Source organism: Ipomoea triloba, chromosome 7, assembly GCF_003576645.1.
Source record: "Ipomoea triloba cultivar NCNSP0323 chromosome 7, ASM357664v1".
Taxonomy (NCBI): Eukaryota; Viridiplantae; Streptophyta; class Magnoliopsida; order Solanales; family Convolvulaceae; genus Ipomoea; species Ipomoea triloba.
Genome location: NC_044922.1, coordinates 12,925,682 through 12,997,770, shown reverse-complemented (window position 1 = coordinate 12,997,770; position 72,089 = coordinate 12,925,682). Strand labels below are relative to the sequence as shown.

The following is a 72,089-nucleotide window of genomic DNA, read 5'->3' as shown; positions in this document are numbered from 1 at the left end:
TAATACAAACATTTTCAAAAAGAGAATGTATATGGACTCGATAGATTTTTCTACTCTTCCTGTGAGTTCATTACATGTTTTACTATTTCCTGACATTCCTGAGTTAGAACCTCAGGAAATAGATGATGTACTTAGATTTTTACATGATGATAAATAAAGTTATATTCATCATTAGCTATCATATATATATTTTTTTTCAGAATTATATCAATGATTAAAAATTCTAATTTAGTTTAAAGCTCTTAAACGAAAGTCACGAAATTTTAATCAAGATAAATAAATTCACGTATTCTACTAGTCATAAAATATCACAAGTAAGACAATAATTATGCATATGCAATAACTCACATGAATATATATACATATGCAAATATTTTATTATATTAAAACATGATAAGGCAAACCTCATCGGAGTATGGTCGAAACCTCCGATATCATATTCCAACAACTAGAGCGGACGAAGTTGGATATAGGTGTTAGATATGGACGGAGCAATTCGTGCTGATAACGTGTTGTGAAATTTGATCGGGACTATAGTATTTGTAATACTAATATAATAATAATAATAATAATAATAATAATAATAATAATAATAATAATAATAATAGAATGATAATAGTAATAGTAAGAACAGCACCATAATGGTATTAAGGAGAGAGGATCTTGTATTCATCTATCTATGTTCGGATATAATGTACAAAGGGGATGTGGGTATTTATAGCATCAGGATGTGAATAAAGTAATATAATTTATACAAGAGATGGACAAATGTCTTGGCTAGCTGAATTGGTGTGTCAAGCTCTTAAAGGCCTTAGTCAGCCTAGAGGACGTGTGTTTAATTCCCAGCAGCATGAGTCATCACCTTTTTGGAACTTGAAGACTGATTGCATGTTGAGACTTTATGTCTAATACTTACTGTAGGTAAGTAATACCAATAGCGCCCATAGCTCAGTTGGTAAGACTCCTCTTTTGCACCAAGTAGTCTTGGGTTTAATTCTCTCCTTAGACATCCACCTTGTATCTTTTATTCTATAACAAATAAATCTTTTATATGCCGTAATTCCTTTTTGAACTGGAGTTTCGATTGAATATATTTCCGATTGCTCCATATAAATAATTCACCCTTTGTCCTCCTAACCTAATGTCAACGGGGTGAAGATTGGGAAGAAAGATCAGTGATCGAGTCTCACCAATAGTAGTGTGGGAGCAATCTCTCAAAGTGAGAGGGGCTCCTTGTGCACAGTAAGCAAATGTTTAGTCTCTGTGTTCAGATGCTCTGTTGGGTCGGGGCGTGAGAGGCCCTTGGGATTGGAGATTCAACCTTTTTCTGGAGGCTTGGAATTGGAGATTCAACTTTTTGAAAAAAAAAACATATCTGTAAATGCATGCAAAAATGTTATATTTACTCGCTTAAAGTCACAAACTCACTTTCACTAGTTTAATACATTGTGGACATTCACCTTTTGAAAGCCTTAATTTCATGTCAAGAAATTCCGCGACTTATCAACTCAACAAAATCATTGTTGGGTATTAGTACTCTTAATTAGTGGTGTAAATCATTTTTTAAAATGTCATTTCATCAATCATAAACTAAAGAAGCTTAATTAATACATATATTTAACACTAGTGTTGTAATATGAACCTACATTCATGTTGAATGGTGATGTGGGCGGGGGTTTCCGAGGAATACAAATAACCTCTGGTTTTTTTCAGATGTGGAGAGCGTCTGGAATAACTAGTGTGTTGGTCCCGGTGGTAACAATGCGAGTCTAGAAGGGGGGGTTGAATAGACTCACAAGAGGTTTTTGAAAACTTTTTCTTCTAAAGAGATAACGCAGCGGAAGGATTATATCAACTTTTAGTTTCACTTTGCACTTAGGATTTTCTTGTAAAAGATATTACGTTTGAGTGATATATGCAATGCCGTACGTAAAATAAAAGAGAGAGAGAGAGAGTTTTTATAGTGGTTCGGCTGTTAACTAAGCCTACTCCACTCTTCTTCACAACTCGTGAAGGTTTGAACTATAATCCCCTTTATAGTACAATCTCCGTTACAACAAGCTCCTTTGATCACTAAGCCCGGCAGCCTTGTTGTTGTAGGTTTTTCAACTTCTTCCAAATTTACTCCGCCTCTTTCTACTTCACTTGTAGAGATGGTTGAAAGGTTGTGATGATTCTCCAACTTGAAATCCTTGTGATTAGTTTCCTTGATCATCTTCTTAAACACACAAGAATCTCTAATGAAATCTGAATATCACTTGTAAGCTTATGAATATCACACTGAGAGTTTTTCACTTGCTAGACAATATTTCGCGTTTTTCAACCTTGTCAAAGTGATTTGGGACAAGGGTATTTATAGGTGGAATTTCAGATCCGTTGGAGGGAAAATGAAATTCAAAACCTATTGTCCAGTGTGTAATATCCAATGGGTAGTGTTTTCATCTTTTTCAGAATGTCAGTACTTTCTAGCCGTTTGTTCACTTTTGTGCAAGGACAAATTGTCTTTTGTCCCTCAAAAAGGTGACAATCATTAAATGCTTCTTGGGATCGTTGCATAGGACCCAAAATGACATTCAGTTATACCCATTTTCAAGGCAGTAGATAAGACAACTTATCAGAGAATGTCTTTGCCTTGGTTGTGCGAGAATGATTGACCTTATCATTTCTCTTAATCTCCTCGAGACAATCACACTCTTGATTGCTCGGTCATAAGAGCTTGGCCCTTCCATTCTTCGGCCTATGATCTTAGTCTTTGGTTCTTCGAATCTTCATTACTTCAGATCTTCAACTCCTCGGTACTTCATACTTCGGTAGGAGTCTTCAAGCCTTCGGTATAAGAAATCGGGTCCTTAGAATATTTCTAAGGATTCGGTTATCTTGTAAGACTAAGATACAAAGCATAAACCTATTCTAAAGTCTAAACAAAAGTTAGGGGTCTCCTCGGATAGTTGGTATCATCAAAATCAACAACTCGGGGTTCCTATCAATTTCCCCCTTTTTGATGATGCCAACACCCTAAGTTCATTCTATTCGGCTTTCTTTATCCTTAAGGGATTTTCATTAAAAGTGCCAGAATAGTTGAAAATTTACATAAGATAATGAGGAGTAAAAAAAATCTAGATAACACACACACGCTGAGCCCCAAGTAAGAGTAGACTTTTATTCATCAAGGGAGTTTCATACATCGACACGAAAAGCAAAAACTGATAAGAAAATTAAAACAAAGAGGAATTTTTTCTTATTTTGAGCTTTCACCAGTCTTCTTCTTCTTTTCTTTTTCCCAAATTTTGTACTCCCTGAGTTGAATCATATCGTTGATTTCTTTTCTTGCTTTCACAGTGTCGAGTCCATCAATTTTGAAAGCATATTTTTTTGTGTAGCTTCAGCACTAGATAATTTTGGACAACTTCACCAAGATTTTCTCCCCTTATAACTCCCAGTCCCACCATTTTATTAGTTCGGGAGCATTCATTCCATCGGAGAAACTTTGTTGCATGGCAGTCAAAATTTGAGCAATGCCATTCATTTTGGTTCGACCATCAGCTGCTTTGGTTATCTTGTTTGCTTCTTCAAGTTCCTTCATAACTTTCTCAAATCTTTTCTGTTCTTCTTGTTGAATTCTGAAGATTTCTTCATCTTTCTTCTTTTGCTCAAAAATTCTTTCATTTTGATCCCTTAAGAAATTCATCCTGTCCATGGGTTGCTTTTTGTTCCAAAAGGGTGGAATGTTGCATTCTTACCATTTCTTTCCAGATCCTTCTTTGTATGGAACATACTCAATAGGCTCTCCATTTACTCTTCGAGTCATTTGCTTCATCTCTTTGCCTTGTTTGGTCTGTCTTTTAGAACTCGGTTCACCACCGAAAGGTTTATTTTGCGTTCTCTTCGGGGATGGTGAAGGAGATGAAGTTTTCCTAAGGTTTAGGATGGCCTTCCTTTCTCGTGAAACATCATCATTATTCGGATCATCATCTCTTCGAACAATTTCTTTTCCCTTGCAAGTGCTCGAAGGAGTTCCTTTCAATCCTTCCCCCTTGTTGGCATCATTAACCTCGATGAGAATATCCACTTTATTACTCAGACGATTGACGCAGACTTGCAATTCCTTAAGAGTCCACTCGAACTCACAAACAAGAAATGCTGTTGCATGCTGATTCCTAGAGACAGATTCAAGCTTGGAGCAGGATAGATCAAGACGCTCCTTGATGAAGGCATGCTTCGTAACCAGATCACGCTGTATGGTCGTGATTTCAGTTACCGAGTCCTTCAAGGATCCAAGAGAAATGAGATTCTCGAAAAAAGCATGGTCAATTTTCTTTTCAAGAGCCGTAAGTCTTTCATTGGTCTTAGACTTGGAGGACTTATTTTTCTACCTTCGAACATCCTTCTTGATTTTAGTGATGGACTCATTAAGAGATTTGAAAATTTCATCGTGAGTCCTTGCTAATCCCTGTATGGCGTTCAACAGAGAAGTGAAAGCAGAAGAGCTGTTAACAATTACCTCAGAAGAGTCCGAGCTCTTGGATGCTTCAGCAGATGGACCATGACTGTCCTTGGAAGGTGCTTCCAAATTTCCACCTTGAACCAAGACGAGTTCATGTCCTTCAGCAAGTTTCAAACCACTAGATCCGTCGATCGGAGAGGGTAAATTTTCGGGGCTGGTACTTTTGGATGCTTCCAAATTTCCATCCGAAGTGTAGTCCGGAAAAACTTCTACCTCAACATCAACTAGATTTAGGTCTGATGTGATCATCTTTTCATCAAGTAACTACAAGCCATCATGATTCGCACCACGAGACGCTTCCATGGTTTCATCTCGAGCTGAACTAAGACTTAGCATAATCTGTGCTTCTAAGGATTCGTTGGGTGCAGACCTCGGCTCATCGGTATGGTGCTGAGTAGAATCATCATTGGCACGAGCTATCTGTTCACCTATATTTGGAATGATAACAGCTCGGGAAGAAGGAACATTACTTCCGGATGGGTCATCGTTGTCATCATCATCATCATCCTTCTTATGATGTTAATCACGGCATCCTTGATTTGGATCAGAGTCCGAATCCTCAGCATTATCTTCGTCTTGTTGACGACTCGGTCCAACATCGGGTCTGAGATCCCGTGTCTCTGTTTGTGCTCGAGAGATATTGTGTATTTGGCAATCTGCATGTCTTCTAACATAAGACGTTCCCGAGGAGTTCGGTAGCCAACATTCAAATCCACATATTTGCCAAACCGAGTTGTTCTTCCTTGTAGTTTTTCAGCAAAAACTCTTTCAATTTCATCGGGTCTGGTGGCATCAAAGATTGATCTCGTACCCATCCAATCCAGTGCCCATTCTTCTTCTTCGGCCATTTCACTGATTGTGCTTGCAATAACCCGAAGACTTGACATCCGCCATTCCTGCCAATTGTAAATACGAGCAAGTTCTCGTTTCAATATCTCCTCATGAGAAGGTACAGCAATGAACGCTTCGGCAGGAGGTACTTCAACCTCAGATTCCTCATATGCCAATTGTTGAGCCAAAGCTTCATCGGCATTAATCTGTTGACTAATGGAATCAAGGGGAAGGGTGAGCTACTGAAAGGATTTAGGTATCTCAGATTCGGTCGTTTCAGATGGGATCTCCTCAATCCGAATGGTTGATACACCTGGCCATTGCAAAAAGATGTGTCTGTGAATGTAATCAAGGGCGAGCATAATACGGGCCATGGGAGGAGACAAATGTTATGTGATTTGTTTTCGAACTATCTCAAACATTGATCGATAGGATTGATCACAAACTTCAGCATCTTCCCCCTCAGAGTCATCCTCTATCATCGTGGATTTGGAATCTAATTCATTTCTATTGCGTGGCAAAGTGATTGCCAGCTGTTGTGTTCTGGGCATGGGAGCAATAGGACTTTTAGGTTCAGTAACCAATGGTTCGGGAGGTGGTACTGACTCCGAAACAGGTTGTGCAGAGGGCGATTCGATTCGAGGAGTCTTCGGTTTCATTAGCCTAGTAAGAGGCATTTGATCTTCCTCATCACTATCTTCCCTGGAGAGATCAAGAGGGGGAGGAAGAACTCGGTGACAAACTTCAGGTTGAGCTTCCCTCGTTTCCTCTTCTGCTGGTAAGACAGCAGCTGATTGTGTTTCATGTTCCACTTCAACTTCTTCAATCTGATCTGTCCTTTGTTTCTTTTTCGGACGTTTAAGTTGTTTTGCCTTCCTCTTCTTAGTGATTTCTTTTGATGCCTTTGCCTCTTCCTCATGTGAAGATTCGGCTTGCTTCCCTTTCGACTTGCGACTTTCAGAGACTTCGGTGAGATCCTTCTCAGTCGAACTCTTCGAGCGTTTGGATTTGTGCTTCTTTGACTTCTTTTTCTGGGCAGCTTCCAAATCTCCTGCCTTGCGCTTTTTGGAGGACTTCTCTGGCTTATCATCAGATAAAGAGTTGGTGCGTTGTGAGGATTTAGCTTGTTTAGAGGTTTTTGGTTTTGATGGTTCGGGTTGTGTCTTTGGTTGGTGTGTGGAGCCTTCCGAACCATGACCTTTAGTTACTTCTGGTTCCCCCTGTCCAACTGAGTTTTTGGACGACTTGGATTTTGATTTCTTTTGTTCCTTTCCCAAGGCAACTTCCAGTTCATCTACCTTTCTCTTGAGGTAATTCGGAGGATTTGAGGTCATGTGATAGTGAGTTCGATGAGAAGCAGTTCCAGTGCGTAACTTCACCTTCTTATCTTTCAAGATGGCACTGATCATGAACCCATAGCCAAGAACTTTGACAATCCATCCGGTTGTAGGATTAACACCCGTTTGAATATTTTCCACTAAAAAGGCAAATACAACCCTTGACCAATCAACAGGGTAATTATCCAGAAGTGCACACAACATCCGCATCTTCTTGTCAGATATATCATCAGTCCCAGATTGTTTGCTCTCAACAATCTTGTTCAAGATATCTACTACAAACTCATAGTCCATTTTCAGCATCTTTTTCTTCAAAATAGATGGAAAGGATGAGGATTGAGAATGACCCTTCATCTTTTTCCACATTTTCTTTCTGCTATACTCCTTCTCAGAACAGTTTGGATGGAAGCCATCCCCACAGATAGGAAAGTCAAAAACTCTCCTGATATCTTCATGAGTAATCACAACCTCAGTACCATTAACTACTGAGTGAATTTCATGAGTGCCATTAACAATTTGTACTTCAACATTAATGTAGAACTGTGTCACATCAATAGGATACCAAGCATTGTGTTTAAAAGTGACAAACTTGTAAAGATTACCGTCCTTGAGACACTTGACTACGTGATTGCCAAAATCTTTGTCAAGCACCTTTTTGAGGAAGCCGTTGACATCAAGCATTGAGCCGGCTTTAACCATGCAGTGGTTGGACTTCTGTCCTTTAACAATGGTGGAGAAGAATTTGAAAGCTTCCACATCTTCACAAGGGCGAGTTATTATCTGTGGTGGTCTGAAAGGTTCTTGAGTAGCCGTTGTCTTTTCCGGCGAGGGTGAGGGTTTTGGAGGTGGAGCATGGGTATCAGCGACCTCATCGGAAGAGGAACTTGAACTTCCGGACGACGAGCTTGATCGTGATGACGACATGATGTTCAACTTGTTGGTGTTTTGGAGAGGTTTTAGGGTTTTTTAGGGTAATCGGTGCTTTTGGGAGGGTAAACGGTGAAAAGTGAAAGGTACAAGTGGTTATATATGGTGAGAAAAAGGTGAATCGGGTGGATCGGGTCATCTGATAAAATGGGGCGAATTTATGAACATGAGACAAAAACCCTTAAATGCCCTTTAATGAGGGGGCAAAAATGGCATAAAGCCATAGTCGTGGTTTGTACTGATAAGGGTATTTTTCCCATAAGATGAAATTGCCATTTAATGAAAAAAGATAAAGGCACTCATTTTACCATCACATCTTTGATGACCCGTCCTTTCATGTCAGTCGGTTCAGAGAAGTTGGAGCGCATGCTTCGGCACTTACTGCGAATAGGGCATTGACACGTGTATCCTCACGATCCCACGTTCTCAAGTTAAACGGTCATTAGAGGGTCTGTCCAAGAAGCTTGTTCAACACGATACATTTGTAACCCTTCGATCACAAGTAGTACATAGGGACTTTCAAAGATTAAGGATTCGGTAGCTCAATCCTTCGGTCAGTATGAGTTCGGTTATCACCATATGCTCTGTGTTTTTATCAGTCTTCGGTACTGATAGTGTTTCAGCCTTTGAATTTTTCATTCTTCGGTAAGATATAATAATTCGAAAAGTGAGAGACAGACTACGCAGGCGAGACATAGTTCCATTCATTCGAAAGATAACACGTGACAACCAAGACAACATACTAGATTAACCAACCCAGCCCTGATTTCATTACAAGGCGTGACAACTACTTTCTTGCCTTCCCTTTGCCCTTATTCTTCGCATGCCTACTGTTAGCAGTAGACATAAGGCTTTGTCCTTGGCTACTCTCCGTGGTAGGAGGATTTGGAGCAGGTGGAGCACTCGGGGCAGCGTCAGGGTTCCAAGATGGAGCCATAGGTCCATAACCAGGTTCATTCTCAAGTACCGAGGACTTGTCAGATACATCGTCTGGCTCGAGCATCGCAAGGTAGTGGAGATAGTCCTCGTCAAAGTCTGCATTCACTGGCTGGTTTGGAGCCTGATTCTGTTGATACCATCCTTGGATGTTGTTCCAGGCATCGTCTCCAGTATTGTTTACGGAGACTGGAGGAGTTTGCCTTGGTGCAAGGTCCTGATTTAGCCAGAAAGGCTCTTCATCAGGTGGAGCTAATCCTCTAGAGTGGAAACCCAGGACAGACATGGTTGGTGGCACGTAATCCTCAGAGTCTGAATCAGAGAGTTCTAGAGGATGTCCAGATGTGTCCCCTTGAAGAGGTTCTCCCTTTTCTTCCCTCAATTTGTTGAGTTTGCTAGTACCTTCCTTCAACAAAAGCCGAAAAGAGAACCTTTTCTTTACGGGCTTCTCTTCAGAACATGCCTTCTTGCCTTTTCCCTTATCCATTCCTGCAAAATAGAAAACAACACAAAGGATGAGGTGTTAGGGTACCTCTCCCTTCCTTGGTTGTGATTTATTTATAGAGAGATTGTAGCGCTGTGATTGGCTGAGGTCCATTTGACATGACCAATCAAAGTTGCAACCGTCCAAGAGTTTTGAGTTTATCCATTAATGTGAGTCCGTGATCTCTGATTCTGATGAGCATTAATTTCAAGATGTCATAACTGATGAGTCTCTTCAGTTTTGGATCAATTCGGTTGTCTCTTCATCAATTCATTTCTATCATACCGAGCTCATGCCTCAAGGTAGAGAATCTTGCTTCGGCAAGAGGTTTTGTGAGAATATCCGCAAGCTGGTCTTCGATATTCACATACTCAAGTTTGATATCCTTTTTCTCCACATGGTCTCGAATGAAATGATACTTAATATCAATATGCTTGGTTCTGGAGTGCAGTATTGGATTTTGTGTTATGGCAATAGCACTTGTGTTGTCACACATAATGCTAACTTCCTTGGCAGATACACCATAGTCTTTGAGTTGTTGCATCATCCATAGTATTTGTGCACAACAGCTGCCAGCCGCTATGTATTCGGTTTCAGCAGTGCTTGTTGCAATAGAATTTTGCTTTTTGCTGAACCAAGAGACAAGCCTTCCCCCTAAGAATTGGCATGTCCCTGATGTACTTTTCCGATCAATTTTGCACCCAGCAAAATCTGCGTCAGAATATCCAACTAGATCAAAAGTGTCACTCCTCGGGTACCAAAGTCCCACACTTTGAGTTCCTTTTAGATATCTCAATATCTTTTTGGCAGCACTCAAATGACTTTCCTTCGGATTGGCTTGAAACCGAGCACACACTCCTACAGCAAACGATATGTCTGGTCGACTAGCCGTAAGATATAGTAGAGAACCGATGATTCCTCTATACTTTGTCTGATCCGCTTCCTTCCCTTCGTTATCGATATCCATTCGTAACGAAGTGTTCATGGGAATTTTAACCGAGGACTTCCCATCAATTCCAAACTTCTTGATGAGATCCTTGGTGTATTTTGCTTGATTTATAAAAATCCCATCTCGTTCTTGTTTGACTTGAAGACCCAAAAAGTAGTTTAATTCTCTCATCATGCTCATCTCAAATTTACCTTGCATGAGTTTTGAGAATTTCTCACATAGGTCTGAATCGGTACTTCCAAATATGATGTCATCTACATAGATTTGTACCAACAGGATATGATCTCCATTTTTTATTCTAAAAAGGGTTTTGTCAACTATCCCTTTTGTGAATCCGCAGCTTTTGAGAAAGCATGATAACGTGTCATACCAAGCCCTTGGAGCTTGTTTTAGACCATATAGAGCCTTTTTGAGTTTATAAACTTTATCCATCCCAACTTTAGAGATAAAACCTGGGGGCTGCTCGACATATACTTCTTCTTCCAAAAGTCCGTTTAAGAAGGCACTTTTGACATCTATTTGATAGACTTTAAAGTCTTTCCATGCAGCATATGCTAGAAAAATTCTAATGGCTTCGAGTCTAGCAACAGGAGCGAATGTTTCATCAAAATCAATCCCTTCTTCCTGACAATAACCTTTTGCAACTAACTGAGCCTTGTTCCTGACAATGACTCCTTGTCCATTCATCTTGTTTCTGAAGACCCATTTGGTTCCAATAACATTTTGATGAGTTGGTCGAGGAACCAGTTCCCATACATTGTTTCTCTCGAATTGATGTAGTTCATCTTGCATGGCTATAACCCAATCTGAGTCATTTAACGCCTCTTCTACAGTCTTCGGTTCAATTTGAGATATGAAACAAGCCATCATGCATTCCCGAATGGATGCACGAGTACATACACTATCATGGATATCACCAATGATTTGATCTTGAGGATGGTTTCTCAACCACTTTAGATCTGGTTGAAAGGAAGTAGGTGGTGCTCCTTCATCGATTGTAAGTTCACCTTGATTGCCTTCATCTTGTAGTACTTCTGATTGAATTGGTTCATTATCATCATTTGGTAATACTTTGGTTTGAGATGAAGTATTCGGCAGGTGATTAGGAAAGAGCGGATAATCATCGTCTTCTGATTCTGATCCTTCGGATAGTTCTTCAATTTCTCTATCTTTCGTTTCTTCATCGGTTTGTTTCTCAAAGATCACCATGTCTTCTTTTGATGGTTCGTCGAAGACTACGTGTATTGATTCTTCTATCACCATGGTTCGCTTATTCAGTACTCGAAAAGCTTTACTCTTTTCAGAGTATCCCATGAATATTCCTTCATCAGCACGTTCATCAAAGGCCTTTAGATGTGATTTCCCATTGTTATGGATGAAGCATTTACTTCCAAAAATATAAAAGTATTTTACAACAGGTTTTCTGCCTTTCCATAGTTCGTAGGGTGTAGCTCCATGATCTTTATGAATAAGAGATCTATTTTGAGTGTAGCATGCTGTGTTTATAGCTTCGGCCCAAAACCGTTTAGGCAAGCCTGAGAAAGCAATCATGGATCTTGCTGCTTCTTTGAGGGTTCTGTTGCGTCTTTTAGCTACACCATTCTGTTGAGGGGTTCTTGCTGCTGAAAGCTGATGTAGTATACCGTGTTGTCCACAGAAATCCTAAATGACTTTGTTTACAAATTCAGTTCCTTGATCAGACCGAATTTTGACAATATTTAAGTCCTTTTCGGTTTGTAGTCTTCGGAGCAGATCTGGAAGGACTTTTTCAGTTTCATTCTTCTTTCTTAGAAAAAATGTCCATGTATATCTTGTATAGTCATCTACTACCACAAGAGTGTACTTCCTTCCACTTAGACTAACTGGATCAACTGGTCCAAATAAGTCCATATGGAGTAGACTTAATGGTCTTGCGTTGGTGTTAAGAGATTTTGTTTTAAACGAAGACTTGATCTGCTTTCCCTTTTGACAAGCTTAACATACTTTATCCTTGTCATAGATTACATTCGGTAATCCTTCAACTAGTTCCTTTCTTGCAAGCTTGTTGATAGCCTTGAAATTAAGATGATTGAGTTTATGATGTCATTTCCAACTTAGATCTTTCTTGCTTTTGGCGATCAGGCAAGTATTCGGTCTTACTGTTTCCCATGTGACAACATACATATTCTTTCTTCGTTTTGCCGTTAGTACAACTTCATGAGTTAACTCTGAGATAACTTGACATTGATCTCGTAAGAATACAACTTTGTATCCTTTGTCACAAAACTGGCTTGTGCTTAACAGATTGAACTTTAATCCTTCAACATAAGAAACTTCTTGAATGATTAAACCATTCTTCATAACATCCCCGGTGCCCATGGTTCGTCCACTTGAGTTCCCACCGAAAACTACTTTAGGACCATTCTTCGCTTTATAGTTGCTCAATTCTGATTTATCTCCAGTCATGTGTCTTGAGCATCCGCTATCTACATACCAAATGGTCCTGTTTCCCTGAATTCAAAGATTAGGTGTTTTTAGGTACCCATACCTTCTTGGGTCCTTGTCGGTTAGTAGTGAGCTTGGGCATCCATGCGTACCTAGAACTCTTAAGGTTCATCCTTGGTCCACGATACCCGTTAAACACACGATAATCGTAAGGAATAGCGTAGTAGGCTTGAGGTGACTTTGGTGAATAAACCTTTTGAAGTGAAGGTGTTGGTTTATTCGTGTTAACTCTAGTGTATGAGGTCTGTTTATGTCTATGATGGAGCATAAATTTTGCTCTTGTCATTGGTTCATAATCCATAAGCCAGTCCTCATCACTCAGATATAGTGCACCTTCTCCGCCTCTATGCTTGCTAGGAAACTTTTTGAATTTCTTGACACTATTCGGGTAAGAGCTCGGTCTTACCTGAGGTCTACCTTTGCGTTGCCTCTATGAATGGTGTTGCCTCTTGTTGCCTTGGAATTTTCCTTTAGATTGGTTATTCCCAAGTGGTTGACCATTTGCGATACGACCATGATGATTTGGTACGCCAGGTCTATACCGAGGGGTCTGATGACTTCTCGGATTACCGTTTTGGAAATTCCCTCTCGTAGGTTCCACAATACGTATTTCAGTCGAATCATTAGATCAACTCGTTGATTGTGGTTCTGTTCCATTTGCGGCGTTAATCACTGGCTCAAGATTTTCAGTTTGTCCTTGGACAAAGACAGAACTTAAACCTCCACTAGTAGAAGGGTCAGTCGGTCGTGTTAAGAGAATATGTTGATGAGAGCTGGAGCTATAACCGAGTCCGGTTCTACTCCCTGATGGTCTTTGATCATCTACCATTCGATCCATTAATCTGGATGAATTTGTAAATGTCGCAAGCACCGCACGCAAATTTTGCTCTCTATCATCCTTCACTTTACACTCTTCCTCAAGAAGATGAACTTGCTTTTCAAGCTGGCTTATAGATTTAAGCATCTCAGCATTTTTGGACCTTAAGTCCTCGAGATCTTGTCTTTCTGCCAATAGCCTAGCATTATCTTCTTTGAGCTTAAAGTGTGAATCCTCAATACCATCAAAACTCTTCATCATTCTTTCGAATGCTTCCCTAGGGTTTTCATGATATATGGATTCCGAGCTAAAATTAGAAGAGTGGTTTTGTGATGTTACCTCTTCTTCGTCTACCATAAGGCACAGCTCTTCATCTGAGTCCTCTTGACTAAAAAGACACAGTAGTCCCTTTTCATCTTCCGAACTGTCACTTTCTGAACTTGAGTTGGACGTGCATGACTCGTCGTTTTTGTCTCCTGACTTCTCTTCTACTGCTAGAGCCTTCCTTCGCCTATCATTCTTCTGATTTTTGTTTGGCTCTTCGTCAGCATCATTTGGTGCATTCTTCGGGTTGTGATAGTTTCCCGAATTCTTCTTGTAGTTGTGCTCGTCCTGATGCTTCTTGACAATGGGATATGGACATTCAGCTTTGAAGTGTCCAGGTTTTCGGCAGTTGTAACACAGCACTTGTATTTCATCCTTTTCATGTGTTCTGGATCCACTAGCCTTGTCACTGCTTTGGTACTTCGTTCTTTTCATTTTGTCCGAATTGTCGTAGGACTGATTCTTTCGCATGAATCTTTTGAACCTTCTCATGAACAAAGCCAACTGATCGTCAATGAAAAAGTCAGATGAGAGATTAGTATTCGACCTTGGTGTTGATAATGAGGGTTGATGATTTGCAACTAATGCTATGTTTCTCGTCTCAGGTTCTTCATCATTTTGTGTTTCCTTCTCAAACTCGTAGGCCTTTAGATCACTAAAAATCTGAGTAGTGCTCGTTGTCTTGAGGTCTCTATGATCGCGCATAGCTACTACTTTCATCTCCCAGCTTTTGGGTAGTCCTCGGAGAATCTTCAAGTTTATCTCCTTTTGTGATAGCTTTTTCTCATCAAGATCGTTGATTTCCATCAATAACTTTATGAACCGAGCTTCCATTTCAGTTATGAACTCCTTTGGATTGAGTTTGAAATCTTCAAACTTCTTCATGGCAATTGTTAACTTGTTCTCCTTCTCTTGTTCGTCTCCATCACCTATGAGCATAAGTACATCCCAGATGTCTTTAGCATTCTTACACTTTCTCACTCTTGGAAACAATGATTCGTCCGGAGCCTTGTAGAGTATATCATTTGCTATATTGTCGAGATTTACTCGGGTTCTCTCTTCGGTGGTTAACAAGAATTTCTCCTTCGAAATCATCGCTGGTGATGTAGGATCAGTAGCAACACGATTGGGGTTGACTTGTAGTATTTGGATGGGTCCATCAGTTATCACGTCCCACATCTCATCATGCATGGCAAACAAGTGAGCCTGCATGCGTACTTTCCAGTCATCAAATTTGTCCAGGTTAAACATAAGAAAATGCTTGTGATGTTCCATTTTAGACATAGTGCAAAGTGCGAAAATATTTTGATGATTTTTCAAAAAGGATCACCAGGCAGTATACACAGAGTGTTCACCGTTCAAGGTAACGGCTCTGATACCACTTGTTGGTCCCGGTGGTAACAATGTGAGTCTAGAAGGGGGGGGGGGGGTTGAATAGACTCACAAGAGGTTTTTGAAAACTTTTTCTTCTAAAGAGATAACGCAGCGGAAGGATTATATCAACTTTTAGTTTCACTTTGCACTTAGGATTTTCTTGTAAAAGATATTATGTTTGAGTGATATATGCAATGCAGTACGTAAAATAAAAGAGAGAGAGAGAGAGTTTTTATAGTGGTTCGGCTGTTAACTAAGCCTACTCCACTCTTCTTCACAACTCGTGAAGGTTTGCACTATAATCCCCTTTATAGTACAATCTCCGTTACAACAAGCTCCTTTGATCACTAAGCCCGACAGCCTTGTTGTTGTAGGTTTTTCAACTTCTTCCAAATTTACTCCGCCTCTTTCTACTTCACTTGTAGAGATGGTTGAAAGGTTGTGATGATTCTCCAACTTGAAATCCTTGTGATTAGTTTCCTTGATCATCTTCTTAAACACACAAGAATCTCTAATGAAATCTGAATATCACTTGTAAGCTTATGAATATCACACTGAGAGTTTTTCACTTGCTAGACAATATTTCGCGTTTTTCAACCTTGTCAAAGTGATTTGGGACAAGGGTATTTATAGGTGGAATTTCAGATCCGTTGGAGGGAAAATGAAATTCAAAACCTATTGTCCAGTGTGTAATATCTAATGGGTAGTGTTTTCATCTTTTTCAGAATGTCAGTACTTTCTAGCCGTTTGTTCACTTTTGTGCAAGGACAAATTGTCTTTTGTCCCTCAAAAAGGTGACAATCATTAAATGCTTCTTAGGATCGTTGCATAGGACCCAAAATGACATTCAGTTATACCCATTTTCAAGGCAGTAGATAAGACAACTTATCAGAGAATGTCTTTGCCTTGGTTGTGCGAGAATGATTGACCTTATCATTTCTCTTAATCTCCTCGAGACAATCACACTCTTGATTGCTCAGTCATAAGAGCTTGGCCCTTCCATTCTTCGGCCTATGATCTTAGTCTTTGGTTCTTCGAATCTTCATTACTTCAGATCTTCAACTCCTCGGTACTTCATACTTCGGTAGGAGTCTTCAAGCCTTCGGTATAAGAAATCGGGTCCTTAGAATATTTCTAAGGATTCGGTTATCTTGTAAGACTAAGATACAAAGCATAAACCTATTCTAAAGTCTAAACAAAAGTTAGGGGTCTCCTCGGATAGTTGGTATCATCAAAATCAACAACTCGAGGTTCCTAACATAGTGAATTACAACTCTATTGTTAAACATATGCAATATTCTCTTTTTTTAAAAGTCATGTCATCTTGAAAGGGAAAAAAATTGATGGGATAAATTCAACCTGACTTTTAAAAAAAGAGAATATTTTTTTAAGGGTTTAGGGTGCCAGCTAGGCTTGAAAATTGGTAGCCCTTTGTCCTTTATTATTTTTATATATATCATTGTATTATTATATTATAATGTTATTTCAAGTGGAGTCAACTTTTGAAAGTAAGAGGTTGCTGAAAAGGAGGTTTTATATCAAAGATCGGTCATTGTTCTATAGGGGAGGCGGAGACTTGGGTGTGCTTCAGGGGTTGCACATTTCCAGGTTAAGAATCCAAAGGCTTATTATTGAATGTTCCCCTCAATCGGGAGGATGACGCTCTCATGTAATTCGCTTTCTGGGAGTTCCCCTCTTCTTTATCTTTAATAATAATAATAATAATAATAATAATAATAATAATAATAATAATAATAATAACTTTTGAAAGTAAGAGAGTATTGCATGAATGTAGAGAAATAGTAAAAGAATTGTAGTTTTCAAAAAAAAAAATAATAAAAGAATTGTAAATTTGGTGATGCGAAAGTAAGTCTACTTTTGAAAGTGAGAGAGTATTTAGCTTTAGTATGCATATTAGTGCCTAGGTTCATATTAGCCTTACCAACTCAACACCCTTTATGTGCAAAGGTTAAGAGGTTTGGAAAGGCTAGTTAGGAAAAGGAGATACCAAGGGACAATTAGGTGATAATTTTTTTCCCCTTGTGCGTAGTGTGTACAATCAGGGGTGAGAACTTAGGGATTGTTGAGGCGATTCATGATTTACCTCCTCCACGGGCTCTTGGGCAGGAACTCTGGAGCCNGGGGGGGGGGGGGGGGGGGGGGGGGGGGGGGGGGGGGGGGGGGGGGGGGGGGGGGGGGGGGGGGGGGGGGGGGGGGGGGGGGGGGGGGGGGGGGGGGGGGGGGGGGGGGGGGGGGGGGGGGGGGGGGGGGGGGGGGGGGGGGGGGGAGATACCCAAAAGTAAATTCCGACAGGGAGAACAAGTGATGAGACTTGCACATAAAAACAAAGATGCAGTATGTAGACCTTTAAGGTTATGCCAAAGACATGGTTTGAGCACTCATAAAGGCAAATAATGCTTGGCTGCAATATATCATGGACAGAATGATAGCAGAGGTAGAAGTCAACTCACAATGAAGAGAAACACACATTCCTTCATAGGATGCCCAGCAACTTTAGCAAACATTCAATAATTTTCAACATCATTCATGATTACCAATTGCATGCAGCTTAAATTCCCCCCTTTCATTACATGTAAGATGCCCCCCAAATTTTAAAATAACCACTCTCCATTCAACATGCTCATGCTTAAGATGAAGAGAGCACAACAGCTACTACCTCTGCTTTTCGTATGGCTTTTATTTGCTGCAACTCTGCACTATTATAGCCTCATTCCCACTGCTCAACCAATACGCTCAGGCAAGCTACAACTACACCCTTCTTTTTTCTTTTGGGTGACAAGGGAAATCCGTAGCCACTACCCGAGAGCGTGCATTGGGTAAACTCCACCTTGTGACCATGGCTAGCAAAGGATCACACGGAGGTAAAACAACCTAGGTTGGCGATAGCTGACCGGCTCAAACCAAGAAGGCCAATAGGCTGCTCCCACCGGAGTCGAACTTGTAACCTTCTGATTACCATTTCAACAGCCTGACCAACTTGGCTATGGTTGCCCCTTCTTTTCTCTTTATCGGGTGGTGTGCATGTCTGTGTGAGTGTGTATGTGTGTGTAAGGGGGGGCAGGGGTTTTTTAACTTGGTTCGGGATATAAAATTACAATGGTGATTACCTGCTGTAATTCTGTCACAGCCAATTTCAAGAGCAGCCATCCAAACAACAAGCTCGGGGACAAAAATGGATACTTTCATGCAGCTTCAGTAAGTATATCACAATTCCTATCTCTGTTTCAGCTCAAAAACTCTTTTTTTATCTGCTGTAAAGCTGTTTATGAATGAAGCCGAAGATGGCTGATCTTTTAAAAAAAAAATAAAAAATAAAACCATGATTCACAGGGGAAAGAGATGAAGATCCATAAGAAACCATCTGGACCAAACCCGATTGGAAATCAACACCCACCATCAAGGCCTTGAAGTGATAGATGAGCTTGTTTATGGACAAAATGTGTTTGTTAGAGGTTTGAAATATGTACTAAATAGAACAACTTCATCTCTGGGGTATTGTATCTGCAAAAAAAATTAGAATATCTTTCAAGGTTCGCTTTACATTGGCCTTCAACAGTAATCTTATCGACTCCTGACTTCTACATATCAAACACAGAAAAGCATTTCCTCACTATGAAATATGAATCAAAGGCATGCATCCAGAAAATTTTTAGCATGCAATGCTTCCCCAAATAATGTATGCTTCTTCATTTCAAGTGTACAAGAAAACCACAGTTAATCATTATTCACTTTCGAAATCTACAACTAATGTTCACATTAGATTAACAAATGTCTACTGTAGAGAAATTGACATTTGAAAGAATCCATCTTTGGGTGGGTATGTGTGTTTGTGGGGTGGGGTTGGGGGTTGTAAATGCTAAATAGTAATAATTCCTTTTATGGAACTTTATACAATCAAAACTTTGTGCCCCTTGTTCTTATACAGAATCTTAAGGCATAATTTACCAAATTGGTATACCAAATGAACAGTTCTATTGTCTCTTAAAGCTCCATCAGAGCATTTTAGCCACTTAGAACCAATTGCAGCAAAATTTCAGTTCAACTTTTATGGATGATCTTAATTAGGCTCCTTTATGTGACAAAAGTAGACATGAAATGTCAATATAACCGGGAAGTGGGAGTTGAGAAACAGAAGCTAGGCCATTGTGGGACAAGACATATAGCTAGCTAAGACTAAAGCATTAAAACCAAGTTTCTGCTCGGATGCCCCACAAAATCATACTGCCGACATTGTCATTCAGCTTTTACTGAAATGAACTATATCGGGTTCTATTCAACTTTCACTCAAAATTTGTTGGAAAGTTGATTAAAAACAGAAAATGAAGGCAACTCCAAAACATATTAGCAGGGCCTTGGATGCCAGGAAACTAAATCTTCTTTTCCTACTGTCAAGATATATCTCCTTTCATTTTATTTTCCTATCTTTTATAATTTTGTTCTAATCTTTTTCCTTATTCTTGTGAGAGAAAAAAAGGCATTGAGGAGAGTTGGAGCCACATTACTTTCATGATGAATATCCTGACAAAACAGAAGAAATAATACAATTTACATTTTCATTATAGGGAATTGTCATTTAATGTGAAAAAAGGAGTTGTATTTTCAGAGAGATATGTTGTTGCAGCAATGTGGCAAACTTTTATGCTATGTTGTGTGATCATGCATCTACCTGCCATGCATGTCGTCTGTTACATTTTATGGAACAACATAGCAGCCCTTGATCCTCATCCATTCACAATGGAAATAGAGTTTTAGAATTTTACGGAGTATTATGTAACCAACCAAAATTTCAGCTATACCTTGGAATTACTGTCTTCATCCAATTCATCCTCAAGATCAGATGCAAACGCTGATGTCTCACTCTCATCCACAGGGAAGCAGCCAAGAAATTCCAGATCCACTTTGCCTAGCGGCTATTGTGGTCGTGCATCCCAAAAGGGGAATCCAACAGAAACCCCTTCAGTCAGCAGTCCCTTTTCAGGTAGAAAAACAATGTCAATGATTAACCCAGGAGTCGGGGGACTGAATATACTAAAGATACCCACATAAATAAAGTTGGGAAGCATCCTGTTAATTTTAGAAAGAAAACACCATATACTCAAGTGAACTGGATATGGAGTCCTGACCAATGTCAGAGTGGGGGAAAGACAAAGTGACCAATCAAAGTTTTGTTGTAAGTTACTCCAATAAAATGTGCATAGCACTTTACTACCAGAGGCTATATGGGCATTTCTTTTTGGATGGTGCCTAAAGAGAAATAAATATGAAATGAACAGAAAGATATGTACATTTGCACCAGCCAGAGTATTTACCCCTGCCTCTGCCTATATAAGTTTCAAGTCTTCTCCCACACAGAAAAAATAACATAAGGATTTCACTTTCCTAAACATTGAACAAAGGAGAAGGAAATCTTCAAAATTTTAGAATTTAGCTTCACTTATAACATTCTCAATGTATCATACAAGGCCACATGGACTACAACACAAAGAATGATTCTCAAAAGGTTGGATCCAAAGCACAAAAGTCACCAACTTCTCATATCAATATGTTATGCAAGAGAGAGAACCCCAGCTAAGTTAATCAGGCTTTTGATTTGGTAATTACAAAGTTACAAGTTCCCCTCCTACTCCACGAGCGGCCTATTGGCATTCTTAGTTTGAGTAGTCAATTATGGACAACCTAGACTAGTTTACTGTGATCCTTTACTGGTCAGGGTCACAAGGCATGATTTACTTGTACACACTTGGATAGTATTTAGGAAGGCAGAAGCACACACTTTATGTAGAATGCTTTTAAGTTTCTAATTCTATTGCCCTGAAACTTTTCTTAGACCTATAATGCTATTAATCAGATGTTTTGCAAGATGCAAGGTGGGAACATAATCTGGACTCTGGAGAAGCATATAGTTATACACTCATGGAAACACGGTAATCAATTAACCCCCATAGAAGCTGGAGAACTTCAAGAATTTAATTTCAAGAGGAATTAAAATAGGAAATCATCAAATTAAAATTTAGAAAGAAATTTTGCAAGTGAAGTAACTTACTTGATTTCCAGCACTTCGTTGTATTGCTCTTCTCCCGAAAAGGTTGAATCCCCAACACGCCCGAGACTCAATCTCTGATCTCCTTTTCCAAACTTCATCCTATTACCAGTTGAGAGCTGCCCAGGCTTCGTTGTATTGCTCTGATTTTGGGGTTGGGGGTTTTACAATTTACAACTAAGACTCTGAGAGCGAGCCGTTGCCCAGCCTTCAAAAAATGATACACCCTCTATCTCATTTTACCTGTTCTATTTAGTAATCATTGGTCAAATCAATTCTTTCTTCATTACTTATTTTCTATAGTAATTCTTTATTATTTTTAAATTTAATTTTTCGTGTTTAATAGTACTTTTAATGTAGTTTCTAAATATATAAATTTTATATATTAATGCTAAACTTAATATTATTAAAAATTGGATTAAAAATAACTTCAGTCAAGCCTCATTAAACGAATCAGACAACCATTTTGGAATGGAGGTAGTAGATTTTATGTTTTTAGTACGGAGTAATATTTTTATTACGTAAAAATTTAATTTTTTACTGAAAATTCTAATTATTAATGTATAGAAAAAATACTCCTTAGAGCATCTACATTGGTGCATATTAAGGGGAAAGCATCAATGTCACATTGAGGAGTGAGGTGAGCGAGAGAGAAAGAAGAAGTTGCTCCTGCAAGTGAAAAAATAATGCAGAATAGTGGGACCCACTCCAATTACCAATACAAGTGACAGCCACGCGTGGCTGTCACTTTATGTGCCCAGCGGGCGCGTGCAGTGCAGGCGCGCTTGACAATGTTAATTTTCTTAAAATCAAATTTGTTTTTTTTTTTTCCTCCCATCCCACTTTCTCTTTCCTAATCACACTTACAAAAACTCTTCAATTACCCTGAAATATCCTCACTGATAAGGATGCTCTTATATCTGATTTTATCTGTCATACTTATTATTCATCAGCCAAATCAACACTTTCTTCTTTGTTTATTTTCTTTATCATTTTTTCCTTGTTTTAAAATTTGATTTTTTTGTGTTTAATAGTACTTTTAGTGTAGTTTTAAATATATAAATTTTGTATATTAATATTAAACTTAATATTATGAAAAGTTGAATTAAAAATAATTTCAGTGAAATCTCGTTAATCGAACACATATAAAATGGGACGGAGGGATTATTACGTATTAGAAATTTAAAATTTGATTAAGAGGAGACTCGCGAATTTTATGTTTGTTTTAACGTTAAATCTTATTATATGATATGAGTTGTTAATTCAATACTAGAAAATTAGAGCTTGTTAATTTTTTTTTCTTTTATTTTATTTGTTTTTTGTAATTTTATGTTTTGCATAATATGAAATGAATGTAATATTGTAATATCTTTCGATAACATATTCATTTCGTGATTTGGTTTGCTTATTTGTTCGTAATAATAAGTTACTACGTATTATTTTTGTAGGGAATAGCTATTCCATGGGAGTTTAGCAATATTTATTAATTATTATTGCTAAAGGCAAAAACTTGTGTGAGACCGTCTCACGGATCTTCATCCGTGAGACGGGTCGGGTCACACAGTTTATGGGTCAACATGTGCATATCATGTGCACTTTTAATTTATGGTTATCTCTCCTTGCTTTTCAACCTACCCGTCCCCTGTGTTCTCGATCAATCTCTCTCTACATCTCACGCTAAGCCGTGCATCTCGCCATCGCCATCTCCATCTCCGTCAATCCCTCTCATCCTTGCGCTCACCATCTCCGACTCCTCCCATCTCCTTCGCTCAAGCTCGTCGCCTCCTCCCTTCTCCTCCGCCTCCATTCCCCGGTTCTCATCATGATCATCTTGCTAATCAGGTTCTGTTATTCAAATCTAAGCTAATGGATTGGATTTTACTAATGAGCATTTCTGTTATTCAAATCCCTAATTCTCTACCTAGAATTGAAATTATTTCTATCAATCTACTATGAGAATTTGTCCTATGATCATCAATAAGTTTCAATTTTTAATAAAATTTAGTATTTAGGATTTCTAACTTCCTATTTCATTACTATTTTTTTCCAGAAAGAATTCTTAACATGGAGCCCGAAAATCTCTGTTCTGATGGAAATGATGAAACTGATGAAGCTATCGTTGATGAGCATCTCACATGTCCTATAGTTTTATACAATGAGGGTACATATTTTTTTTTTATTAAAAGCACTTATTTTATAATTGAAAAGTATAATGTCATATGTAGCATTAGTGTTCTTCAGCTACAAATCAATTGGTGAGATTGTCAGTGATTTTTCCTGCCTGCAGTCATTTATCTGTTCTATTACTAAGTCCCTTCAAAGCTTTAGTTTATTTTTCTTGTGTTTGGCAAAACTGATATTATCTTGATTCTCAAAAGGCTCAGGAATTACAATAACTTCAGTGTAGAAGCTCTATGTTTTGTCACAGTAGAAATTCAAAAATAGAAGGGAATTATCAGTCACCCCACGTCCCCACCCCATACTCCGTCTCCTCTTCCTTCCTCTTTAATTGCACAAATGAATAACCAACACTTAAAAGCATAAAATCTAATACTTTATGATGCAAATAGACTACTTTATATTACAAATGAATGATCATGACTTTAACCATCAAACACAACACTTTATAAAGCAAATATACTACTTAATTGCACAAATGAACAATCAACACTTTAACCATTAAATCTAATACTTAATAGCCTAAAACTAGTACTTTATATCACAAGTGAATGATCATGACTTTAACCATCAAACATCGAGTTTAAAGTGTGATATTTTCTATGATAAGTATCAATTTAGGTGAAAATAGTAATGTTGTGCAATATTATGTTATTCTATGTAACCTAGTTTCAATGAAAAAATAAATAATTTCTAGTGTATTCTAATGACATTATTCTTTTTTTTTTTTTGATAGAAAATGTCATGAATGTAGAGAATGAAGTTGGCATATGTGGTTCACTTGAAGGCTTAAAAAGAAAAACACTTGATGAGATGTATGAATTGTATGCTCAACATAATCGTGCTCTTGGATTTAGTATTCGTAAATCAACCACAAGGATGAATAACAATCGTATAGTTGAAAAGTATTTTGTATGCTCTTTTCAAGGAACAAGAAAAGCTAAGAATCTTCAAGGAACAAGAAAATCTAAGAACCTTGATAACCAAAGTGAGGTTTCTTCATCAAAAGGTAAAAGAAAGAACATTACGCGCACAGGATGTGAGGCTTCAATGAGAGTAAGGTTGAATGATGAAGATGTTTATGAGGTAGCCCATCATATAACTTCACATAATTATCCTTTGACTAGAAAAGAATGAGTTCATCTACACCGTTCAGAAAGAGAAATTACAAGTGAGAAAGCCCAAGCAATTGAGACTATGATTTCTTCTGGAATGAGGGTTGTTGATTCTTTTCGTTATATGGTTCAAGAAGCAGGGGGGAACAATCTGTTGGACACACAATGATAGACCATATGAATTTTGTCCATAGGTTGAAGATGCTTGCAATAGAAGTCGGGGATGCACAAAGTGTTATTGATATGTTGTATCAACAAAGTGCAAAGAAAAAGACTTTTTTTTTTAGAGTGAAGTTAGATGAAATGGGTAGACTCTGCAATTTATATTGGCGGGACTCAATGATGAAAGAAGACTATAGTATATATGTTGATGTTATGATTTTTGATACTACATATCGGACCAACAAGTTTAATTTGATTTGTGCTCCATTTGATGGAATCAACAACCATTGGAAGAATACTATGTTTGGTTGTGCCTTCTTAGCTAATGAAACAACCGAATCATTTGTGTGGCTTTTCATCGTCTTTCTAAAATCAATGGGAGGAAAATATCCAATAACTCTATTTACAGATCAAGATTTAGCTATTAGTAATGCAATAGCACATGTATGTATTTCCTTTGTTTACAATACACTTTTTTTTTTTTTAAAGATTTTTACTCTTTCTAATATTTATTGGCTTTAATATAGGTTTTCCCTGAAACAAGACATAAGTTATGCCTATGGCATCTTCACCAAAATGCTATTAGTAGATTTGGACAATTAAAGCGCGATAAGTCATTTAAGGACGCATTTAACAAATGTTTGACGACAGGTAAACTTTCTATCTTTATGCTGTAAAGTATTAAATATATAGCTAAAAATATTAGTTGTTTTTGTAAATGTGTAATTTACTATGACATGTTTGCTATTATAATACCTATCTGTGAAATTGTGATACTTATGATAAATATTGTAATACTTATATGTTAAATTGGAATACTATGACAGGTTGTGTTAATGAAAATGAATTTGAAAATTGTTGGAAGTCCATGGTTTCAAAGTATGGGTTAGAAGATCATGCTTGGTTTAGATGTTTATATGATTAAAAGAAAAATGGTATACTGCACTAAGCAAAGATTTCTTCTCGGCTGGAACATTGACTTCTCAAAGAAGTGAAAGTACAAATCATGCTATTGGGTTTAATGCAAAGAAAACTATAAGTTTGATACAGTTTTATAAAATTTTTAAAGAAACAGTTAAGCGGTGGAGGAGCAATGCGGAGCAGGATGAATTTCAAGCTTCGACATCATATCCAACATATATATTGCCAATGACCGGTCTTTTGAAACATGCTGTTGAGGTATATACAAAAGCACTTTTCAAAGATTTTGAGACTGAATTTTTGGGATGCATTTCAACTAGTTCAAACATTGTGATGATTGACAATAATATGATGATTTATGATGCAAAATCTAATGATGATGAGCACTACTACCGCGTAGTGTATGATGTTATCAACAATCTAATCAATAGCTCTTGCAAGAAGTTTGAAGAATGTGGATTGTTATCCTGTCATTATTTGAGAGTCCTTCATATAAATTCCATAGAGCAAATACCTCAACATTATGTGATGAAAAGGTGGACAAAGTTTGCTAAGAGTGAGATACGGGATAGGTCGCATATAGAATCTGGTCGACCTATTGACTACATTAATTGGCGTCATGAAATGTCACGCAAATACTATGCTCTTGTGTTGAAATGCCAAGGAAATGATGAAGCAAAAAGAATTCTTGAAGATGGATATAATAGAGATTTTGTAGCAATAAATGCATTGATGTGTTCACGGGATTCAACAAAACAAGGTGAGGATGTTATTGTTTCAAGTTCATCAAACATTATACTAGATCCCACTCGTTCTACTACAAAGGAGAGAAAACAAAGAATCAAAGGTCATTTTGAAAAGAAGAAGAAGAAGAGTAGTGACACAACAAGTTCACAACCATCCAAAGAATTTGGATCAAAGACTCCTAATTCTCATTTATTTTAATTTTTTTAGTAGTATTATTATACATTTGATACAATACTTTTGTTACTTAGATTTGCATTGTGATCTATTTTAATGTTAAAATTGTGACACTTTTGGTTGGAATTGTTATACTTTTTCGGTGAAATTGTAATACTTTTGATTCAATACTTTTGTTACTTAGATATTATGATACTAATTGAGGAATAAATTTATATTTTAAGCATTAAATCTACTACTTTATAGCTTAAAAATAGTACTTTATAATACAAATGAATACTCAACACTTTAATCATTAAATCTACTACTTTATAGTTCAAATATACTACTTCATATCACAAATGAATAATCATGCCTTTAACCATAAAAAACAATACTTAATAGCACAAATATACAATTTAATAGCACAAATGAAATTAAGCATTAAATCTACTACTTAATAGCACAAATCACCATTCCTCTAAAGTCAATAACCAATATATTCAATTCATCAATCACCATCTACTACTTAATAGCACACACGGTTTACTTACTTTAAAGTCTATCACTAACACACCGTTTACTTCCTCTAAAGTCAATCACAAATGTATTCAAATCACCAATCACCATCTAAAGTCAATCACGCACAGTTTACTTCTTCTTCCTCGGTTCTCTAACGTTTTTCTTTTTCTGTGCAGACTTTTTGTTGCAAAAATCTAAAACTCTCTTCTTCACATCTTTTGCCAATTCATTCAATGGACTCCAAATAATGACTGAACAAATTTCCGCTCTCAACTCCCGTCTAATGACAACCTTGATTCAAACAAGAAAATAAATTAAAACTTAATTAAAAAAAATCATGCCTCTTTGTTTGCCATTTAAACAGTACATTCTCAATATCAAAAAACAAAACATCTCCAGCATGCTTATGACTTTTTGACTCAAGAAATTTTCCCATCAACAATTGCTATAAAATTAAACACCCAAACTGTTATTATCATATTAAGCAAAAAAAAATATACAAAAGAAAAAGTGCGATACTTACCAATCTTTTATTGCAGAAATATATTTTGCACTAGTATCTTGATCATGCTTTCGGTTATCCAAACATTGAACTTTCTTTGCTCCAAAATTGATTACAACAATAAAGTAGTGTTTGTCCATATAGATTGGAATGAATATCTACAATTCAAATAAAATTTAGTGTTCAAAACCTTAAATGATTTATTCTATAAATTTAAATTAAAAATTTAAATCATTACCAAATCAACTGTGTTCAAGTCCTTGTTGTTTGATTGCATCCATCTATTCCAACATCCTATAATGGACCTTTCATTCTTTTCTCCATCTCCAAGATTCTTAACAATATTTTTCAAGTATAACTATTAGAAAAAATATGAAGAAATTTTTAGTGATAACGTAATACATTTAATGCAATATATAACACTTTCTAAGCAACAGTTATCATACTTTTTAAGAGAAAAAATTTACTTAAAATGAAAATCAACTTACAGAGAATCCAATGCCAAAGAAATAGCACTTCATGCTATCTTGAGTCCGATTCATCAGTAAACACCATCCATCAATAACAGTAGTGCATATCATCTCATTACTATTCAAGGTTGCAATGTCATTCCAAGGAATAAAATATTCTCCATCAAATGCAAACACATTTTCACTAACACTGGAAAAAAAATCAAGAAATTAGACATCTTCTAATTACTTTTAGTGAAGATAAAAGTGTATATATTAAAATATTAACTTACTCTTCAATAAATGATTTATCATGAACAAACTAGTAATCGAGAAGATGTAATTCATGAATTTGTAATTTAGATAGGATTTGCTTATTGTTGTTGACAAATCGAGAAACAAATGGACAATCATCTTCGATATGCCAACCACCATCATCATCAACATCATTTTCAGCTGCTATATTTCCCTATAGTTCACAACAAAATTAATATATAATTAGATTACAGGCAATTTTATGCAAATTTAATTAAATTACAGCACCAAGGCAACAACCACTGCCACCCCATTTTTATTCTCATAATTCCCTTACTCAACCCAACCAAACTCAACCATTCTCGAACACCTTCACCATCCAATTTATTCAATTCAAGCAGACTATATTGCCACAGTACTCTCAATTAAAACAACCCAATCTCAACCAATTCAATATTGAATTTTCAAACCAAACTGCACACACTTCTATCAGCAAATTACTGCGACACACTGTATTTCCTCTCAAATAGCATCAAAACATACATTCAAATTCAAACACATTCAAGCCATATAAACCATTCAACTCACTATCTTAGAGCATCATTAAAACCAGCAACAAGCACAATATTTAGATGAAACTCACCCACTGTTAGCATATCTCCACTGCCATTCATTAAGAGCAGCTGCTCATAGCATTTCAGAATTTCATATTAAGGTTAAATAAACATTGCAACAGCAACATTAATGCAACAATACTTCCATTCTCAATTTATTCCATTCCATTACCTAGCAGCAGTTGCAAATATTCTACTTCATAACACAATTGAATATTTAAAACTTTAATCATCAAACACAATACTTTATAGTGCAAATATACTACTCCATATCTCAAATTAATAATTAGCACTATAACCATTAAATCTGGTACTTTGTAGTGCAAATATTCTACTTCATAACACAAATAAATATTCATAACTTTAATTATCAAACACAATACTTTTTAATGCAAATATACTATTTCATATCACAAATAAATAATCAACACTTTAACCATCAAACACAATACTTAATAACACAAATATACTACTTAATAGTACAAATGAATAATTATGTAGTATGTTAAAATAGTAAACTAGTAAGCAGTAAAGTCAGTTAATTACCATATGATCTTCAATTCCACCATCACCATCATTTTCAGCTGCTATATTTGCCTATAGTCCACAACAAAATTAATATATAAACTTAGATTATTGAAGTAGGAAAGTAGTAGAGTGGTAAAGACTATTAATTACCATTCGATCATCATTTTCTTCATCCGGTGTCAATAGATCAAATGAAAGCATTGCCTCAGATAACTTCTTCAAAGCCAAGAAGTTTTCAACCACCTGATCTACATATTCTAAAACTTTAGAATCTCCAAAAAATAATTGGCTATCTTGTGAAAACTGACACTGTGTGGAGCTCTCGGGTGCTTTCCCCTTCATTTGTTCCTTTAGTTTCATAACCCTTTCCATATGCACACTTATGATAACTGACATATCCCTTTTCAACAAGAGAAAGGCTTCATGCATTTCCTTAAAAAAAAAACAATATGATGTAATACTTAGCTTTAGTAGAAAACCATAATACTTTAATAAAAAAAATATAATATTTATGTAACCAATAAACAAAACATAAACTAATACTTACATCTTTCGCCAGTTTGTGTATCTCATTATTATCAAGTTCACCTTTAGGGATTGTGAACTTGATAACTCTTGAAGATTCTTCATTGATTTCATCACAACTTCTACTACTTGATCTCTCTCTAAGAACCTCATCCTCAATTTTAGTAGCAACCTTACTACTACTAATAGGATAAGTAGAATTATCCAACTCCCCTTGCCCAAAATCTCCAGCAGATATTTCCTCAAGCATCCTTTGCTTTAAATTTTCATGTGTCCAATGTTGGATCAAAGGAAGAGTTGATGGTTGAGCTATCCCCCGCCATTTTAGTCTATGAAAATATAGAATTTGCAACAATGGAACACATCCACTAACATTCTTTTGTGTGGTAGACTTATTGTATTTTGACACCGCTTTGCATAGTTTATCTAAAACATATTGGCTCCAATCAAAATAGCCAATCTCTCCAACATTAACTAAAGATTTCACAGCAGTAAAGTCTACTTTGCTATTAGCCATATGTGTAAGGAAATTTGATAAACAATACAAAACAAATGCCCTTTTGAAGTCATCACCACCACAGGATAACCTACCCTTAATCAATTCTTCAAGCTTTGAAATTGATGTGTTGTTCTCAAGTCCATATTGCTCCTCCAATTCAGCCATAATCTTCGTTGTTTCATTATGTTTTAATGTCAAGACTGGGGTAGACTCATACCTTGGCAACTGAAAAAATATCCGCAACATCATTCGGTGTAATAACTAAACTATTCATAGAATTAATGGTTAGCATGCGGTTAGAACCATTAAAATTCTCCACCAACCACTTCAAGAGTATGGAACAACCTACTATTGTAACTTTCAATCTTAACAGCCCCCCAAATCCTATTGATTCAACATCAGCTTTTTGCAAATCTGAAAAAGATGAGACCAAATCACATAAACCTTTTGGTCGACAGTGTTGGATGAAATCGTCAGGCCTGCAATAACAATGTTACTTATGAGTCAAAATCTAATTAATACTTATAGAATTAAAATGGAAGATAACACTAAACAATCATAATGTAATAGTTCTAATTAAAAAATATAACACTTGTCATAAAAAAAATACCTTTGAATGACATTTTTGCCCCGTTTCCTCTTGTTGCTTTTTTCTTCCATAATAAAAAAAAATCTAATACCCAGTCTGCAACATTGAATATATAGTCAGCACTTTAGTGATCAAACACAATACTTAATAGCCTAAATCTATTACTTCAAAGCACAAATGAATAGTCAACACTTAAACTGATAATTAGACTATACAAGAATTTAAGGTACAACCCTTTAGAATTATTGAACTCTAAGGTAAGTAGACGAAAAGTATGATTATCGTTTTGAATTACTTTCAAATTTGAAACTATCCCAAAAGATGATTGAATTAGAAAGCATGATAAATGTGTGGATGAAAGACAATACTAGTAGCAATTTGAAAGTTGAATATTGTACATAAGCGATTGTACATAGGAGGGGGTCAATGTATCAATGTGATCAATAAACAAATCACAGCAAAACCTAATACTATGATCAAATGGCATACACCAAAATTATACACAGTATAAAACATACTTCTTCACTCAATCCTAAGGGATCTCAACGTCTCCATCACCTTAACAATCAAACACAATACTTAATAGCACAAATATAATACTTTTAAACACAAATGGATACTCAATACTTTAAGCATTAAACCTAATACTTTATAGCATAAAACTAGTACTTTAGAACACAAATAAATACTCAACACTTTAACCATTAAACCTAATACTTTATAGCATAAAACTAGTACTTTAGAACACAAATAAATACTCAACACTTTAACCATTAAACCTAATACTTTATAGCCTAAAACTAGTACTTTAGAACACAAATAAATACTCAACACTTTAACCATTAAACCTAATACTCTATAGCCTAAAACTAGTACTTTAAAACACAAATGAATATTGAACACTTTAACCATCGAACACAGCACATTAAAGAACAAATATACTTTTTAATTTCACAAATGAATAACCAACACTTAAAGCATAAACTCTAATACTTTATGATGCAAATAGACTACTTTATATCACAAATGAATGATCATGATTTTAACCATCAAACATAACACTTTATAGAGCAAATATACTACTTTATATCACAAATGAATGATCATGATTTTAACCATCAAACATAACACTTTATAGAGCAAATATACTACTTAATTGCACAAAAGAACAATCACCACTTTAACCATTAAATCTAATACTTAATAGCCTAAAACTAGAAAATCCACTAGTAGGTAGCATGCATGTGCAGTATTTAGATAGTATCTCATGTGCATTTTAGATTTTTTTTTAATTTTATATATATTTGGTTACTGGACTACTTGAGATCCATTTAGTAAGTAAACTAACCTCTATTAACTGGACATGGCAGGTTCAACAGGTCATTGAGCCTAGCCTTTAAGTAGTCTAACTCTATCAATGGTCACAACCTTATTACCTTTAGAATTCTACCAAGTACCAATGAAATGAATATTGAACTTGTCCACAAAGAACATGCTATATTCTAACCATTTAAAACTATTGATTCATTGTTCACAACACTAATCCATAAGGTCTATATTTGATTAAATTGAATGACTTGAAATGAATGTATCTATGGGAAATAAATGATATGATTTTTTAACCCTTTCTCTGACATACAACAGAAGACCTGATCTAAAAGAAGTTTCTTCTTTCTCCAACAAAGTGTGGAATTGAAGTGAATGATTTGGGCACAATGTTATGTTATAGTATTCACTTGCCCAGTGGTTGTTAATTTGATGTGAGTTGTTTTCTGGGCCCTCTCACTAGATTATGGAGTGTAAGCTTGGAACAGAGTGTTGCAACAGCTGAATCAAAAAATTCAAAGCTTTCACCAAAATTATAAGCAGTATAAAACAACTTACTTCTTCACTCGGTCCTAAGGGATCTCAATGTCTCCATCACCTTAACAATCAAACACAATACTTAATAGCACAAATATAATACTTTTAAACACAAATGAATACTCAACACTCTAAGCATTAAACCTAATACTTTATAGCATAAAACTAGTACTTTAGAACACAAATAAGTACTCAACACTTTAACCATTAAACCTAATGCTAATGCTAATGTGAACTCAGTGTGTGACGCTAATGGTAATACTAATTCCAATTTTGCTAATGCCAATGTTAGTGCTAGTGTAGATATTAATGCTAATAATCCTGGAAGGAGGGGTGCTAATAGGACTAATGCTTTGAGAGGAAATGTATATGGTGGGGGGAGTCAGTGGGGGGTGGGGGAGTGGTAATGCTGCTAGGAGGAATTTTGCTAGTCTCTTTGGTAGGGATTCCAGGAGTGGGAATAGGGGGATTTTTTGTGGTTTGCCACAACCAAATATATTTGAGAAAACTCCTGAGATTCATAGGGGAATGACTGCTATTAGGTTTGGATAAGAGGAGATTACTGAGATGAATGCGCTTGAAAGTCAATTATTGATGGGGAAGTTGCCTAGGGTGAAGCCTTCTTTGGAATAAATTAGAAAATTCTTTGCTACTAAATTCATTTTTAAGGGTACAATGGAGGTAGGTCTGATTAATTACAAGCATGTCTCTTTGGTTTTTTTCCCCAAGAATGTCACTGCTTGAATAGTTTGATGAGAGAGCATATTTTGTTTAATGGGAAGAATCCTATGAGTCTTTAGGTGGTGGTCATAACATTGGGCAACAACAGAGAGCTAGTCATCAGTCTTTCTTGCAGGAAAGGGTACAACAGAATGGTAATACTCAATAGAGAATGCAGTAAACTAGTACTTTAAAACACAAATAAATACTCAACACTTTAACCATTAAACCTAATACTTTATAGCCTAAAACTAGTACTTTAAAACACAAATGAATATTGAACACTTTAACCATCAAACACAACACATTAAAGAACAAATATACTTTTTAATTGCACAAATGAATAACCAACACTTAAAGCATAAAATCTAATACTTTATGATGCAAATAGACTACTTTATATCACAAATGAATGATCATGATTTTAACCATCAAACATAACACTTTATAGAGCAAATATACTACTTAATTGCACAAAGGAACAATCACCACTTTAACCATTAAATCTAATACTTAATAGCCTAAAACTAGTACTTTATATCACAAGTGAATGATCATGACTTTAACCATCAAACACAACACATTAAAGAACAAATACACTTTTTTAATTGCACAAATGAATTGTCAACACTTAAACCCTTAAATCTAATACGTAATAGCCTAAAACTAGTACTTTATATCACAAATGAATGATCATGATTTTAACCATCAAACATAACACTTTATAGAGCAAATATACTACTTAATTGCACAAATGAACAATCACCACTTTAACCATTAAATCTAATACGTATAGCCTAAAACTAGTACTTTAAAACACAAATGAATAGTCAAACACAATACTTAAACCACTTTGCTTGTGCTTGGCAAAACTGATATTATCTTGATTCTAATATACTACTTTAAACATCAAACACAATACTTAAAAGCACAAATATACTACTTCATAACAACAATGAATACTCAACATTTAAAGGAATGGCGACAACAGCTACAAAAGGAAGAAATTAAACGGAATGAATGGAGAGTATATGGAATGTAATAGCAAAACCCTAGCAAATTTTACACACTAAAAGTATCAAAAACAAAAACTCACCTGAGATTGTGAAGAAAATCCACCTTTGTGATGAGAAAATTTGAAAATCTGATGAAGAAGGGTAGACGAACTCCCATCTCTACTACTCGGACACCACGCACAGTAAACGCGAAAAAATGGAGCGAAAATTTGATAAACTGAATTAATAAATTTGGGCTAAAAAAAGCCCATATCTAATTGTTAAAAAGAATAGCCCAAACAGAATTAATCCATAAGTTAAATAATGACCCAAATTATGTGACCCGACCTGTCTCACGGATTGAGACCCGTGAGACGGTCTCACACAAGTGTGACCCATTGCTAAATGATGAAAATTGAAGCATGTGATCCATATCAACTAAAGTCTAAGTTTAAGTTGGATTGAATATTGTTTATATATTATATACTCTACACACTCCTCATGTGTGCAGGCGGATTATTTTTTCATGGGCATCTAAGCAACACGTTGACCATTGTACCCTGATCTTTGACATAAGATTTATTCTGATACCAAATTGAAGCATGTGCTCCATCTCAACTAAAAGTCAGAGCTAATAGTTGGATACTTGGATTGCATATTTATGTTTGAGTAAATATCATTTTGGTCCCTTGACCATCATATATAGTTGGAACACATTTAGTCCTTGACTATTGCTTTTTCTAATTAGGTGCATGACTTTCTATTTAGTATTAGATTTGGTCATTCGGTCCAATTTTCTGATTACACATTGCTTGAATTCTTATCGAAAAATTAATGTCTTGTAATTAGAAAGATATTTCCGTCCTTTCAAATATATTTTATTTTCTCCTTTTATTTTTCTTCTTATTTTCCCTTTCTTCCTCCCCCACTTTTCTCCCTTTCTAGTTTCTTCTTCTCACCCTCTTCATCTGCCATTGTTATTCTCAATTTCTTCTATTCCTCAATAAAACAATTTCTTCTTCTCACTAACCTTGGCTTGGCAACACTGATAACTCTAGCTACTCAAACACTCACCCGAACTCTAGGATACTGCACCCCATAAATCATAGACACGAGGAAAGCAACTTAGGCATTCGATGTCTACAACTTTGGCATCCTGCTGCTTGAGCTTCTCACTGGGAAGTCACCTGTGCATACAACAGGGAGCGACGAGGTTGTCCATCTGGTGAGATGGGTATACTCTGTCGTTCGTGAAGAGTGGACGGCTGAAGTGTTTGATATAGAGCCTCTGAAGTACCCCAATATAGAGGAAGAAATGGGGCTGCAGATAGGGATGAGCTGTGCAGCTAAAATGCCAGAGCAAAGACAAAAAATGACAGATGTAGTGAAGATGGTAGAGGGCATTAGAATATAATGGTGAGTACTGGAAATCAAACATCCACAGGAGGTATAACACCAACTTTAACATCTCCCATGCCTCAAACATGACCTTCTTCATACAAACATTGATTTTAAAGTTTTCATAGGCTGAGTATTGTTCTGCATAATTCTTGTTTTAACACCGCCTGGTCCAAGAAGAAGTTGAAATTGAGAAGAAATGGAGATGACGGGAGAAAGTGAGATGAAGAACCGATTGAAGCTTGGATTGTTTTATTGAGGAATAGAAGAAACTGAGAAGAACAATGGCAGATGAAGACAGTGGGAAGAGGAAGAAAGGGAAAATAAGAAGAAAAAATAAAAGGAAAAAATAAAATATATTTGAAAGGACGAAAATGTCCTTTTAATTACAAGACATTAATTTTCAGTTAGAATTCAAGCAATGTGTGGCCAGAAAATTAGACCGGAGGAACAAATCAGATACTAAATAGAAAGTCATGCACCTAATTAGAAAAAAAAAGAAGCAATAGTCAAGGACTAAATGTGTTTCAGTTATGATAGTCAAGAGACCAAAAATGATATTTACTTTATATATATATATATGCTCAACAATGTGCATGCTCAACATGATTATACCAACATCTTTGATTGGGATGAGACTCAAATATGTGATCTTCCGTTTGGAATGATAACAATGATGTTATTAGACCATAAGGTAATAGGTAGAAGGGTCAAATAGGCACATCTACTACTCATAAGTGTTTAATCCGCACCTTGGACAAAAAAAAAATCTAATTTAACACATCTACTCCCAAAATTTCTTTCACTTGACATTTTTTCTAGGTTTTCCCTAGGTAAGCCTTCCATAATACTGACATGGAATTAAATAAAAATAACTTTGTTGACTTGATAATTTGTCACCTTCATTGTTGACTTTTAAACCCAATCAAACCTAATAACCCATGCATTGTTGACAATTTTTTTTTTTTTTGCGACAAATGGCACCATGGATCTTCCAAGTTATTAGCTGCTCAAGAACAAACAAACAAAAAAAAAAAAAAGAAGAAGAAGAAGCAAAGACCCAATCATCAACATTGTTGCTGGTCAATCAATTTATTCATATGTCGTAACATTTGGTACTTACTTGTGTGCTGGGGCTTTCGGCCCTGACGAGGATGATTTATTCGAAAAATGTGGTTTATGGGGATGATTTTAGTTATGATTCGTTGTCTAGTTTCACTTTGTTTATTATGAAGGATTTGAAGGGTTTGTTGGAGGTCAATGGAATTCGATCGGAGACGGTATATTTAAAAAGAGGAAAGATTGTTGTTCATGTTATGGGCGACACACGTTTTAATGGATGTCGAGTTTGAGCAGTCTGGTCGCCTAAATTTTAGTGATGGAGATTGACTTTTGTGTACATTTGATATCTACTATTTTGTACAATAATTCACCCCTTATTTTAGTTGTTTTGATGCTTATTTTTTTTATCCTAGTGAAATTGAGAATTGTTTGTGTGTTATATTGTTCCAAGGGTTGAATTATCCACAAGGAGCAACAAAGGAAGAATTTTGGAAATTTTGCACAAGTTTTGGAAGAAAAGAAAATTACCTAAGGAAGAAAATGAAACAAGAATAAGAATTGAAAAAGAATTAGAAGCTGCTTCATGGGCCCAAGACCCATCTATCTCCTATATATTCTACATATTTTCTACAATTTAAGGAGTTCCCAACCCTAGTTAGTTTTAGGTTATTTTTCTCTCTTCTCTTTAGATTTCCCTAGTATAGTTTAGATTAGTTTTACATTAGATTATTTAATTTCAAGCTTGAAATCTCGAATTGGAGTTGGATTTGTTCTTCATCATTAGTAAAGTTCTCTTCTTCCTTTATTTACTTTCTTTTTAGATTTCTTGCAATGTTTATGGTTATTTATTATTGCTTTACTTTGTTTACTTTTGTGATGCATGAGTAGTTAGCTTTTGGGTTTGAATTAGGGTTCTATTGCTATTCTTGATGCTAGGTTTATGATTATTGCATAAAGGGGATAATTTATTAACCTAGGATTTTTATGTTTGAATTGGATTATAAATTCCTCTTATTGATAATTGATACGCATCTTTTATTGATTTGCTTTGGAGAGGATTTCATCACAACGAAAGTTGGGTGAAAGACTCAGCCTAACCAATTTCAACCCAATTTTTCCTACTATGAGAATAAGGGTAATTTGGGGGCTTATAATGCTTTTGTGTTTTAAGGTTAAGATTGATGCATCACGAAAGTGGGGTAATCCTAGCCTAATTCTAGTTTATTGATTACGAAAGTAGCTAAACTGAATTCTTGAGTGCATTGTCAATAAATCCCTTGGTTAATTGTTTTTTCCCTAATTTTGAGATTGTTAGAGCATCAAGATTGCAATACCCCTAATCTGACCCATTCTTTTATTATATAGTTTATTCCTCATTTAATTTGCATCTTTTATTTTATTTCCATTCCTTAATCTTAGTTTGCTTGGATTCTAGTGAATTCCAATACTTTAGTGCCTAGAATTCTACATATCATACAAGTACGTGCCATAGTCCCAATCCTCAGTGGAACGACATTCACACCCTCTTTGTACTATCACCATTTTACTCATCAACATTTCTGACATATCTTGAGTTTTTCATCAAATTGGCTTTCATATAATCTACTGATGCAAATCAATATATTAATCTAAACTTCAACTATCCAATTTCAAACTTCAAAAGTGATGATTTTTATAATTTCATGTGACGGTAAGAATGTTACCGGATAATATTGAGATAAGTGAGTAACAATAGTTTAGTACAATAGTGTTTGTGTGTAAGAAAACTAGAGACCCTCCACTCTCCATTACAAGGTTCATTCTTTATACTGAAGGTGCAACGACTCTTCTTCTGGTGAATGTTAACGAATTCGAGTAATAATGGTCGGAGGAGTAATGATGGGGAGCCGCGGAGTAATTCCCCTCTTCAATGTGTCAGAGTGGTTGTTTGACTTCCTCGTGACAGCTTGCTTTGTCTCTAGTGGTTCCAGGTCGGGTGTCACCATGGAAGTGGTACAATCCCCAAATCTCAAGTTTGATCTTTGTTCATATAAAAAAAAAAAACAAAACAAAACAAAACAAAAAAACAAAACAAAAAGAATATTGTGAGCGCGAAAGCTACAATGATGGATTTGACGGCAACCGGGTTGGGTCTATAGCAGTGAGATTCCTATCCAGTGGTGATGGAGTGGTACATTGATCACTTTCCTCATTTTAGTTGAACCATTACAGTTGTAAGTACTGGCAAGATATTAAGATTGAAGAGAGAGAGTTGGTTGCAAACTATTTTGCATTTAAAATAAATAAATATCACTTGCCACGCCAATCATCAAAATAGGAGAGAAACTTGGAGAAAATGCTAAATGATAAGGTACACGTGAATTAGGGCTTCAATTTTAACCTGTAACCAAGTTATCACTCGTAGAGTTTGTTAACTAGTCTTCCCAGAGTTTCGTGGCAGATTCACAAAAAAAAAAATGGTCAATTTCATTTATTAATCAAAATTTGTGGGACTGATAAGGTACACGTGACTTAGTGCCTCAATTTTAAAATCCGTTATCACTTATTATCGCATTCTCTATCATTAAATTACCCAAATTTATAGTGGGCTTGTAATCTAGAAATCCATCAAAATCAAATAGGGTTAATAGTTTTATTTTACTTATCAAGGTAGAGTATATAGTTCAATTTTTATACATAATAAAGATGTCAAAATAAGTCTATCTTAAAGGGTTAGACATATTTAACTCGTATTTTAGATGGGTTGTGTATTTATAATTTTGGCCAAACTCATTTTGAATTGACTCATATAACTCACAAGTTACATGCTTACATGTTTTAATAAAATTTTAAATTTCAAATTTTCAAAAATTAAAATAAATAATGTTACAAACTTTTCAATTGAGAATGATGAATTTCAACTTTGTTATTGAATTTGAATTTAAATTTAAATGGTGAATGACTTAGTTAAGTGAATCGTTAGTTCGAACAAATCATTCTTAAGTATCGTGAACTTATGGATATCTGTGTAATGGATTGATTTTTTTAAAAAGAAAATAATTTTTAAAAGAAATGATACATGCTCTCAAAAAAAAAAATAAATAAAAAAATGATACATGATTTTAAATATAGTAAATAAATAATTTGTATCAAAATTGATAGGAAAAGTGTCAAAATAGACTCTTAAACTATATGAAAATAACAATTAAACTTTCAAATTATTAAAAGTTTTAATTTGATCTTTGATTTAGTATAAGCTCTGCATCAATTAGATGAGTAATGCAATTGCTTTTTTTTTTTTTAAATAATTAAGGGACATAATTGCTATTTTGTTATAGTTTGAGAAGTTATTTGATATTTTATATCGCATGATGTTAATATATTTTAAATACCTAATATCTTTATTTGGTAAATGATTAATGCATTTAATTTGAAGAAAAGTGGAAATTTTTTTCAATAATAAATTAGTTAACTTGGTCACGTTTTGCAATTTGCTTTCCGTACTCAGAGTTCCAGAGTGGTCCCTCCTGAATAAATTTATTTCCTGAATATTCAGATCGAAATCAACGCTTCAGAATCCACCGTCAAAGTCAGTTAAAAACCTAGAAAATTCTCGAACCAACCAGAGCGTTGTAGAACTCGGAAAACCGCCCACACAAGAAAAGAAAGAAACCGGCATGGCACGCGCACCATATTCTGATCCAACAACGTTAAGGAAGCTCAGAACATTCTGGAAATCCAGCTCTTCCCTTATAATCTCCCCCACCCTTCCTCCTCTCTCGCATTCTCAAATCTTCAGAGCTCATTCGTATTCATCAGCTTTCCTCGTCTCTTTTCCAGACTTACTTGTTTCGTATTTAAATTGGCTTTTCGGTTTTTTGTGATTGTTTATTGAGAGAAAAAAAAAAAAATTATGGCCGGAAAAGGTGAAGGACCGGCGATCGGTATCGACTTGGGCACCACATACTCCTGCGTCGGAGTGTGGCAACACGACCGTGTAGAGATCATAGCCAATGATCAGGGGAACCGAACCACCCCCTCCTATGTCGCCTTCACGGATACTGAGCGTCTCATCGGCGATGCCGCCAAGAATCAGGTCGCCATGAACCCTACTAACACCGTCTTTGGTACGTCTCGTCTTCTTTTTGTTTAATGTTGATAAACATAAGTATAAATGCGTATATTTTTGGATTGATTCTGATGTGATTTGGAATTTCTTTAATTCGAATTGATGTAGATGCTAAGCGTTTGATTGGGAGGAGATTCAGTGATCCGTCGGTGCAGGGCGACATGAAGTTATGGCCATTCAAGGTGGTCGCCGGCGCCGGCGACAAGCCGATGATCGTAGTGACATACAAGGGTGAAGAGAAGCAATTCTCGGCAGAGGAAATCTCTTCGATGGTTCTTACAAAGATGAAGGAGATCGCGGAGGCTTATCTGGGAAGCACAGTGAAGAACGCAGTGGTGACGGTCCCTGCTTACTTCAACGACTCGCAGCGACAGGCCACCAAGGACGCCGGCGTAATTTCCGGCCTCAATGTGATGCGCATCATCAACGAGCCCACCGCGGCGGCGATTGCGTACGGGCTGGACAAGAAATCCAGCAGCTCCGGCGAGAAGAACGTGCTGATTTTCGACCTTGGCGGCGGCACTTTCGACGTTTCTCTGCTCACGATTGAAGAGGGGATCTTCGAGGTCAAGGCCACGGCCGGGGACACGCATTTGGGGGGCGAGGATTTCGATAACAGAATGGTGAACCATTTCGTTCAGGAGTTTAAGAGGAAGCACAAGAAGGATATCAGTGGGAATCCACGGGCGTTGAGGCGGTTGAGAACGGCCTGCGAGAGGGCCAAGAGGACTTTATCTTCCACCGCCCAAACCACAATCGAAATCGATTCTTTATTTGAAGGAATTGATTTTTACACCACCATTACCCGGGCGAGGTTCGAGGAGCTAAACATGGATTTGTTCAGAAAATGTATGGAGCCAGTGGAGAAGTGCTTGAGGGACGCGAAGATGGATAAGAGCAGCGTCCATGATATCGTCCTGGTCGGCGGGTCCACCAGGATTCCCAAAGTCCAGCAATTATTGCAAGATTTCTTCAACGGGAAGGAGCTCTGCAAGAGCATCAACCCAGACGAAGCCGTGGCCTATGGCGCCGCCGTCCAGGCGGCCATCCTGAGCGGCGAAGGGAACGAAAAGGTTCAAGATTTGCTCTTACTCGACGTCACTCCCCTGTCCCTCGGCCTGGAAACCGCGGGCGGGGTCATGACGGTTTTAATCCCAAGAAACACCACAATCCCCACCAAGAAAGAACAAGTTTTCTCCACCTATTCCGACAACCAGCCCGGCGTTCTAATCCAGGTCTACGAGGGGGAACGAGCCAGGACAAAAGACAACAACTTGCTAGGCAAATTCGAGCTCTCCGGCATCCCGCCAGCCCCGCGAGGCGTCCCGCAGATCACCGTCTGCTTCGACATTGACGCCAACGGGATCCTTAACGTTTCCGCCGAAGACAAAACCACCGGGCAGAAGAACAAGATCACCATCACCAACGACAAGGGGCGGCTGTCCAAGGAGGAGATCGAGAGAATGGTGCAAGAGGCCGAGAAGTACAAGTCGGAGGACGAGGAGCTGAAAAAGAAGGTTGAGGCCAAGAACGCCTTGGAGAATTACGCGTACAACATGAGGAACACGATCAAGGACGAGAAGATCGGCGGCAAGCTGGCGGCGGCGGATAAGAAGAAGATTGAAGACGCAGTGGAAGAAGCCATCCGTTGGCTCGACGGGAACCAGCTGGCGGAGGTGGATGAATTTGAAGAGAAGATGAAGGAGGTGGAGAGCATCTGTAATCCGATCATAGCCAAGATTTACCAGGGCGGAGATGCCATGCCCATGGATGAAGAAGATAATGTTCCTCCTGCCAGTGCTGCCGGACCAAAGATTGAAGAGGTCGACTAAACAGAACAAAATTTTCTTCTATGTGGCTGGGGATGTTGTTTTCATTGTTTTACTTGTGTTATTATGGCATTGATTTTCTTCATTAATTAATCACAAGACTTCGTTTTGAGGCATTATTAAATGATTATTTATAGCTTTTTTTTCTTTTTCTTTTTTTCCTTCCATTGCCAGCACAATACCAAAATAAGTTCTATTCTCGGTGCTTAAATTTTAAATTTTACTCTTTAGATATGATTGACAATTTTTTAATCGTATAAGTCCTAATATAAATGTTCTAATGTAAATATTTACATCAAAATTTTGTGTGTGAAAATAAAAATTATAAGTACTAAAATAGGAGTTTACGTAGTATTTTCCTAACAAAATTGATAAACAATTATGGGGTTAAATTGGTAACTCAATCGAAATTGAAAATTAACAAAGGAGAACAAAATTGATAAACAATTATGGGGTTAAATTGGTAACTTAATCAAAATTGAAAATTAATAAAGAAACCCCTTTACCATTTGAGCTAGTTGAGCTAGCTAAAGATTTAAGATTATAAGAAATTATTCTTAAAGAAAAGATGATAAGAAATTGAAATAAAATTAGGGGTGTATTTAGTTCGTACATGAGAATTTAAATTGGTATAGGTATTAAATACTTGATAAGAGGTAATGGATTTTGGTGAAAGTATTTTACATGTTTGGTGGTAGAGTGAAATGAGAATGATTATTAATAGTTGGGGAAGAAATGGGGAATAGAAATAAAATTTATTTAATAAGAATATGAATTTTTTAATTGATAAAGTATTTCAAACTCATAGTAGTATTCTAAAAACATGTCAACGAAACAATAACAATCACTTTAATACCTATACCTCATATCAAAACACGTCAACCAAACACACTCTAACATCAGCAATCGTTATATCGTGGACCACGGTGCACATAGCAATGTGCACCCTGGTCCAAAACAACGTCGTTTTGATGTTAGTGGACGCGGTCGCAAATGACTCCAGGGAATTCATTATCTATAATACACATAATAATTATCTAGAATACACAGAATGTTTGCCTAGAATACACAGAATATTGACACAAAATACACAGAACTCATCCTCCTAACATTCAAACACATCACAACCTATGTTAATAACATGAATACAGAATATTGACACAAAAAACACAGAACTCATCCTCCTAGACATTCGAATACACAAACACATCATAACATGTGTTACTAACATGAATACATAGAACGGTTGCTTAGAATACACAGAATGATTGCCTGGAATACACAGAACGATTACCTAGAATACACAGAATATTAACATAAATATACAGACCGACCGAAATGAGAAACGTGATTTCCAAAAAAAGGGACAGTTAGTTTATCATTTACGTACGTGGTGCACTGTATAATTTGCCCTAACATCAGTCGATCCTCTAAAAGAACTCCCTAGCCCAAACACCATTCCCTAAGCCTACTAATCATGGCCCAGCCTCGTTCCTTTTGCTCCTTTTTTTTTTTTTTTGGAAATATAGGGGAGGGGTGACCCAAGCAGTCTTAAACACCTGCCTCACTGACTCTTTTAATAAATGCCATCTTCACTGCCCCTTTTACTCGTCAATAAATCATCCCTAGCCATTGAGCCAAATAGACCTGTAGGCCCTATAACCAATTGTTATATCACGGTTCAAGACTTCAAAGTTCACATTACATTGCCAATCTTAATTCAAAACAACATTCAAATTATATTTAAGCAGATAACATATTATGTATCTTTAGTTAATAAATTGTGTGTCTATTACTATTTATAAATTGTATAACATATTATGTGGTTGTAATTAATAAATTATGTATATGTAGTTAATATATTATGTACCTTTAATTTATTTATAGAGAAAAGATACAAATAAATCACTGAACTATTTGGGGATAACAATTAAGCTATCGAACTCGAAATTCATGAACCTGGAAAAAAAGAGCAATTAGCATTTTCAGCAGATTAACAACAAGTTTGTGCTGATTAAGATGCCATGTGTAATTTTTATTTTATATTTTTTTAAAATTATTATCCGACTAAGTATTTGACCTAAAAAAAACATTTGAGCTACCCATCACTAACTAATAAATAAATTTAACTACCAATCACATGATGACACCTCAATAGGGGAAATGCTAATTGCTTAGTGTGATTTTTTTTGTTGCTTAGCTACCACATGATGACACCTCACATTTGTAGCCTACGAGATTATATCAATTCCTTAGTATCGCAGACGTGTTCAGTGAGCCTCTTAAAATTATAGTAGGACATAGAAAAATTGAAATCAACTTTCAACCGATATGGTTCACCGAACAGTGGGAAGAAATTACGTCGCATTTTCAAATAGCACGAACAGATGATGTGATCTTATTCAATGTAGCAGACAATGTTATACAAATGTTGGTTATTAGTAACTGTCATGTTGAAGATATTTATCCGTGGTCGGTTAAATATTACATTTGTGACAATCTGAATTGTGAACTTAACCGTTTAAATAATACCGGATGAAATTTTCATCAATTTATGTTTATCATTATTATTATTTAATAATTTTTATCTTTTTAATTAACTTACTAAATTATTAATCATCTATTAATAATTATAAATATATTCAAAATCATTATTAATTAATAATTAATCATGTCTAATCAATAATTAATAATTAATCATGTCTAATCATTATTTTCATCATACTAATTCTCGGTTCGTTTCAATAATGCACAGCAAAAAAAAAAAAAAAAAAAAACTCTTTGTCCATAATCATGTCTAATCAATAATTAAAAAAACTCTTTGTCCATCTTAGGTGATGGAATATGAGGTATTTGGATTTTACCCAAAGCTGATACCTATTGTTGGGGTATACTGGAAGCAAAAAAAACTCTTTGTCCAAAAAAAAAAAAATCTCTCGGGTTGTCCATTAATACACAGGGAAAAACGGACTCCTTGAGTCCGACTTTCTTTAAAGCAAAGTCGGACTCACGGATGCATCTTTACCCTGTTTGAGGTCAATTTTCATGCACGACTTTTTGGGATCCAATGTTGCTACCATGACCTTCCCGGGGAAAGCACCCCTCTGTTGGCAACCTTGGCCGGCGACCGATTTTCCAGTTTCCAAGTGTTCGGAGGTCTCATGGTCAACGTCATTCTTAGAGTTTGTGTTCGGAGATTGACCGGCAGTATGCGTATGAATGCATTAAGGTTGGTTGGCGCTGAATTGCTCTTTGTTGTTTTACCTCGGCTTGGACCTTACTGAACTAAGATGGCGTCTTAGAGTTTGGATTGGAATGGAAGTGGTTTCTCCGTTCAATCGTGTTTTTTTTTGGTTCTGTCGTCTTGGTGGTGAGGTCTGCCGACGGTGAATCGGTGATAAATGGATGAAAGAGACGAGCGCCACTTAGTCGCCTTCTGCACGGCCGGGCGACTGTGAAGGTCGTCACCGATGGTTGATGGTTTGATTTGTTCGTCGAAATTTAGTCGGATGTTCGCCGGAAATTCACCGGAATTGTAGGAAGAGCGTATTTGCTCCAAAATAACAAGCTTGAGGACCTAATTGAAGCTTTTTGAAGTTAAAAGGCCTAATTGCACAATTCAATATAATTTGAGGGTCTATTTAACACTTATCCCTTATTTTTATGACCATTCATTTGATTAACTCATTGTGAATGAGTCAATTTATATGTAATCAATTGATATTAAAAATATTAATGTACTAAAAAAAATTGATATTAAAAATAATACAAAGTAAAAAAATTGAAATAATCCTAAAATTTAATGCAATATTTGACATGCAATTTAGTCATAAGTTCAAATAATATTTTCTTAAATAAATAAATAAATATATATATATATATATATATATATATATGGTGAATTCAAGCCAATCCAATTAATTAGTAGTCCAAAATAAATTCAAAAACTACCCAAAATGGATTTCTAAACAATGACAATTGATGTAACTAATTGATCCGAGGTATACGTGGATCAATAGACTCGCATAAAATATAAGGGTAAATTGGTAAAGATTTACCAGGGCGGAGATGCCATGCCCATGGATGAAGAAGATGTTCCTCCTGCTAGTGCTGCCGGACCAAAGATTGAAGAGGTTGACTAAAACAACAAAATTTTCTTCATGTGACTGGGATGTTGATTGTTGTTTTTATTGTTTTACTTCGTTGTGTTATTATGGCATTGATTTTTCTTGCTTAATTAATCACAAGATTTCGTTTTGAGAATTTGAAGCATTATTAAATGATCATTTGTAGTTTTTTTTTTTTTTTTCCTTCATGAGTTATACTCTCAAATATTTTCCCTTAATTTTTACTTAACATGGCAAGCACTTGATGATAAGTTAAATCTTTCACGTGGATTCTAATATAAATGTATACATTTTTTGTGTCCCATGTAAATTCTAATACAAATGTATATATCTTTTGTGTTTAGAAGTAAAAATTAAAAGTAGAAAATATGTGTTTAGAAGTAAAAATTAAAAGTAAAAAATAAGATTGATAAAATTAATAAACAATTATGGAGTTAAATTGGTAACTCATTAAAATTGGAAATTAACAAGCAATTAAGAAAGAAAAAGTGCAATTTTTCAATGTTCTTATCCTTGCCTGTTGGCTATATCTTAATATCTTATGCCTGATGGTTTTTAATCTCGGGTATTTAATAAGAATTTAAAATAATAAAAGTTACGGAGTATATTAATTTGACATTAGGCAGACAAAAATAATATTAACAAGTCTCCCAACATTTTTAATATATATTTATGTGCTAAATGTTATTTGATAAAATAATATACTTTCAATAGTCTAATGTGCTAGCTTTCAAAAGATATAATTTCAATACACAAATAATCCTCTTCATAAATCTGGATTATAAATAAAACATTCTTATTTCTACACAACTATATGGACCATAATTCATAAAATAATAATTGCAAACTAGTGCAGCACAATGCCACAATGCGTCAAGGCCCAAAGTATACTCCCTATCGCATTTTATTATTTATTATTCATTGATTAAATTAACTCTTTTTTTCTTTACATATACTAGTATTTCCACCCGTCCGATGCACAGAATGAATTTGTTATAATATATTAAGAATATTTGGATCGATATATAATTATATAAATTATAACATCAAATATTATATAGTGCAATTGAAGATATGTTTTTGATCGATTATGTTTTCTGGTGTTATCTTTATTTGAATTCGAGCAAATAATTGTTTAATTAATAGCTAACGTATAGATGTACGCATTTGGTGTTAGAACTTTAAGAGATTTTATATATCATTGTTTAGAATTTTTATAAATTGGGCAAATATGCTCGTTCTCTAGTAACTCATCAGTTATAGGAATCAATTGTTATTCTAATTCATATGTATAGAAGATATATTTTTGTGTAGATATATAGCAATTTTTCCATCTTGAAAAAAAATAATATCACCGGTTGTATTTACACATTATTGAAAACCTCTTTGTAGACGACATTGGTAGTAGCAACACAATCTTGTCCACCCTTGTCTAGAACTAACACTTTCAGGCCATCAGGATGGGTGACTCAGGAGAAAGTCACGTACAATTGACGGTGATTAAAGATTGATTTTTCAGCAATAACCCAACGTGAGTTAGTGTTCAACCCTGGCTTTTGTTGATAGTCATGGCATGTGCAAGCATCAATGGGAATTATTTATACTGGAACTTGAAGGACAATCTCGTATCAGAAGGAGTGAGAGACATTCGAGGGATAAGAACTTTGGTTCTTTCATTTGTCCCATTAACTATTCTTGCTTCAACAATGTGATCTACCAATCTTGTGATTATGAGCCGCATACCGTTATAAAGACTAAGAGAATGGTGTATCTTCCGCAATAACATAACAGGTGCACCGACCTTTAATGTCAATGAATGATTAAGAAAATCATACAATCTCAAACTATTTAAGAATTTAAGAGCGTGTAGTTCTAATAGATTTTCACCGTTTGATTCTGCCTTACACAAAGAGTTACAACTTAAATATGTTTGCCCTTTTGCAATATTCATGTCGTACATGTACTGATTAATTTGATCAACGACATCTAAAGTCGGCGAGCTAATCACTGACCTTCCAGCTGCGACTCATCAAGCGTGCCATATTTTGAACTTGAAATTTTAAAAAATCATTTTTAATGTAACCAAAACATTGAGTCATAATAGTATTGACATTGAAATTTTAATTTTATGATCTACATGTATATATTTTGTGATTTTTTCCATAAAATTAGTTTTGATAGTCAAACTGTAAAATATATTGATTTTATCAATTATTAAATTTCAAAATGTTTCAGATTCACATGTATATATAAGTAAAACACACATCTAAAGCCTAATTTTTTTTGTCAATATTTCATACATATAAAACAAGTCTCATCGGGTATCAACATACCAAAGCGATCCATGACTACCAACCCACCCTAACCCTAATTAATACTCTACAGGCAGTCCATCACTTTATCTCCCTCAAATTTACCTCCTACAATTATTTGTTTTAGAAAAGTAAGCTTTTTTTTTTTTTTTAATTTCTTCGCAATCAAAATCTCAGTGGATACGTTGATGATACTTGAGTGAGATATGAGTGTTATATGATGCAAGTAGGTGTTCCGGGTCAAGAGAAAGGTCGATGGATCAACTGAACATTACAAGGCTCGATTTGTTGTCAAATGGTTCAATCAAGTTGAAGGAGAAGATTACTTTGACACTATCAATCCAAAGGTCAAGCCAACCATGGTAAGATTTCTTTTATCTCTTGCCATAACCAAAACTGGTTAATCCGCAAACTTGATGTTCACATTGTCTTCCTAAATGACTCCCTATGTTAGAATGTTTTTATGAAGCAATAATCGTCAGGGTACATATACAAAGATTTTCCTAATCATGTATGCTTGAAACAAACACATCGGTTCAAGCGTCTTCATGACTTACTTTTAATCGGCTTCAAGGATTCAAAAATTGATGTGTCTTTGTTTATCTATTCATATGCTAACACTCAGATTTATTTATTGGTTTATGTTGATGATATACTAATAACGGGTAATGACAAAGGCCTACTACTGACTTCTATTACAAACAAGATAGTTGATGTCTTCAAAATAAAATATATGCGACCACTGAGCTTCTTAATGAGAATAGAGACAGTTAAAGTAAGGGAGCGATGGTCTTGTTACAAAGAATGTATATGATTGAAATACTAAAAAGGTCGGGAATGGAACATTGCAAACCAATCTTAACTCCAATTCCACTTAACAGTAAGCTAAGTTCAACAACCACAAGTCAACTATATGAAAACCCTACACAGTACTGCAGCCTTGTTGGAGTACTTTAGTACCTAACCATCATATCACTCGTTCGGATCTCTCATTTGCAGTCAACAAACTATGTCAGTTCATGCACTCTGCAAACACTGAGCACTAGGTAACAAACAAGTTCTAAGGTATGTCAAAGGGACTCTAGACTATGACATGCGTTTTACTAAATCTGATGACTCTAATAATATCTATGCTTTCTCGGACACTGATTGAGTGGGGTGCCCTAATGACGAAAAATTCACTAGTGGTTTTGATGTCTTTATTGACAAAAACTTATTCTCTTAGGCCTGTCGCAAGCAAAAAACAATGGCTAGCTCCTCAACATAAGTAGAATACAAAGTTATAACAAATGTCTTAACAAAAGTAACATGGCTAGTTGCTCTCATTCGTGAACTTGAACTCACCATAGCAAAACTACCTTATATATCAACTTAGCTTGTTCTCATCGTAGAAACATTCAGTGAATGCGAAAATGACAATGGGTGCTAATGATGTGGATGATGGTGTGAGCATGGCTATACGATATTAGGACAACAAACTCAAAATTTTTGTTTAATTGGCCATTGTGATTAAGACAACAATTGCATTTTCTGATCAGCCGAGATGAAGGATATGATTTTTAGTAGATTTTGGAGTTCATTTAACCACTTAAGCGTTGATTTAAGAGATTTTCGAATTAATGATTTAGAACGCATCAACCCTCCATGTTGTAAAAAAAAGAAATTACACTTGGCTTCCAAGTCATTGTTTACTGCTTTTTACCTAGAAATTACCTTTAAAAATGTCAATTGCACTTTTTGTTCAAGTTAGAGTGCATAATTGTACGTTTTTTAAGTTCTGAGTGTTAGTTGCACTTTTCTAAATAGTTGAAAGATTTATTTGACTCTTATCTCTTTTATTTTTGTCTCAATATCTCGGAGGAAATGAAACAAATCCAACCAAACTAAATCCATTATGAATAATGCTCCTACGAATATATTGCAACATTTTTTATATTTATATATTTGTTATCTCCATTTTACATTTATTAATCATGAATTAATTCAACTATTTTTTCTAGATTTATAGGTGACAATCCACTTTTAGTCTATTTTTCTAGAACACCTCCCTTTGGTCCTAGTATTATTGTGACATGGTCATTTTTGGTCCTCCATCAACAAAACCGTTTAAATTCCATAAAATACAAGGGCATTTAAGTCTTTAATTATGAATTTTTTTCAAAAAATAAAAATAAAAATTTAATGGGTCAACCGACTTTGTATGAAAAAAGATCGAAATATCCTTGTATTTAACGACATTTCAATGATTTTATTGACGGAGGGCAAAAAATGATCATGCCACAATAATACTCAGACCAAATGAGAATGTTCTGAAAAAGAATGACTAAAAATAGAATTAACTCTATTAATTATTTATAAATTCACATTTTTAACACATTAATTATGCTCAGCTTAAGTGGTTGTCTAATTAACATTTAGTCTTGCTTCTAGCGACATAGTAATGTTGAACACTTCTTGTACGCAGAAATATTCATGCGGTGGAAGAGTCTATAATTACTTTAAAAAATTCAAAATTCATTTTTTTTAATATAAATCTTGGGACAAATTTATAAAATTTAAAATGTAATCCAACGAAGTAAGAAATTTTAGGTTATAAAAAAAAATTATATAAAGTATACATCAAGACATCAATTTGCATCATATCATCTAAAAATAAAGTTGACAGATGTTTCTTATGTTGCATTTTTGACGTGTGGAAGGTAAAAGAAAAGTTCATGCTAGTTGTCATTATAAAGTGTTTTAGGTGTATGAATTTGTAGATTTAATTTAATAATTGAAATTACTTTTTTTTAAAAAAAAAAATCAATCCTTTTTCATACGGTAGTTTTAACAAATACGGAGTACACCGTAACACGGTAACAGCTTTGGAAAAAAAAACTCGCTAAAATTTCAGTTTTTGGCTCATTGGCTGTCTCTTACCATCTGCCGATTTAAACTGACAGCTCAATCATGCTATGATTACTCTGATATCATACGTACTCTGATATCATACGAAGTGTTTGCGTATAGTAACTTTGTTATATTTAGTCTTAAATTTTTAAATTAATCACATGTGATCTTTAATTTTTAAATTGTTACCATATTTAAATTACCTATTATTAGCTAAAGACCTTTTGATCAAGCGACACTCGGTGTACACTCTCATGTGGAAGGGAGTGGGTTCGAGCCTCAGTGGAGGTATCTGTTGACTTTTTGTGCTTTGAACAGATACTACATTGTAACCGAGTCAGTAAAAAAAAAAGTTACCTATTATTAGGACAATAATAATCTGAAAGTGAGTCAGTAAAAAAAAAAGTTACCTATTATTAGGACAATAATAATCTGAAAGTCAGAAGGTTACGAGTAATCAATTTAAATATTTAAGAACGTGATAAAACTACTGTATTCGGAGGATTCCAACAGGCGATATAAATCTGTCTTCTTTCTCACCTGACCCCACCTCACATGGTTAACAAACTCCACCTTTTAACTTTCCGTTGTTTTTCTTTTTCCCATTGCAGGCTTGCAGCTGGTTCTTCAATGAAGCCAGAAAGCCCCATTAAATCGTAACCCCCGCTTAATCTCTCTCATACTCATAGAATCATAGCTACACTTCTGTTGTGGAGTGAGTTTTAGCAGTGACTGAAATGATGGCCGGCGGGTCTATCTCTTCCTTAAAATTTAACAGTAGAGGAGACTGCAATTCATTGGATCATTAGTAATTTGATGGAGTTTTGATTTTGTTTTGAACTGAAAGAATGGAGGAAGAGAAGGCAGGTCTGACGGCGAAGCTTATTGAGCTGGTGAATGAAATATCTGGTATTTCGGAGTTCAGGTGCACGGTGAAGAAGCAGTACTGTAACCTGGCGAGGCGGCTGAAGCTGTTGACTCCAATGTTCGAAGAGATTAGTGATATCAAAGAAGCCGTCCCTGAATCTTCCTTAAAGGCTTTAGTTTCTTTCAAGGCGGGTCTCCAATCGGCTAAGGATATGCTCAAATTTGGGAGTGAAGGCAGCAAGATTTATCTGGTGCGTTTCTTCACACAAAGAGCATTTCTTTGTACTTTGATCTTGGATTCGATCGTTCTGTAGTTGTTATCTTAATATGCTTTGACTTGATGAAGAATTTAATTTGTGCATACAATGAAATGGAAAGGAAAGAAGGGTTTCTTTTGTTTTCTCTGTGTTCCCTTTAGGTTAAAGGAGTTTATTTTTGGATCTGTGGTTTTGTTTCCTTTTCTTTTTGTTTAGTCATTTGAGCTGTAGCTTACTTGGCTATGAATCTAAAAAGGGCATAATAAAATTTTTTACCTTTTTTTGGGGTATATTTCTCAAATTTTTATCTTTTTTATCTTTTTGTTTAAAATTTTTTGTATGAATTTCTTTTATCAACTGAAAACTCACAAGATGTTTTATCTGTAAATATGTGGAAGCTTGGGGATGAATTAACATTAGGTGAAAAAGAAATTATCTTTTCTAATCACTCTTTGTTGCTACTAGGATCATTGAAGTACATAAAGTAAATAGATACTAATATCCTTCCCTATTTGCAGGCCTTAGAAAGGGAGCATATCATGAATAAATTTCAAGAGGTGACAGTTCAGCTTGAACAAGCTTTGAGTGGAATTTCTTATGAAAAACTTGACATATCTGATGAAGTTAAAGAACAGGTAGAAAACAGTTCTTGGTGTAGCAAATCTTGTTTTTTTCTGCAATTAGCTTTCTGAGAACAAGTAAAACCAGTAAAATCAATTCTCAATATTCTTTCCTTCCCACGGGGGTGTGTTCAAAAATTTAAAAAGAAAAAACAACAGACTAATGATGTTCAAGTTTGGATTACTTTACCTAGCCATAGTTTTGGGTCAGTAGGGAGATTGGAGTTGCAACCACTAAAATGATGCAGCATCTACAAAACTTAATTGGCCGGGGGGAGCAGTAAAGTATCCTTTGAATATTGTTAATGAAAGAATGGAATAACTTATTGTTTCTAATATCGCACAGACTTTAAGTGATCATACTGGTGAATATTGTTTAGCTGTAATCAACAAGAGTTCTTTGACAGGAAAGTAGCAAAACTTCAGAATTTTATGCCATCTAGTGTTTCTTCTACCTGACTAATTATATTTTTCAGGTTGAGCTTGTTCTTTCTCAATTCAGAAGAGCGAAAGGAAGAGTTGATACACCCGAGGATGAACTATACGAGGATTTGTTGTCTGTTTATGAAAAGAGCAGCAATGCGGCCACAGACCCAGCTGTATTAAGGAGATTGGTTGAAAGGTTACAACTAAGTGGAATAGATGATCTAATGCAAGAATCGCTAACTTTACATGAGATGGTTTCTGCTTCTGTTGGGGATCCAGGGCAGAGGATAGAGAAGATGTCCATGCTATTAAGGAAAATTAAGGATTTTGTGCAAATAGACAATCCTGACATTGATTCCTCGAGGGATAAGTCATCAAGAAGAACTGGCCAAGCATGTACAGAGCAGAGTCTCAAAGCCCCAGTGATTCCAGATGATTTCCGTTGTCCTATATCTCTGGAGTTGATGAGAGATCCAGTCATTGTTGCAACGGGGCAGGTATTATAACTAGTTCTTATTTTTATTCTGAGATTTGTTTGCATACATATCTTATGCTCTTGCCCTTTTATGACCAAAGAAGTATTTCCTCCAGATTTTGCTCTCGTCTTGTATTTTCATAGAATTTTCACTTCTTTCCATGACTGCTACGCCGTGCTAAAAACTAAAATGCATAAAGAAAAAGTGTAAAAATGGTCAGATTTAATGTAGAGTTCACCATTTTAAGACCATATAAAAGTCCAATGAATTGGGAGGTAACTTTGGTGTAAGAGAGCAATTTTTCTAGTAGTGCAACATACAGTTTCTTCGAACTTTGTAGTGATTGTATGAATCTCAAATGGGAAGTTTGTGGTTATCCAAACTAGTGATCTATTTGCATAGACGATACCCCTTGATGGTCTCATGCCAAATAGACAATGCGGTTCCTACTAGCACAAACCAAAACAGCACTGAAGCCAATTATTTTTATGTTGGTTCTGATATGTTTCATTTTTTTTCACTGCAGACCTATGAACGTTCTTGCATTGAGAAATGGCTGGAAGCAGGAAATAACACTTGCCCAAAGACGCAGCAAACCCTCGCTGGGACTACTCGGACACCCAACTATGTTTTGCGCAGCCTTATAGCTCAATGGTGTGAGGCCAATGGGATTGAACCACCCAAACGGCCCTGTGATTCTCAGCCTAGTAAGAAAACTTCTGTATGTTCACCCGTGGATCGCTCAAAGATAGAAACTCTCCTCTGCAAACTGGCATCTGTCAACCATGAAGATCAACAGACTGCTGCAGGTGAAATACGGCTTCTTGCTAAGCGCAATGCTGACAATCGTGTGGCAATAGCTGAAGCGGGTGCCATTCCTCTGCTTGTCAACCTTCTCTCCATCCCTGATTCTCGCATCCAGGAGCATGCAGTTACTGCACTGCTTAACCTTTCCATATGCGAGGACAACAAAGGAAGAATCATATCTTCAGATGCTGTGCCTGGCATTGTCAGTGTGCTCAAACGGGGTAGCATGGAAGCTCGGGAAAACTCAGCAGCCACTTTATTTAGCCTCTCAGTTGTTGATGAAAACAAGGTCACAATTGGTGCTTTGGGAGCAATTCCTCCACTGGTGACACTGCTAAGCGAAGGAACCCAAAGAGGGAAGAAAGATGCTGCAACCGCGCTTTTTAACCTGTGTATATATCAGGGTAACAAGGGTAAGGCTGTGAGGGCTGGAGTTGTGCCCATACTAATACGCCTGCTAACAGAACCTCAAGGCAGTATGGTGGACGAAGCGCTAGTTATGCTCGCGATATTGGCTAGTCATTCTGAAGGGAAGGCAGTTATTGGATCTGCAATGGTAGTTCCTCTTTTGGTAGATGTTATTGCAAATGGGACTCCTAGGAACAGAGAAAATGCGGCTACTGTTTTGGTGCACCTCTGTTCTGGAGACCAACAGAATCTAGTAGAAGCTCAAGAACTAGGTGTGATGGCTCCCTTGCTTGATTTAGTACAAAATGGAACCGAAAGGGGAAGGCGAAAGGCCACCCAGTTGCTCGAAAAAATGAACAGATTCGTCGAGCAGCAGAAGCAGGTGAAGGCGCGTACTCAAACTCAGAATCAGCTATCACTGCCATCCTCCTCAAGTACTGCTTTGAGCAGCTGAAAACTTTAGAGATTTGTTTTTATGTTTTTTTTTTTTTTTCTTTTTTGGTAGGGGGTTGGAGGGCTCTGATTTAACAGGTCATCTCAAGCATTCCATGGCTTTTTGGCTTGGTTAGGGGGGGGGGGGTGTTGAGCTAGATGTATACTATCATTATAAAAGGCCATGAATGTAGTGGGAAAACTCAAAGAAAACCTTGACATGAATGCAACCAACTGTATCATTGCATATACAAGAGTGAACATCTTAGGTTCTTATTGGAAAACATGTTTTCAATGTCAAAACCTGATAGTACTAGTTTTCATGGTTATTTTAGAGACTGAGTGATGCTAGTGACCAACCAGACTCGTCCACATGCCCATTCAAATTTTTTTCTCACTTAGCAAAATGTTGACACAAAAAATTTAACGGTATAAATTGGACTGATAATATTGATCATTGAGGTTTTTTATTGAGTTTATTATCGGAATAGTCCCTCGACTATTGCGAAATTACCAATTTGATCATCGACAATTTTTCATGTCCAATTAAGTCTCTCGACTTTGAAAATTTTAACCAATTTGGTCCTCTGTTTATTTTGCCGTTAAAATCGGGACCAGATTGATAATTTTGTTATAGTCAAGAGATTAAATTGGTAATTTTGCTATAGTCAAGGGACCATTTCAGTGAAAAATTAACTACCAATTTGGTACCTTGACTATAAAAAAATTACCAATTTAGTTCCTTGACTATAGCAAAATTATCAATTTGGTCCCAATTTTAACGGCAAAATAAACAGAGGACCAAATTAGTTAAAATTTTCAAAGTCGATGGACTTAATTGGGTACGAAAAATTGTCGAGAACCAAATTGGTAATTTCACAATAGTCGAGGGACCATTTCGGTAATAAACTCTTTTTTATTATTATTATTTTTTGAATAAATTAGAGCTTAATTAGAGCCAAGATTTTGCTCTGACATGAGCGTGGTTTGTGTTAATCTGATTGAGTTATGTGGTGCATTTGTGGAGTAATTGTGATGCATTCTTCTAGTTCATTAGTTTCGGGGATTGGATGCAGTGGATTTTGAGAAGTCTGATCCACATCTAATCCACTAGTAATGAATTTTCATTAAATGGATTTGCACCCCATCCATTTTAAGTGGATGCGAACAGGATGAGAGGTGATTTGACAAATTTGATGGATTAGAGCAGATTTAATTTAACAAATTTGATGAATTAGAATAGATTAATTTGACGAATTTTTACTCCCCCTACCCTCTACAAACATGGGCCAATATGATCTCCGACTAGCGTCTCACCGCTTTTATTGCATACTTGGTGGAGATGTTTATGATGTAAATTGGCATTTACAATTAAACAAATGTTATTAAAAATTTGGTTTATCCTCATGGACTAATGAGTGACATATAAACCACGTCAATAGTCAATTTTTAGGAATGCAAATTTTATATTTTTAATAATTACTCCTTTTCTCTCATTTTAAATGCCAAATTTGATTAATGAGTTTTTTTATTATTTTTTTAATTTTTTTTGTACTACTGACTCTGTTATAGTGCAGTATCTATTCATATTAATGAGACTTGATTAAAGATAGAAGTAATACTCAAATATGTTCCTGAACTACATGTGAAAATGCATTTGTGTCATCCCACGAAAAAAAAAAAAACCTAAATAATCCAAAATCATGCAATTAAACAAAAATTGACTAATCATTATTCCATGGACAATGGTCCCACAGTACTATGTGAATTATAAAAAAAATACACTATAATATACTAAAAGAATATTATTTTATATACTATCAAAAAATAAATTTTAATATATTAAAAGTACATTATTTTATATACTATCAAATAATATACATTCAACACACAAATAATGTACTTTTAGTATATTAAAAATGTACCCTATATTCATGATTCACACAATAAAAAGTACACTTTTAATATACTAAAAGTACAATATTTGTGTACGTAAAGTACATTATTTAATTTGAAAGTATATTATGAAGTATTTTATATATTATCAAATAATGTACATTCAGTACACAAATAAAGTACTTTTTGACATCATATAATATTAAGAAAAATACTTCATGTATTCTCAAAAATTTAATCCCAACTTTTACTTCCACTTGTGCAAGGGCAGAACCAAGATTTGTTGGTGTGGGGGCCAATCACAATTTGAAGGAGAATAATAAAATACATTAATATTCATTTAACATATTCAAAAACACATCATTATATTACAAATCTACTAAGGGTGTGTTTGGTAAGGCGGAAAATAATTTATGGAAATCATTTTCTAAGTTTTTGGTGTTTGGGAACATCCGAAAAATGTGGTCAATGGAAAATGAACTCATTTTTCCGGAAAATGACTTCTGGACAAACATTCCGGAAGTCATTTTCCAGAAATGGAAAATGGCTTGGTACGTAGAGAGGGACGGCCCGGCGGACTGGTTTCCGCCAAAAACCAGTCCGTCGGCCGGCTCTGGTTTCCGCAGAAACGACCTACGATGTTTTTATTATTATTATTGTTATTATTATTATTATTATTAATTAATTTATAATTAATATTATTAGTTTATATATTTTTATATTTTAAATAAAATAATAAAAATATATAGTTATACATTTCTACTCATTTTCTAGAAAATGAACCAAACACACAAAGACAGTTTTCCAAAGTACATCCAAACAAGAAGCTGAAAATGAAATCTTTTTTCAGAAAGTGACTCATTTTCCAGAAAACATTTTTCATAAGTCATTTTCCTACTTTCTAAACACACCCTAAAATTTAGAACGTCTCTCTTGCACGTCACAAAAATTATCTATAATTGAATCTATACTAAATTGTTTTGCAATTTATTTTTCAATGTATACTAACAAACAATCATTAAGAAATTCATCTTCCATCTTGTTACGAAGTGTAGTCTTTACTATATTCAAGACAGAAAAAGATCGTTATGTAGTAGTTGTAGATACTGGAAGTGTGAGAATGAGAGTTACTACTCTAAACACAAGACGATAGATGTTCGATTTTATAGTTTTCACCAACCATTGGCATAGATTAGAAATACTTTCTAGTGTACTGAAATCAGGAAGTTGTTGCACATGTTCAAAATGTTCAAGTTGCATTTTCAATTGTAAAATCTCATAAACTTCAAAGTCTTAGGGTAAAACTTCTCTACCAACTTGCAAATGTCATCAATTTGAATGATATACTCATCTCTTTTGGATCTAACGATGAACTGAGAATAATTAACTCCATTGCTTTATCATCAAACCTATTGCTCAACTCTTGCAACTGGGAATCAATCACAACATTAAAAATATCAAATTTGTAATGATGTCCAATTGTTAATTCATCTTGTTGATGCCTAGCCCTTCTTCTTCTTGCAATATATTGAGCATCAAAATTCGGCACAGTTATGTCGACAGGTTTACAAAAAGACTTCACACTTGCAACTAATTCATCCCATCCACTATCTCTTAAATTTTGAATAAGCAATTTAGTAGATAACACAAGATACATTGCATTCAATATTTCTTGAGATTGAAGTTGCCACGCAAAACGTATTAGAAATCTCCAAAATTTTCTCATGAGATGCATAATGAATACAAACTCAAAAGAAGTGAGTACCTCATATGCTGCATCTGTATCTCCACAGTGAGCATGTGTAGTTCCATCTTCAACAATATTAAGTAAAACTTCACATGTTGCACTATACATTATCATCAAACTTGAAATAGATTTCAAATGAGAACTCCAACGAGTATCACCCGGCCTTTGAAAAGAACCAATTTGATTAAGACCCCTCCCACTTTCAAGCTCATCAATACTAAGCAAATGAGCAATACTTAAGGCATGTGCAACTTTCAATTGGTCATTGCGCTTACATGATGCCCCCAACAACATTAATAATAGAGTTCAACTTGAAAAATTGATGGGCATGGATGACTTCCTTTGATGAAGCTACTAATGCTAATTGCAATTGATGTGCAAAACAATGAACATAATAAGCATAAGGACATTCATCCAAGATTAACGCTTTTAATCCATTCCATTCTCCACACATGTTACTTGCACCATCATAACCTTGTCACCGAATATTTTGAACATCAAGATTATGACGAGATAAGATAGAAAAGATAGATTATTTCAATGTTCATGCAATAGTGTCCTTAACATGAACAACTCTAAAGAAATGTTCTTGTATAAAGCCATCTCTATTAACAAATCTCAAGACAATTGACATTTGTTCCTTCTTTGATTCATCTTGTTCTTCATCAACAATGATACAAAATTTTGCATCACCAATTTCTTCTCGGATAGTACTTTTTACTTTAGTTGCCAACACTTGCAAAATTTGCTTTTGTATTGTTGGTGATGTATATTATGCATTTCATGGAGCTTTATCAAGAACTTTTGTTACTTCATCATTAAAAGATGCAATGAAACTCAATAGCTCTAAAAAGTTTCCACAGTTCGTTGATGTTATTGACTCATCATGACCCCTAAAAGAGCATCCTTGAAATGCAAGCCATCTAGTTGCCTCAATTGAAGTTCTCAAGCAAAGTCTATTCTCTGCTATTTCTTGAGATGTGAATTTCTCAATATGTTGTGCAAAGTGTGGTTGTTGGTTCATGAGATCCGTATAAGCTTTCTCAGCATTTCGATGAGGGGAGGTGAGATCTTTCCCAATATATATGTGCTAAAAATGAGCAATTTTTCCATCTCTAACTTTCTTCCATGATCTAAACCCATTTATAGTAAAAGCATCCAATCCGGAAAGCCCATCCTAAGTATGAAACAAATAACATGGCAGACAAAATGCTACATCTTTACTAGAAGAATATTCTTACCAAGAAGAGAATAACTTAAACCAAGATGCTTGAAAGTTACGAGGATGTTTTTCTCCCGATTTTGGATACTTTGAAAGCAAGCATTGAAATGGGACGGCCTTGATATAAGCTCTCCTAACTTCATCACGCTTCTCAATGGGGCACTTCCATATTGGTAGTCGCAATCTCGGTTCACGTTCTATTGCTTGGATATCAAACTTCTCATCGATTTCAACTCTTTGAGCTTTTTCAGGACGACTTTCAGAATTCAATGGTTTAATACCTGTAAATGGATTTACTTGAGATGTTAAATCTTCATAATTCTTTCTTTTAAAGAAAAGATCAATTCTTTGTCTTTTCCATTTCAACTCAATCTTCTCATGTTCACACTATTAATTTTTTGACAAATCAATTGAATTAACTAAAATCAAAAGAAAAAAAAAAAGAATAAATAGACTTAGATTAAAGTAATAGAAGTTTAAAGATTTTGGTAGCAAAATGACAATTTATTATTACAATAAACACAATTGTAATGTATTTCATTTTTCTTAGCAGTAAGAGAATATTTTTTTTTAGTACTACTGACTCTGTTATAATGTAGTATATTTAGAAAATTTGATAAATAAAAAATAATAATATACCCTGATTTCGAAGTAACATTCACTTGAATTGTGTGTCTTCAACTAGATGTTTCCAGACAACATCCCATACTACTTCTGGCCTATTCAAGGAATTGGTTGTCAATAATGTGACAAAAAGTTTTCTCATTGATTAAGCAGATAACCAATGACTTGCCTCCTCAATTGCATCAATGTATTCCTTATCATCATCTAATAATCCCCGTGTATAACATGCATCTCTAAAAGCCACATACTCAATCCCATTAAATGTACGGATGTCTTTAAAACATGTTGGGCCACGAACTATATTCAGAAGCATCTAAGATAATATAGCTCACCAGTACCAGGCGGTACGTAAAAAATACCGACAATTGAAAATCTCTTTTTCTTTGGATGCCACTCTTTAATGTCTTTTTTTCCAAACAAACTTATTTGGCATTTCAATACAACTCAACAATCTAGCATCTTCACATCTATTGTTTGCATCAAACCACCCTAAAAACATGCTCTACCCAATAGTATATCTATTCATGACATCGGCGATACTATCATCATCTTGGAATACAACAGATTAACAATCAGGCAAATGGAAGCTTAACCTTTCAACCAGTGGTGTCCTGTATTGCACTTTAAAGCCTAAAAGACGCCATGTAGCCTCACATGTGAATACATACCGATAATTGTAGTACATGTTTATTTCATCAGTCACTTCATTACCATTTCCGTCCACTGTACTCTTGTAAAATTAAGTTGTGACACGACCATTTCCTTTGTTAACGTACTTGAAAATATATTTTATGGATAGATTGGTTACACCACTCAACGTTCAGTCAATTATTTTATTTGTAAGTTCATTAATGGTATGATTTGTAATTCTTAATTTAATAGTACAGTATTGCAGCCAAAATACAACTTAGATAAAACAATTACAAAACCATTATAATCAACAATTATAAAACCAATAGGAAACAATTAAAAACAGTCAGTAAATCAATCACATGGCTTTTCAAGAAGAGATGACAGATTTTATTCGAGTTAATTCCAGCAATAATGGTCCCCCAATTATGTTGATCTTCCAAAATTAGTCATCGTTTTTTAATTCCATGCAAAGGTTGGTTGAGAATAGTAGAACGATTATCTAAACTTAATTTGCAAAAAAAAAAAAATGGTGGCTTACCTCATTGTTGTGAAACACACATTCACGGCACTTTATACTGTCGCTAACATTGCAGTCCGACACTAAGTACATTCGCACACATCTGAGTTTTATGGCACTGGAGGTTCTCATTGGTGAGAGCTCGTTTGCCAAAAGGAACAAAGGCGCCATTAACAAATTGTTGTATTCTACTGAGTTTTATGGCACTAGAAGACTACCCTTATAGCGACGGACAGACATTACGATTGACAAATCCGTCGCAATAGACGACCTTTTGCGACAGAAATAGCGACAAGCTTGCGACAAGCATATCGCTTGTGTAAAATATTAGATTTAGAGCAATGGCGATGATATTTATGACGATATTGCGACAAATGTAAGACGCAATTGAGATGTTGTCGTAAAGTCCAACAAAAATGTCTTAGCAGGAAACCTATTTTTGGCAGGAAAACTTGTGACGTACAATATTCTGTCGCAGACTCGCAGTTGCTTTGGCGGAAAATTATTTTTCATTGAACCATGACATATATAAATAATAATTTTAATATACTTTACATTTGCATTATTATTAGTTATTTCACAATATATAAATATATAAAGAAAAGTATATATATATATATATATATATATATATATATATATATATATATATTATTAGGTCAGGTTAAGGTCGGCCGTGCTCTCCCGTGCGGCCGTGCGGTTCACACCACTCAATGTTACGAAATACACCACTCAATGTTAAGAAACACCACCACACAAATATGCACTGTGGTGTGTTTCTTAACATTGAGTGGTGTATTTCGTAACATTGAGTGGTGTGTGACCGCACGACCGCACGGGAGAGCACGGTCGCACCTGAACCAAAATCTATATATATATATATATATATATATATATATATATATATATATATATATATATATATATATATATATATATAATTAAGTAATTAAATATATAATTAAGTAATTAAAGGCCTTGTGGTCAAGCGGCATAGCTGTGGCCATTCCAAGTGAGAGGTCACAGGTTTGATCCCTAGTGGGGGCGTTGGCTCGTTGTGCTTCAGTAGGAATGTGTTGGAATAATTTTACTAAGTTGGAGGTTGGTATTGAAACCTCTCAAATTTAAGTGCAAAACTTTTTTTTATAGGGCCTGGGCCTGGATATGTTTAGAGGGCCTTGTGCCAAGGGAGAATAAAGCCTTGTTTTTTCTCTGTGTTTTTTCCCTGGGGTTCTAATCCCTTTTTTTTTTAATTATTTAATATTTGTACGAAGGAATGTGCATGAATAATTTTACTATTTAGTTTCAAGAAAGGAAAATAGTTAATTTCATATTTCATCTTGTGATTTCAATACTTTAAAGGTTTGGATTTCTTCATTTTAAGCTTTGGTTTATTAGAGAGTTCTATTAGAATTCAATGTGCTGCAATAAAGTTAATTCATGCTTTGCATACTGTGTAGGTGGTCTTTTTTTTTTTTTTTTTTTTTTTTTTTTGTGTGTTTGTTTGTTTAACAAGATTGTATTGTTAGTAGCACTAGTACAAAATAGCAAATTAGCTACACCTATAAAAGAGAATCCACTACACCTGTAACGGGTGTAGCGAATTCCAGTGTCGCAGATAGGCCTAAGCTTTCCGCATCACCTGTTAAGGTGTCGCGGAAAGCTTGCGGATTCCTTTTTTATTTTAAATTAAAAATGTATCTGCGGCACCTCTTTGGAAAGAGGTTCCACAAATTCTTGTTTTATTTTTTAAATTAGAAAAAGTATCCGCATCACCTCTTTGGGAAGAGGTGACGCGGATACCTTTTTTTTTAAAAAAAATTTAATTAATTAATTTATATATATATATATATATATGTGTGTGTGTGTGTGTGTGTGTGTGTGTGTGTGTGTGTATATATATTATTGTTAGAAATAGAACAAAAACACTATATTTTATTGCTTCACACACTCACTCCACTGGCATAGTACATTATTATAATTTATATGAACTCAAGAAGCATTATTAAATGCATTCATACAGAATTATGAGTTAGCATAATTTCAAAAACTTCATTAAAAACTTCAATATTTTTACATGTATGCACTAGAAGAATATTCAACAATATATTCACAAAATCACATATATTCATTAATTTCTCTGCATTTAAACACAGCACCACAACTATGAAAAATGGAACCTGCAAGAAATTACCATAGAATAAGCAATAATATACAATTATATAGGATCGGAGGTTTATGCAGACCGATAATCTAAAGATGATCCTTGATCCATCAGTGAACACAACTCGAACTCCTTGTTTGGATGCAACACTTTCATCTACCTGAGACAAAAGCATATGAATTGAGTTAGCCAAAAGAGATTAGTAAGTGAAAAGAATTCAAGGTTTGGAATTCTTTTGCCAAATGTGTGAAGCAAGCTCACCATACTTATCACCGGCCTTACTGGTAGAGATTAGTTCTCTAACATAAAATCATCTTATTGGGTCCTTCAGATTCACATTCCTGACAACAAAATATCATGCTTGAAAAATGAAGTCCACTAATTCCATACTTCAGAAATTTTATAAACTGCAACACCCATACTAAATAATCCAAATCCTATACACACATACTAAATAATCCAAATCCTATATACACAGACTAATTTAGTCCAAAAATTAAAATGTAACCAATATTATTATAAAGTCAATTGATGTGGAGTTGGATAGCGTACCTTCTTAGCAATTTCAAGAAGAAGTGCATTTTTCTGTTTTCTTTTCCCACAGTAAGATACAATCAAGCTTAGCTCAGTACATATATCATCATTCTTTGCACCCTACCTGTTCCCAGCAGTGAAGAACTTATCTTCATATTTCATACAATTTATAGGGTACAAATACAGAAGTAGCAACCAGGGATCAAATTTAAAGAACTAGAACTCTATCTTGATGCCCTAATCATATTAGGGACCACTCAGGATTATGGCTTGCACTCATTATAAAGCCACCATTAGTCTGTACATTCATTTTGTGGCAGAGACAAGGTGCAAATGCACAATACAATTGTCAACTATCCAACATAAAGTAAGAAAATGATGAACTTTATCTTTACTAAGCATAAAAATATAATACAAGCTTTATAGAAATTAAAACAATTACCTTCCCACCAATCCGAAAAAGTTCAGCAAGATCATGGAATTGCCCATGAATGTCCCCACAAATTGTCACAGGGCTTTTCACTGGCTGCATTACAAATGTTGCAGAATGAATAGCTTAAATATCTTAAATACTGATTTTCAGAAACTTACTGGATGGATCAACATAGGAGAAGTCATCAGTAAATTTGACGATATAACTTCCTAAACACACAATAAATGCTTTAGTAAGTGATCTGAAAAGAATTCAAGGTCTGGAATTCTTTTGCCAAAAAACTATCCCCTATTGGCACCATAAATGTGATCATATATTTTAGATACCACCCATACTAAATAATCACTTAAATCTATCGTTCCTATAAAAATCAATATATCCATTTTTTTATGTACTACAAGAAGAATGCATCCAATTCAATACCTTTAACTTGCAGCATGAGTTGCTAATCCTACAGACTTACTCTGCACGTGCGGCTTGGTCCTTGCCAAAACCCAATACAACCCTCCAAGGTCCTCTCTCTCTTTCTCACTCTCTATATACATATATATATAAATAAAGTAAATTGTGGGATTTGTTCTGGATAGTCGTTGTATACTATCCAGAATGCAGTCTTGCATCCACTAAGCTGTGCCCGAGCCGGGGCTATGTGTATATATGTATATATATGTATGATTTGATAGTACTATGCTGCGCTTTGTCTCTTCTATAATTAGGGTCTACTCATGAAGCATTCACTTAGGTGGATTAAACTCTAATATAATGAAGATACTATAGTTGTATGATTGTTAGAACTGATACCAGATCATGTGTTCTCTACTGATGGGTTGCTATTTTTGTGTTTGGTATGCAGATGTGGATTGCAAAGGGGGAGTATGATGAATCTGGTCCGTCCATTGTCCACAGAAAGTGCTTCTCTTCTAAATATGATCTTTTCTGATCTCTACAGTTTTTTTGTGCTAAACATATTATATATATAGTTTCAATTTTGATTTCTCAAAATTTATGTTCGTTTTGTTGGAAAAATTTGCACAAAAATCCAAAATCTTGGGTGTAAATTTTCAAGTGTGTTTATTTCTTGAACCTTTACATTTGATATTTTGAGTAAAATTTTTCATATTTTTATCGAGTAATTAGTACATTAATTCCTACTCTTATTTTCTACTCCCTAGCTATGAGTTATGATTTGGTCGGCATGGGATTGCTCAATTTAATAGGGAGCCATTTTTTTTTTCTTCTTCTTCTAACCAAATTTAAACATAAGTGGAAGTAAAAGTTGAGAGTATGTTTTTGGGATTACATGAAGTATTTTTCATTTTTATTATGTAATGCAAAACACATCCATCTATAATCACGCCTAATTGCTTTTCATTTTTTGACAATTTTTAATTAGTTATAATTGAACATTAAATTAAAGGGAAAAATTTGTGTGAGACGGGTCAGGTCAAAATGAAATGTAATATTTATACTAGCAAATTTAATACTAAATCATGAATAAAATATTATATTTCATCTTGACTCGACTCGACTCACAGATCATTACACAAGTTCCTAAATTAAATCATACCCCAAGAGAAAGTTGAAATGAGATGAAGTTTAATCATTTATAGTAGAGAAATTTGAATTGAGATGAAGTTTAATCATTTATAGTTATGGCTTACTTATTACACTTCGCGATCTAAACAAAAGTTTAAACCAAACTTAAGGACAAGTCATTATTGCTTTTTGATGCCAGAGAAACGGAGAATTAATTATGCATATATATTGTATGGAAAATTAAATGTTAGGGAAAAGTGTCAAATTGGCCCCCTAAGTGGGGTGGATAGTGCAATTAGGCATCCTAACTGAAAAAAACTCCATTCAAGCTCTTTAAACCGGCAAAAAAGTGCAATAGAGTCATAAATGACTTGTTTATCAGGTTACTACTCCTTGGACTGAAATTAAGTGCAAAACTTTGTAATTTGTATCACATTTGGTCATAATGTCAAATTAATTTGTATTCTATAAATAATTTCAATAATTTTTAATTTTTTTAAACAAACAAAAACCAAAAAAAAAAAAAAACAAAAGTCGGCAATCCCAGCTGGGGACTGCCGACTTTTTCTTTCTTTTTTTTTTTTCAAAAACATTATTTAAATAATTGTTTTTATATTATTAAAAAAGTTTTGTAAAATTATTTTAAATAATCTAAAAATAATTATTTTAAATAATTTAAAAAAAAATAAAAAATAGAAAATTACATTTTTCGTCTCTAAATGAGAAGTGAGCACAACAGAACGAAAAATGCAATGTCAACATATTCGTCCGTGAGTTAAACTAAAATTGTAAATTTCGTCCCTAATGTTTTATTAATAAAGGCACAAAAAGTGCAACATCAATCATAACTTAGGAACGAAAAATGCGTATGGCCAACACTTGGGGACGAATTCTACAAATTAATTTGACAGTAGGACCAAATTATTAAACGGTCGGTGGCTGTTTTTTAATTTTTTTTTTATTTTTTTATTTATAATAAATAATATTTTTAATAAATAAAAATATTTTTTTGAACTGAAATAAATAAAAATATTTGTTTTGAAAAATAAAATAAAAAATGAAAAGTGTCAAATTAGCCCCCTAAACTGGGTGGATAGTGTAATTTGGCCTCCTAACTGAATTTGACCTGATAAACAAGTCATTTAGGACTCAATTGCACTTTTTTGCCGATTTAGGGGGCTTGAATGGAGCTTTTTTCAGTTAGGGGGCCTAATTGCACTATCCATCCGACTTAGGGGGCCAATTTGACACTTTCCTCTAAATGTTAAGTATTCCAAAAAAATTTAATTGATAAATTTAATATTAAATTATTAGATTATTAGATTCGATTTTAAATTATTCAAAATTAGGTCTACAATTCAAATGTTTAATTAAAATAAGCGAATAAAAAATATAACTTTAAAAAATGGCGGGTCTTGTTGTGCAAGCCTGCCTAGAATTATGAGTTTATTATCTTGGAATTGACGATTGTTCGCTTGGCAACCCAACAACAGTTCGTGTACTTGCGGATTTAATCCGTGCAAAGAGGCCAACTGTTGTTTTCTTGATGGAAACATTCGTGGATAGACATAGAATGGAGTTTGTGCGACTGCATTGATGCTGTTGGACATAGAGGTGGCTTGGCTTTGCTTTGGGCAAATATGGCGGACCTGACAATTATTAGCTATTAAAGTCATCATATTGATAGTTTGACACTACTCTTGCGTTAGTTAGATGTGGGCATGCCGATTTGGCGTTTCATAGGATACTTTGGATTAGGGATGGCAATTCAACCCGCCCCCGACGGGGAATACCGATCCCCGCCCCGACGGGGACGGGTTCGGGGAATTATTTCGGGGAACGGGGGCGGGGATGGGGAGAAATTCCTAATCCCCGCGGGGAACGGGGACGGGGACGGGGACGGGGAGGGTATTCCCCGCCCCGACCCCGTCCTCAATCCCCGCTCCCCGCCCCGTCCCCGATTCCCCGTATATTATTATATTATATTATATATTATATATTATTTATATACAAAGTATATAAGAAATTAAAAGTTAAAATTTTAGAAGTTCATTTGTTTTGTTATGTACTTATATTTGGACTTTGGGCTTTGAAGGAGTTTGAAACAATTTAAAGTGTTTGGTCATTTTATGATTATGTATTTTTGTTTCAAAGTTTGAAACTTTGGATATTCATAGTAATTTTAGAGTTTGGATATTTTAATTTTATTGATTTATGTATGTTAATTTGAACTATGTTTAAGGATTCAATGCTTAGTTTTTTTTATTTATAATATTAGTTTTTTTTAATTTACATAATTCAAAAAAATCCCCGCGGGGATTCCCCGTCCCCGAAAAATCCCCGCCGGGGAACGGGGCGGGGACGGGGAATGGGGATGGATTTCGGGGACGGGGACGGGAACCCCATTCCCCGCCCCCGCCCCGCCCCGTTGACATCCCTACTTTGGATTCCTTGAACGACAGCAGAGGGAGACTATAACGATCTTCTTGACCAATCTGAGAAACGAAGTCGGGTACCCCATCCAGAGTGGGTTATTAATGGGTTTAGAGAGACAATGGATGATTGTGGATTGTTGGACTTCCCTTTTGTTGGTAATCAATTTACGTGGGAACGCTCTCGTGGCTCTAGTAATATGGTTGAAGAGAAGCTAGATTGTATCCTTACTTTGTAAGATTTTCCCTAATAATATATATATTATATATTATATATTAGTGCCTTAATTAAGTGGTGCAAGTTGACTAGGCTTATTAAGTGGTTTGGTTGTACTAAATAACTAGTAGTAGTTATTCAACCAGACTCTGCGCCTATATAAACCTGTATATAAACCTGTATTGATGGGATACAGGACAAGCATTGTATAGCACATACAGTTTCCGGTACTCATACTGCTTAGTAGACACCAGTACACCATCTAGGGTTCTGAGTCAAGTATGGGACAAATATGGTTCTGAGTCAAGTATGGGACAAATATGGTTCTGAGTCAAGTATGGGACAAATATGCTGCTTAGTAAACACCAGTACACCATCTAGGGTTTTGAGTCAAGTATGGGACAAATATGGTTCTGAGTCAAGTATGGGACAAATATGGCTGACGGTCTACCGTTCAAGAGGCATTACATCAACTGTGGCTGGAGATCAATACGGCTTCCGCTTCCGCTACTACGAATCAGGTTTCTCGTATACTATTCTGTTTGGTTAGATTATTTATATCTAACATTTGGTATCAGAGTCTTTATAATCTCTGTCCGGTTGATTGTTTTGCCTAAAACAATATTAAGTTCTATATATACATTAAGTTTTGTATATATTTTGATTTCAATTACATTCGTTCTAATTCTTCAAAATTTGCATACAAATATATCATACATCTATTTGGTTATGATATAATTAAGTAAATCTGGCATGTATATTTTTGACTGAATTAATTGTAATTGATTTATTTAAGATGGCTAGAATTAATTTTTTTTGTTTGATTTTGAATTACTGATTCAATTTCGGCATTAAGAAAAAATATTAATTAATTCCAGCATTAAGAAAGAAAAAAAATTCAGCCACGAGATATTAATCCTTGAAATTACTGCCCCCGTTTGTTTTTTTTTTCTTTGCCGATGACGGCGGAGGGACTTCGAGTTTCGGGCAACGGTGGCATCAGCGTTGCGACAAGGAGAGATGCGGAGCCGGCAATGGTTTTGGATTCCCCATTCGCTGCTTCCCCATCCTACTGACTCCGGGCTGCAGCTGCTATATCTCGGCGCTGATTCCTCTGGTGGCGACGATGGCGGCGCGGGTTGGAATGGCAGCGGCGGTTGTTGGCGTTGCGCAAAGGAGGGACGGCGGAGGCGAGGCTGGATACTTCTGGCGACGTCTCTACTCGTTCTTCTTCGTCAGGCGACTCCGGCGACTGGCTGCAGCTGCTCCATCTCCGTGCTTCTATAAAGGTCGTCGGTCTGCGGAGGCGACGTTGCTGCTCGATCCTCTCCTTCAGGTGACGCTGGAGACATCTGGTTGCTGCTGCTCCGCGTTCCAATCGACGTTGCTGTTTTGTTTCCGGCGCTGCGGTCAAGGATGCTGGAGACGTGGCGAACGACGGCGAGGCGTGACGAGGGGAGATGGCGGTGGCGAGCTGGATTTCTGTTAACGGCGTCGTTGCTTGCTTCTCCCGTCGGCACCGCATCAGGGTCCGCTGCTGCTGCTTCTTCCTATCATCCGTCGGCTCCTCATCAGGTAAGCTAGGGCTACTTTTGAGTCATTAGAGATGAAGATGATGATGGAATAAAAGTTTGGGCCGGGTCAGGCCCATTTGGGTCAGACCTGGTCCAACAAATTTTTGGGCCTGTTATGGTATTTTGTGCTCAATTCAGTTTTTTCCCTTCATCATATTTGGCCTTCCTCTCAATTTA

The 72,089-nt window shown here is 35.5% G+C and overlaps 5 protein-coding genes and 1 long non-coding RNA gene across 6 annotated transcripts in view; 5 read left to right on the top strand and 1 right to left on the bottom strand.

Annotated features, from left to right (window-relative positions):
• Positions 1-157, top strand: part of LOC116024163 (protein RKD1-like) — an 865-nt gene extending 708 nt beyond the window's left edge. Inside the window, exon 3 of the mRNA XM_031265063.1 lies at positions 1-157. This exon is cut by the window's left edge and continues 131 nt beyond it. Coding sequence (XP_031120923.1) covers positions 1-157 — 157 coding nt within the window.
• Positions 158-17,581: 17,424 nt separating this feature from the next.
• LOC116026056 lies at positions 17,582-18,528 on the top strand. Its single transcript, XM_031267502.1, has 3 exons — positions 17,582-17,725; positions 18,116-18,183; positions 18,319-18,528. Exons 1-3 carry the CDS (start codon positions 17,605-17,607, stop codon positions 18,394-18,396), a joined length of 267 nt encoding a protein of 88 aa, XP_031123362.1. The 5' UTR covers positions 17,582-17,604; the 3' UTR covers positions 18,397-18,528.
• Positions 18,358-21,175, bottom strand: LOC116026057. The gene is made up of 3 exons (XR_004099773.1): positions 21,032-21,175; positions 19,785-19,958; positions 18,358-18,489 (listed from the first exon to the last, which is right to left on the bottom strand). It is a non-coding gene; the product is annotated as an uncharacterized LOC116026057 (long non-coding RNA).
• A 1,917-nt stretch (positions 21,176-23,092) lies between these two features.
• LOC116024161 (protein FAR-RED IMPAIRED RESPONSE 1-like) lies at positions 23,093-26,349 on the top strand. The gene is made up of 5 exons (XM_031265062.1): positions 23,093-23,189; positions 23,943-24,292; positions 25,011-25,134; positions 25,311-25,362; positions 25,434-26,349. Exons 1-5 carry the CDS (start codon positions 23,093-23,095, stop codon positions 26,347-26,349), a joined length of 1,539 nt encoding a protein of 512 aa, XP_031120922.1.
• A 14,211-nt stretch (positions 26,350-40,560) lies between these two features.
• LOC116025238 (heat shock cognate 70 kDa protein-like) lies at positions 40,561-42,909 on the top strand. The gene is made up of 2 exons (XM_031266397.1): positions 40,561-40,931; positions 41,042-42,909. Exons 1-2 carry the CDS (start codon positions 40,718-40,720, stop codon positions 42,763-42,765), a joined length of 1,938 nt encoding a protein of 645 aa, XP_031122257.1. The 5' UTR covers positions 40,561-40,717; the 3' UTR covers positions 42,766-42,909.
• A 9,797-nt stretch (positions 42,910-52,706) lies between these two features.
• Positions 52,707-56,408, top strand: LOC116026095 (U-box domain-containing protein 13-like). Its single transcript, XM_031267546.1, has 4 exons — positions 52,707-53,208; positions 53,733-53,849; positions 54,311-54,757; positions 55,263-56,408. Exons 1-4 carry the CDS (start codon positions 52,939-52,941, stop codon positions 56,403-56,405), a joined length of 1,977 nt encoding a protein of 658 aa, XP_031123406.1. The 5' UTR covers positions 52,707-52,938; the 3' UTR covers positions 56,406-56,408.
• The last annotated feature ends 15,681 nt before the right edge of the window (positions 56,409-72,089 follow it).

Coding starts and splice junctions, on each gene's coding strand:
- LOC116026056 (XM_031267502.1), top strand. CDS start 17,605: ATGCTCATGCTTAAGATGAAGAGAGCACAACAGCTACTACCTCTGCTT. Junction 17,726..18,115: donor TGCTCAACCAATACGCTCAG/GCAAGCTACAAC, acceptor ATTCTGTCACAG/CCAATTTCAAGAGCAGCCAT. Junction 18,184..18,318: donor GATACTTTCATGCAGCTTCA/GTAAGTATATCA, acceptor CATGATTCACAG/GGGAAAGAGATGAAGATCCA.
- LOC116024161 (XM_031265062.1), top strand. CDS start 23,093: ATGGAGCCCGAAAATCTCTGTTCTGATGGAAATGATGAAACTGATGAA. Junction 24,293..25,010: donor ATGATGAAGATGTTTATGAG/GTAGCCCATCAT, acceptor GCTTTAATATAG/GTTTTCCCTGAAACAAGACA. Junction 25,363..25,433: donor TGGAAGTCCATGGTTTCAAA/GTATGGGTTAGA, acceptor TACTGCACTAAG/CAAAGATTTCTTCTCGGCTG.
- LOC116026095 (XM_031267546.1), top strand. CDS start 52,939: ATGGAGGAAGAGAAGGCAGGTCTGACGGCGAAGCTTATTGAGCTGGTG. Junction 53,209..53,732: donor AAGGCAGCAAGATTTATCTG/GTGCGTTTCTTC, acceptor CCCTATTTGCAG/GCCTTAGAAAGGGAGCATAT. Junction 53,850..54,310: donor CTGATGAAGTTAAAGAACAG/GTAGAAAACAGT, acceptor TATATTTTTCAG/GTTGAGCTTGTTCTTTCTCA.
- LOC116025238 (XM_031266397.1), top strand. CDS start 40,718: ATGGCCGGAAAAGGTGAAGGACCGGCGATCGGTATCGACTTGGGCACC. Junction 40,932..41,041: donor CCCTACTAACACCGTCTTTG/GTACGTCTCGTC, acceptor GAATTGATGTAG/ATGCTAAGCGTTTGATTGGG.